Raw genomic sequence first — 72,089 nt, 5'->3', positions numbered from 1 at the left:
CAAACCATTTCTGGATTTGTCCTTTTCCCTTTGCCATCGCTTTTATCTGCAATCTCTTCATTTCTAACTCTTTCATTTTCCTTTTTCCTTCCTTAATTTCTACCTTCCAATATCCATGGAATCTCAGAACACACAGTTCTTGCAAAATTGCTATATACATCATAAAAATACAACATAAGAAAAGGGTCCATTTTGAATCATCCCTCAATCATCTTTATCATCATCTTCGTCGTAGTTGAAAGGCAACGGCACTGATTTGAACGCTCGGTATTTACCAACATTGTTCAAATGCTCGTTTTCAATTCTGTACCATCCATCATCAAAACATATATAAATAAGTATTGGATAAGACTAAGATTTTTCATTTCAGAGAAAATTGTTTGGTATTAGTTTACCTGAAGAAGTTCCATATGCCACGACGAATGATCTCTAAGCTAGCAACAATTGCAACCAAACCTTCTCTGTGCAAGAAAGGGACTTTGAAGTTCAATACGGTTTGCATCCAAGCAAGTCTCAGCACTACATTCAATGCCTGCAATGTTTTCTCTCTTTAGGAATCGCCAAATAAAACGCAACATGTTCTTGTATTCTCATTCGTTATAATATCACTCACCATTGCAACGAAGTATACGCTCTTCTGAGGGACGAGGAGCTTGTCCCTTAACCACCGGTTCTTTGAATTCCGTTGCAGAAGCCCCCAGTCGATCACGAGGTCCCAGTACGTGCCTGACACTGCTGCTATGACTGAAAATACCCAAGCTAGTACATACCAAATATATAAGTTTTTGTTTAGACTGTATGCTGTCCTGAAGCAAACAGCAGCTATAGCAAACGAGTATTTCAATCCGTTTAGTGCGTGCATTTTATCTTTCTCTTCATACAGTCGACGAAGGCACTGCGAAAACACGAAAGGAAGACAACACATTATTAAGCTAAGGATGAATATGTTCCCATCAGTTCCCAGTGTTCTTTCTGCAATGTGGGAGTTCAGTTAAAAATTGATAGCAAGATTGGAGTGGTACCTGCTGAAAGCGCGACATGTATGGAATAACGGCAACAATGAAACTGAACGTTTGGAATACGGCGCTAGCCTTGCACGTGTTTACTCTAATTCTGTAGTCTCCCCAACCATAATAGCAAATATAAAATTCCAAACTTCTGAGTGCTTGCACCTGGCTGGTTAGCTGGTCAGCTAAGAAAAAGTCTGGGAGCACCACCTGAGATAGAGAAAGTTGTTTGAGGAACAATATTGCAATAGCAACTTCAGAATCTTCGAGCTTATATACACGGTGGCTGACATAATTTACCTTGTAGAGCGGAGCACAGATGCTGTGAAACAGACAAGTGAGGAAGAAGAGACGACTCGAACGGTATATGATGTTAAACGGGCAGATAAGTATTGCAGTTACAAGCTGCAGAAGAAAAGGCAAGTTTGTTTAGCACTACTGCATATGCAAAATTAAAAGCATTTGGAGAAGTTTGGTGTGAAAATCTTACAACAACTGCCAACAGAGGGATAAGTTCAGTAAATGCTTTGAAATCTTTTGTTCTTGGGTCCATTTCCATGTCAAGGTTTGAGAGCACAGAGCCTAGTCCAAGTACTGCTAGAGCAAAAGCAATAAGGAGAACTTGACGATAGCCCAACTCATTTCCTTCCTTCAAACCAAATATGAAGGAATAATTCACTCGATATCGCCTCCAAAAGTATATGTCCGCAGCATACATAACCAAATGCAGAACAACAAATCCAAACAGGCTGCAAACAGATCAGAGTTCCCACATCAAACCATTACGACAGAATATAGTTTATGCTGCAACTAAGTTATTACTGTTAGGAATCACGACTCTCCACAATGGTATGATATTGTCCACTTTGAGCATAAGCTCTCATGGCTTTGCTTTGGGCTTCCTCAAAAGGCCTCATACCAATGAAAATGTATTCCTTACTTGTAAACTCATGATCATTCACTAAATTAGCCCATGTGGGACTTCCTCCCAACAATCCTCAACAATTACCAACCAGTTATTTACACAGTGGTATAAGCTAAGAACAAGGATGACTGAGAATGTACGAGATGAAAATGAACAGGTCAACAACATGTGTAATATGACTGGAGAGTTGTGTAGTTACCTGTAAAGGGGAAACATGGTTTCCATGTACTTTGTGCTTCCTCGACTATCCATAATATTGCGGGCACGGATAATTAAGACGAGGGCTAAAACAAGAGCTGCAGAGCAGCCAGCTAGAAAACCTGCAAATCATTTGAGTTCAAGTAAAAAGGGTTGTCCCTAAAATAATAATAAGCATAAATGGTACAACAAATCATGGTGAAAATCAGAGCATACCCATGGAAAATGTTGTCCTATGTCTCTCTCTCTTTGCTTTGGGTCTTAAAATATTCATTGCTTTGCTGCGATTGGCATTGCAAAAATGTTTGATGAATGTGTTCTCGACTCTCTCCATTAACTTGGCAACCTGCAGTGGCATTTAGTATATTAGAATTGAAGAAAGAACTTGCTTTACTGAGTAACTTCTTTAAGAAAGAAATGGTTTAACAAGCTATATCTCACATCATCTGAGCTTCCAAGGTAAGAACTGTCCACCGTTTTCATGTAGGCTTTTGAGGCATTTCTTGATGTAATCTGCAATCAAATTACAAAGACATAATAAAGAAGTAAGGAGACATGTCCAATGCTACTTTCTTTCGGCTTTAATTCAACACAATCAATCAGATCGGAAATGAAATTACCTTGTCATATTTCTTCATGATCTTTGAGAATGCCAGTGTATTCAAGAAGCTGGGTAAATTCCATGAATGAGAAAAGATTTAGCAATTTGAGCATTGAAAAAGACGAGAAAATAGGGGATAAGATGTACCTAAAGCTCTTGAGAAGCCTAAGTTTCTGGTAAAACACAGAGAAGGCATGCTTGAGTTGTTCTTCAACTTTATTTAGATTGTCTCTGCTGAATTGGAGTTCAGTGTTCTTAGAGATTTTAAGGAATCCCTTGATGGTTGAACGAGGTGTTTCAATGGGTTGATTTATTTTCACACGATCAAGAACTTCTAATGGAGGTGGTCTAACACCCTTCCTTTTGCTTGAGTTATCTTCTTCGACCTGTTTACCTCTCGATATCATGTCGATATCGTCCCCATCTTCATTTAATTCATCAGATTGTCCAAGCTCACCGGCCCCGCCTTCCTCAATTATCTCCATGGCCATGTGAGGTCTCTCTGCTCATCAAAACATATGTTCATAAACACAGTTTCTACTTAGTACTGATCTACCATACAACAACTCCATTAAAACCAAAACAAGCAACGAAACAACTTCTTTCTACTTCATCAAACCATGAAAACAGATATCATCAAAAACCTAAACAAAAGATAAATCCAATCCACGGTAATCTAGATGAAGCTAAAACAAGAGCAGAAATTCCTGATTATATATAAACATTCAAAACTCACTTCCAGATAAAGCGCCTTTGGGAGTGGAAACGGACAAGGCAGCGGAAGAAGCAGCAATTCCAGAAGCAAGACGGGTCATCTCAACAGTCTTCTCAGACATATCGAAAACCAAACCCTGAGGGTTCTCGACTTTGACTCTGAAAGCAATCAACGCATCCATCTGCTTGTTCAACATCTCCGCTTCCTTCATAACCTCCTCGACCTTAGCCCTATAGAACTTATCGACTTTGTTAAACTCGTCATCGAGTCTCCTAAAGTAAACGAGTTCGTACTCAGCGCCATCATCAGCAGCCATGAGGAAGGTGGTCTTGTAATTCTGAGAGCCATCTTCGTGCATAGAGTTAACGAGAATGGGTTGGCTCTCGATATCGGCATGGGAAGAAGGAGGGGAAGGATGAGCGTAACCTTGAGTGAGACCGCTGAAGGCTCTGTAGAGAGTGAGCTTGCGCTTCAAGGCAGAAGGCTGAGGGGGCTGAGGAGAGCCAGTTCTGAGCTTGAATCTCTGAATCTCTTTCAAAAGAGACTTGAGGAAATTGTAATCCATGTAGGCGTTGTGCCATTCCGGCACCATTTGAGCCGTGAATTCCTTGCCGAACTTCATTGGGAGATCCAAACGCAGAGGGAAATTGGGAGGACGATGAGGAAGATGATAAGGGGAAGAGGAGAAATGGAAAGGTATATATACAGTGGTGGAGGAGTAGAGAGCATTTCAAAGGCTTGAGCTGTGGTGTGCGGCCATGGAAGGTTCTGAGCAAGACCCAAGCAGACGCGCTATGGCGTATAACACAGATACACAAAGAGAGAATGTACTGGTGGAAGCGGCTACTGTGTATATCTGTGGTTTCAGAGAGATAATTGCTGTTCTTTCCTGTTTTTTCAACACAGGAGAAACATTTGTTGATTTTTTAAATTATAAACTTTTATTTTCTAATTTTTTTTTTATAAATTAAATAGTCTCATTATTTTAAATTATTATTATTATTATTATTATTATTATTTAACCATTTCATTTGATTTTCTCTCGTCAGTCAAGTTAGACTAAACGTCATCGGTCGATATTAGATTTGTTTTTCTGCTACACTTGTACGTGGTTGCAAGTTTGTTTAGTGGGTTTATTGAGGATGCACATGAGAATGATGGTGTCGTAGTTTGTAAGTCATACTCTCCACAATGATCAACAATACTTGTGAGCTCCTATCAGCTATGACATATGCATATTTTGGCGCAAATCCCAATCTAAATTCACCAATGAGCTACTTTCGATGAACCAATCTAGAACGAATATCGGCATATTCGAGTAAGCATACTCAATTAAACATTTTTAGATATAAATTTTCATTTAAAATAGAGAGGAAAAAAAAAGGGAGAAAATTTGGAGAGTATTAAAAAAAATTAAAATTAAAAAGAAATTAAAAAGTTTATGGATATTTTTAATAATTTAGATCCAATTATATTGGTAAGAAAAGGCGGATTAGGAAGGCAGCGACGAATTTGACCGAGACAAGACGGAAAAGGTAGCGGGTAGCAGGTAGGAGGTAGGTTGGGGGTTTTGGTGTTAAAATAAAAAGAAAAGTAAAGTATTTAATAAAAATAAATAAATAAAAACAAAAAGAAAAGGTTGGGTAAAAATCATTGGAATTATCCACGTTGAAGGAAGTAGTCACATTTTGACTGAAACGAACCCTGGAATAACTAATTATAATATATAGATAATACTAAAATGGTCATTTCCTCCACGTTTCTTCCTTCTCCAAATAATATATATATATATACTTTTTCTTTTTTCTGTGTGGGTAATTTTAATTGGATTAGGTGACAGCTATGTAAAGCAAAAGTCGACTTGTCGTTTTCCTTTTTTGATTTTTAATGAGGCTAGTGAAGTATGTTCCAACTATGTTCCAAAATTTTCATGGAGGAATGTTGGTCACTTCAAAATAATATTATCTACGGCCTCTTTCATGCCATCATCCAATCACAATCACTTCACACGGGACAGAGTCAAAGAGTGAAAGAAGAATCGAATCCTCCGGCCGCTTTACCGAAAGAGTTCCATCAATCTAAGGTTTAAGGTTGAGTCTCATTCATCTTTAATGTTTACAGTTCTAGAAAGGAGAAAATTCAAAATCAAAGGAAAGCAAGGAGAAGTAAACTATCGCTAGGTGAAAGTCTTTCTCTTTTTCTTTGACCTTGTGTTTGAATAAATAGGGTGGGTGGGTGACTCTCATCTTCTTTTTGAGTGTTTGAAGGTGAGCGAGAGAATAGGAAACAGGAGTAAGTAGCTCGACGGTAAAGGTTCAGTAGAATGAATAAGGAAAGGAGTCTTTCTCTTTTTCTTTTACCGACGGTAATGTAAAGGTTCAGGAGCATTCTTGTTTCGTCTTTCCTTCCTGTTTTATCTGACTCAAGTTTTACTATACTCACTCAAACTCGCTTAAACTTAAACATTTTTCTTATACAACATCGTCACATAAATCTTAGACTTAGCTATAAAGTTGTTGTTAAGGATAATCTAGATTCTTAATCGTAGGTTGTATGGCTCATTCTACTTATCTACCTAGTTACGGTCAAAGGTAAACTTCTAACTCTTGACTATATTTTACGTAGTAACTAAATCATGTAACCACGTGGATGTTAGGTAGGAGCAAGTATTTGACATAGCTAGATCACAAAATCTCTCGTCCTTTGGTTGCCTAAATCATTATATAAGTTTGGTCGTCACCGGAGTTGCCTAAATCTCGGCAACGAATCTCAACCAACCACCACCACGACACGCGCTGAACACTCCCCACGCAGCAGCAACTTCCCAAAGTCACCTGCAGGTTGAGCGAAAGAACGATAGGCAGAGAACCAAACTAGTAGCCTCAGCCTAGTAGCCGCAAACCAAGCCCCGAAGTCCACCTGCAATGCTTGACCCACCTGCAACATCGGTCACTCGACCCATTGCAATTATTCGGCCCAATCGAGCCCAGTACCTTCAGCCACAACCTGCGCACCGCAGGAACAACGTGAGAGAGTGACCCGAACTCTGCACCTCAACTCGGTTCACGACCACACATGTCGCGCAAGTAGACGCCGAATCCTTCGGGTCAGTCAGCACAACACGGCTCGAATCGGCTCAAAACTCAGTCATTCAGGTTAGTATAGATATTTTTCCTTTCAAAATGATTAAGTTGGTCGAGAAAGTTTCAAAAGACTCGGTAGAGATAAGTCAACCATGAATATTTTAGAATTTTATTGAGATATAATATTTAGAGTATATATTATTTATGGTTATGGAATATATTTTAAATATTATATCTTAATTTTTTATTTATGATTTGATTTATAGTATATTTTATTTTATTCTCGAGATATAATATTTAGAGTATATATTATTTATAAAATTTTGTACGCATTAGTTACTCGCTTGTATCCTATTTAAGCTTATGAATATCAATGAGAATACACACCTTTCCAATTCTATTTCTATTTCTATTTCTCATTCTTAACATGGTATTAGAGCACCGATCTTGATATTCTTAAATATCAAAATTTTCTCTATGGCGAAGTCAGCCAAATCCAGCTTCAAAATTTCAGATATTGATTTAACACATCCTTATGATATTCATCACTCTGATCCGCCAGGATATTCACTTGTTCCAATCAAATTAAATGGAACAAATTATCAATCCTGAGTAAATCAGTTATGCATGCTCTTATTGCCAAAAAGAAAATTGGCTTCATTGATGGCACAATTGAAGAACCGTCTCAAGATGCAAATTCAATTGAATTTGAACTATGGAATCAGTGCAACCGTATGGTAATATCTTGGTTAACTCATTTAGTTGAAGCAGATATTGCTGAGGGTATTATTCACGCAAGACAGCTCATCAAGTGTGGGTTGATCTTCACGATCAATTCTCACAAAAGAATGCTCCAGCAATTTTTCAGATACAAAAGTCTATAGCAATGATGTCACAGGGAACCATGACACTGTCAGTATATTTCACCAAGCTCAAAGCACTCTGGGATGAATTGGAAGCATACCGCACACCATTTACCTGTAATCAACGTCAAATACATGTTGATCAATGTGAAGAAGACAAGTTGATGCAACTACTCATGGGGCTCAATGAGTCTTATAAAACGGTAAGATCTAACATATTGATGATGACTCCATTACCTAATGTGAGGCAAGCCTATTTATTACTTGTACAAGGAGATGCAGCGTCAGGTAACTACTAAACCTACTAAGAATTTCTTGATTGCATCAGCAGTGCAGAAGAAAACAACATATTCAAAATTCGCCAAGGATAAATCATGTGAACACTGCAATAAAAGTGGTCATACAATTGATGAGTGTCGATTCCTTTAAGTTTCACTGTAAATTTAGTGATAGAAGGGGACATACAGAAGATCGATGTCAACAGGAAAATAATTCTAGAAGGGCAGGACAAATCAATCAACGCAACAATCAAGGATATCGATCATCTGCAAATATGGTCGATGTTTCTTAGTTGAATACAGAAGAACAGTCACCTAATTCCATCCCAATTTTTCTTCTGAGCAATTACAACATATTGTACAAGCCTTATCTGCACTCAATCATCGTCCTTTTCGTAATTCTGATAATAACATCAATGTTGCAAGTTTGTTTCGAGTATATGCATTATCTATTAACTCTACAAGTTCTAATCCATGGATTCTCGATAGTGGAGCTACGGATCATATAGTATCCAAAGCTTCTGTTATGATTGAACCAAAGGCTATCACCATATCTACAATAAATTTGCCTAACGGAGGGATAGCACATGTGTCACATATTGGTAATGTTTCTTTTAACCCTGATCTTGAATTAAACAATGTTTTATGTGTGCCTTCATTCAATTTAAACCTAATGTCCATCATCAAACTTACCAATGACTTGAAATGTTATGTGACCTTTTATCTTGATTCTTGTGTTATGTAGGACTTGGCTACGGAGAAGATGATTGGTTCGTGTAAACAATTCGGAGGTCTCTATCATATTTATTCATCTCCAATCAAATCTTCAGCAAATCAAGTATCTCAGTCATCTGATTTATGGCATTTATGCCTAGGTCATCCTTCTCCTTCTCGTTTTAAATTTCTAGCTGATCAATTGCATCTTAATAATGCTACTCTTTCTCATAATTGTAGTATTTGCCCATTAGCAAAACAAACTAGGTTGCCTTTCCCAAAAAGTTCAATAACAACCCATTTTGCCTTTGATCTGTTACATTGTGATGTTTGGGAACCACATAAAATTCCAATCCATCCTGGTTTGCGTTTTTTTCTCATTGTTGTTGATGATTTTACTCGATGTACTTGGATTTTTCTTATGCAACACAAATCAGAAGTACACCATTTGTTAGTAAACTTAGTTAAATTCGTTCAAACTCAATTTCATACTACTATCAAGATAGTAAGATCAGACAATGGGACTGAGTTCCTATCTTTGCAACCATTTTTTACTTCTTGTGGCATTGAATTTCAGCGCACTTGTGTCTATACTTCACAACAAAATGGAGTCGTAGAACGTAAGCATCGTCATATCCTAAATGTAGCTGGTCTCTTCTTTTTAGTCACAGGTTCCACTTAATTTTTGGGAAGAATGCATTTTAACTGTTGTTTATCTTATAAATAGAACACCATCACCATTGTTATCTAACAAGACACCCTTTGAAGCACTCTACAAACCACCTACATTTCACCATCTTAAAGTTTTTTGTTGCAAGTGTTATGCAACTAACTGTAGTACATCCTAAGCAAAAATTTGAACCTCGGACAATTCCTTATGTTTTCATAGGATATCCTTGTAGTCACAAAGGTTACAAGTTGTATGACATGCAATCTAAAAAAAATTTTATCAGTCGTGATGTTAAATTTTGTGAAGATGATTTTCCTTTTTCATCAGCTTCACAAACTTTGACATTAGCTCTTCAACTCCAATTTTACCATTTCATGATCCATCCTACTCAAACATCCATTCTAATCCTTCTATTCCTTCGTCGTCTCCTCTGCCTTCTATTCCTTCTCCAAATTCATCAGTTCTGTGAGTGTTTGCTTAATCCACCACACCTAAATGGTGTGAAAGTTATCTTATTTATAATCAAATAAATTACAAGGATGTGAAAATAATAATAAATGGAAATAACAATAAATGAAAAGATACTTATGGTAATCAGGAAAATATTAGATATTTGCCTTATAATAAAATATCAAATATAATATATATGGTAAACTATAATTTATTACTAAATATCCTTAACACCCCACCGCAAGCTGAGCGTCGGATTTGAAAAAATCAAAAAGGTTGAGAAACACTCTTTGTGAAGATGTCAATAACCTGGTTCAGAGGAGGCGTAGAGAAACACTTTCTTGGCCATCAAAAATTGCAGAGAGATTGCCGCTTAGCGGCAATGCTGCCTTGGCTTCGGCGATAATATGTCTAACCCATGAAGAGGGACTGTCGCTTAGCGACGATGCTACCTTGGTTCTGGTGAGAATATGTCTAACCCCAAGAAGTAGAAGGAGAAACCTAAAGCAAGGGACAAAGACAATGTTGAAGAAAGAAGAGTCGCCACAGTGGGCGAAGGAGCCAATTTTGGCGAGAAGAGCAGCCGGAAGAGTCGCCACATTGGGCGAAGGAGCCAATTTTGGCGAGAAAGGCGGCGGCAACTTGGTTGGCGAAGAGGCCGGTGCGGCGCCCAGATTCCAAAGGTAAATCTCTGCATAGGTCGATGGGCTTATCGAGATTTTGTATATTTCCGAAGAAAACGCTGATGAAGATCCTAAGATTAGGGTTTTTGTGAAGGATGAAGGATGAAGGAAAAATTGGGAAGAAAATGAAAGAGGCTATGTTTGGAAAAGTTGAGGTTGTGTGTACAGAGTATGGCAAAGGATGATTCGGAAGTCAAAAGGGTGGAGCCGAAGAGTAATCAATCGGCTCTACATGTGGCAGTCATGACGACTGCCCCTGCTGCGTCAAAGCCAACAGGGGTGGTGGAGAAGAAGATTAGAGGATTCAAAAGCCATTGAAAAGAAAGGATCGGGGTTGTTAAACCGAAAGAGCTCTGATACCATGTGAATGTTTGCTTAATCCACCCTACCTAAATGGTATGAAAGTTATCTTATTTATAATCAAATAAATTACAATGATGTGGAAATAGTAATAAATGGAAATAACAATAAATGGAAAGATAGTTATGGTAATTAAGCAAATATTAGATATTTGCCTTATAATAAAATATCAAATATAATATATATGGTAAACTATAATTTATTACTAAATATTCTTAATAAGTTCCACATTCACCAGATTCACCTACTAAATCTAATTTTATCCCAACTGATACATTAGTTCTACTCCAACGTTCTACTCGTACCAAACAACCTCCAGCTTGTTATAATGATTATGAGATGTCTTCTGGAGCCAATCATTTAACCTCTAGCTCAAGTCCCAACACTGGCACCAGGTATCCCCTTCATCATTACCTTTCATTCTCTCGTTTTTCTCCTACTCAACGTGCTTTTCTAGCTCTTATTATAGCTCAGACAGAACCTAAAATTTATGATGAGGCAGTTGGCAACCCATTATGGCAGCAGGCTATGAATGATGAATTTGCAGCTTTGGAACGTAATCATACTTGGTCTCTCGTTCCTCTACCACCTGGCCATAAAGCTATTGGCTATCATTGGGTGTACAAGATTAAACACAACTCTGACGGTTTTATTGAACATTATAAAGCTCGACTGGTAGCAAAGGGATACACTCAGGTTGAAGGTGTTGATTACAAAGAGACATTTTCTCCTACAGTAAAACTTACTACACTTCGTTGCTTACTCACTATTGCCACTGCTCGAAAATAGTTCACTCATCAGTTGGATGTTTAAAATGCCTTTCTCCATGGTAATCTAGACGAGGAAGTCAATATGTCTTTACCACCAGGGGGAGAATACAGTATGTCGGCTCCATAAATCTCTTTATGGTTTAAAACAGGCTTCTCGCAATTGGTTCTCCATATTCTCTACCACTATACAAAATGCAGGCTACACTCAGTCCAAAGCAGATTACTCTTTATTTACTAAGAGTAAAGTACTTCTTTCACTGCAGCTCTTATCTATGTTGATGATATTCTGTTGACAGACAATGATCTCAAAGAAATTCAACATCTCAAGACTAGTTTACTCGAGAAATTTCTTATCAAAGATTTAAAGAATTTGAAATATTTCCTAGGTATTAAATTTTCTAGGTCTAGAAAAGGAATATTTATGTCTCACAGGAAGTATGCTCTAGACATTCTTCAAGACACAGGTCTTACAGGAGCACGTTCAGAAAAAATTCCTATGGAGCAAAATCTGAAACTTTCTTTAACAGAAGGAGAAAAGTTGAATGATCCAAGTAAATACAGACGGTTGGTTGACAGATTAATATATTTAACCGTTACTAGGCCTGACATAGTGTATTCAGTTCGTATGCTTAATCAATTTATGCATGAACCAAGAAAGCCACTTTGGGAGGCAGCTATTTGAGTTCTGAGATACATCAAAGGTACTCCTGGTCAAGGACTTCTACTACCATCTGAAAATAACTTGAGATTACAAGCATATTGCGATTCAGACTGGGGTGGTTGTCGAACTTCCAGATGGTCTATTTCTGGGTTCTGCATTTTCCTTGGAAATTCAATTATTTTCTGGAAGTCTAAAAAACAAACCAATGTGTCAAGATCTTTAGCAGAAGTCGAGTATCAAGCTATGGCAAATACTTGTTTAGAGTTAACTTGGTTAAGATACATTCTCCAAGACTTGAAAGTTCCACTGTCCGAACCAGCATTATTGTACTGTAATAATCAAGCGGCATTACACATAGCAGCCAATCGAGTTATTCACGAACGTACAAAACACATTGAAATAGATTGTCATATAGTTCGAGAAAAATTACAAGATGGAATCATCAAACCGTGTTATGTTTCGACTAAAATGCAATTGGCAAATATTTTCACTAAAGCTTTGGGAAGACATCAATTTGATTTTTTGAAAGACAAGTTGGGTGTGATTGACATACACTCCCCCAGCTTGAGGGGAGTACTGAGATATAATATTTAGAGTATATATTATTTATAGAATATATTTTAGATATTATATCTTAATATTTTTTATTTATGATTTGATTTACAGTATATTTTATTTTATTATCAATATTTAATTATTTTATATTTTTCTCATCTTTATGCATTAGTGGCTCGCTTCTATCCTATTTAAGCTTATGAATATCAATGAGAATACACACATTCTCAATTCTATTTCTATTCTATTTCTCATTCTTAACAAATTTCTTCTATCATACCCACCATGGACTCATCACTTTTGTAGAGATTAATTCATTATTCTCATCGACTATCATAGTGATTTTCCTTTCTTTGGTACGCACTGAATTAGACTAACCTAGCTCGTGTCTGCAATTGGGTATATGATTCCTGCGTCTAACCACGTTATAATCTCATTTCTAATAACTTATCTAGTTACAGGATTTAGTCTATGTTGTTGCTCGATTGACTTAAATTTTATGCATGCACTTCAATATGCTAGGTGGGATGGAAGAGGCTTTAAATCGGATTCTGGTGCTTCTTTGAAAAAAGATTTCATAGGCATACTCTTTCTCTGTCCCAACTCTAACAATTCAACAGTGATAAGGATCACGGTGTTCCAAATGTTTCAACTGGATCTATTGTATGATTCAATGCCAAGAAGATTCAACCAGCATTCATTCTTCATCTATCATGTGTTACCACCTGATTCGATTAAAGGATCATTTGGAGCTTCAGGAGTGAATACTTACATGGTTGAAGTAGCAGATGAAGTTGCTATAAAGTGCACTTAGATTGATAAGTTGTTAGAAAACTTTATTTATTATTTTTAATTTCATAATTGGGCACAATGTGGAAGTTATTAAGAATGAGAAATAGAAGTGGAATCCAAAAGTGCAATCTTGATTAATGTTTGGAATTGGATACAAGCTACCAACTAATCCCAACAAATAAAAATAAGTGAAAAATATAAACTAACTAGATCTTGAAAATAAGATAAAATATATTGATAATCAAATAGAAACATAAAATATTAACTTATTAAGAATATCTAAGATATATTTCACGACTAATTATTATAATATATTATCCAAATGTTATATCTTAATACTTCCCCTCAAGTTGGAGAGTGTACCTCAATCACACCTAACTTGGCTTTCAAAAAATCAAATTGATGTCTTCCCAAATCTTTAGTGAATATATATGCCAATTTCATTTTAGTTGAAACATAACATGATTTGATGACTTCAGCTTGTAACTTTTCTCAAACTATATGGAAATCTATTTCAATGTGTTTCGTACATTCGTGAAAAGCTGGTTGGCCACTATGTGTAATGCTGCTTGATTATCACAATGCAATAATGCTAGTTCGGACAGTGGAACTTTCAAGTCTTGAAGAATGTATCTTAACCAAGTTAACTCTAAACAAGTATTTGTCATAGCTCGATACTTGGCTTCTGCTGATGATCTGGACACATTGGTTTATTTTTTAGACTTTCAAAAAATAATTGAATTTCCAAGGAAAATACAGAACCCAGAAATAGACCGTTTGGAAGTTTGACAACCACCCCAGTCTGAATTGTAGTATGCTTGTAATCTTGAGTTGTTTTCATATGGTAGTAGAAGTCCTTGATCAGGAGTACCCTTGATGTATCTCAGAATTGGAAGAGCTGCCTCCCAATGTGGTTTTCTTGATTCATGCATCAATTGACTTAGCATACGAACTAAATACACTATGTCAGGCCTAGTAACGGTTAAATATATTAATCTACCAATCAACCGTATGTATTTACTTGGATCACTCAATTTCTCTCCTCCTGTTAAAGAAAGTTTCAAATTTTGCTCGATAGGAAATTTTTCTGGACGTGCTCCTGTAAGACCTGTGTCTTGAAAAATGTCTAGAGCATATACTTCCTTTGAGACATAAAAATTCCTTTTCTAGGGCGCTCTCATCATTCACGAGCTGGTTGGCTCTAGGGTATATCTAACATGTATGGAGGAGTCATAACTCTCTATTAACAACGTTGAGTCTCCCTAATAGGTTTTGTACGAGTCTACTAATAAGTGATAGCAGGAAGCTTTCCTAGTGGCACCTAACAAGCTCTCTGCTATGTAACTCTAGAAATTCGATCTAATAACTTGGGTGAAGATCAAGACTTTTGATCTAAATTATCTAGTAACCAAAAAACGATAATTAAAAAGAAAAAAAAAAACTCATTTTCAAACTTATGATTCGAATCACTCTACAAGAGTATTGATCAACACCACATGAATGACTAGCATGCAAGTTCTAAAACACAAGAATTTATAAATGAAAAACTTAGCTCTTAATAGGGGTGTACACTCAACCCGACAACCATACAACCCGAATCAACCTAACCCGAACTATTTGGGTTCATTTTTCTGAAACCGAACTAATTCGATAGAACGTTATGTTAGGTCTCTTAAATTGTGTGTATACAGCATGATATGAATGACATGAAATTACGATAAATGACATGAAATATAACCCCGTTAGAATTATGTATGATTTGAGAACGGAAGAATGAGAAACGATATGATATGAATGATGAACGATATCTGAAACGATATGAAAAATGATATGATATGTACTTAATGCTAGTGGGGTTGTATTAAAGGATAATGAAATTGTAGAATTAGTGGGGACCTCATGCATTATGTGTGTTCATGCATCTGGGGGGATACCCCTATCCCATCACGAGGGTACGGACGAGTACATCCAATGGCAGGACAACGATCGTTATGCTTTGCATAGCGCTGCCGTGACGGTTACTAGTTCTAACGGGTTCCGGCATAAGGGGCTCCCAGAGTATGCCCACCGGATAAGAAAAGTGGCCCAGCGGTGTGCGAACTAGCTGGTGAGCCCATACTCGCACGTATGGGCTGTGTGTAGAGTATATAGTACACGTCCACGATTACCCGTTAGGACAGCACCGTAGGGAAAAACGAAACGAAAGATAGGTTCCATCATTTCATTGCATGTGATTGTTGCATTTAACCCCAATAGTGGGGTCACTTACTGAGTATTTCTTTAAATACTCAAGTCATGTGCTACTACATTTTTAAGGTTAAGACATGACATTCCTGTACGGCTGACGACGACATCGCAACTTGAGATCATGGCACATGCATAGGATAGTGGTATTTATTTTCTTAGACTTAGGCTAGAATAGGATGTTAAAACTTAAACGCTTATTTATTTTATTTCGGGTCTTATGTTGTGTCGTTTTAAAGATGTTTTCGAAACACGTAAGTCTATGGTTGTGTTTTAAGTTAAAGGTTATGTTTTATGAAATTTAAATGAAGTCTTCTGCATTCAATGTTTATGGTACGTATACCGACCTTAAATTAAGTAGAAAATTTTGGGTCGTTACATTGTAGCTAAACCTCATGTTAGTTATCAAAAGAAAACCCGTAACACAATTTTTTTTTTTTACTATTAAGGACCATACTGACCCCATAATGCAAGGGCAGAAACAAGGGCCGAAAACGTAGAAATCGATATATTGTGGGTTTATTGAGCCGACATGCACCATATTTTATGTGATATTACTATGTGACGTATGGATTATGTTGATTGTTGACATTTAACAAGCTTGTCTCCTATCATATGTATTTGATAACATACTCAAATCTGTCTGCAACCGTTGTCTATACTTGTTTTACTAATGTTTCCTATAAAAACAAACCATTAAAAAAAAAAAAAAAAAAAAACAAGTTGGCTACAAGGTTCAAACCCCGCTCAGTTATCTGTAGAAGATTTCAAGTCTCCCCATCAACTTCTCAGGCAAACTAATTAATTTGCTTTAACAAAATTAAATTAAAGTAAACTTATATATGAATACTGCCCCTTCTTGGAAACTTATATATATTTAGTACTTGTCAAAATCATTGATTTTTTTTTTTTTTTTTTTTTTTTTTTTTTTTGGGTCTTACCTACTCATTTTGATGAATACCCCTGGTTCAACCATTAAATTTAGTTTCTTTATTTAAAATAAATCTAAAAGAGAAATTTTAAATTTAGTAATAAAAAATTAATTTTTATCCAAATTAGCTAAATGAGCTTTCTTCAAATTGCTTTCTATTTGATATTTATTTTTAAGTTGTGTTCTGTCATGACATAGAGTAGTCCATTTATCCATCTCACTCCTATTCTACGGATGTAAGTCATTCATTATAGTTTTCTCGGGATTATAAGTGTACTTAGTCATTCATTCCTACTCTCTTTACCCCATCTAAGTCATTATGTTATCTACGTATTGATGGTGTTAATATAACACATGCGGAAGCAATTTAGATCTTAGGCACTCTTAGAACATTAATTATAGTAAATAACTAGTATGTTCATAAGTATTAAAACTCAAGGTGTTTGAGTGCTAACCTTTTGTAGTTCAATTTTTTTTTCCTCACGAACCGGTTTCGAATCACCACTAGTGTCTTCTCCACTATTCTCCAGCCTTAGAACGGGATTGTGGAATCCGGTGAGTGACTAAACTTGGGAGTGATTTAGTATATATGAAGAGAAGAGAGAGTTTGTGAGAGTTTTTCTCAAGGTTTTTCCGAGGAAGAAGTTCCATGTACCTTGATCACTCTATTTATAGAGTTATGTTTGCATGTTCATCCAAATTTGAGATCACCAAATTTTGACATTCAAAATTCCACTCAAATATTTGGGATTATGTAACAAGCATGCAAGTTTGGGTTCACCAAATTTTGACCCTCAAAATTCCACTCAAATTTGTGGGATTTATTTGGCAAGCATGCAAGTTTGGTCAAACCTGGATTTTTCTATGAAGTCAACGTTCTGACTTTCTTCATTTTAATTCAACAATTAATTTGAATAATTAATTTCAAATTAAAGTAATATTAAATGATTAATTAAACTATTTAATTAATATTTAATATTAATTCAAATGCCAATCCCAATCAATTACAACCCAAATTTGATTAAAATATTTAAATCTTATTTAAATATCTCAAATGTTCTATGTTTGTTTAATTCGTAAGTAAAACAAAAATGCGACTAAATATATCGTATATATGTAGCGCATATTCCCTAATTTGAATTCGAACACTTCGAACTCACTCGTCAAACCATTCTATGGTTTAGTCCGATATGAGCTAGTAGAGGAACCTAATAGACCTATAGATCATGGGCTCCAACGATAAGATTAACCGGTTAAACTCATTAACCTTGTTAACCAACACTCGTTAACTACTAGGACACTCCACTATAGCCTAGTAGTTGTACTCCCCTCACTATAGATATATTTCTGTCCATTTGATATAACCATGATTAGTAAGTCGATCCTTCACAGGTTGTTCGTAACTAGAGCTGGGTCAATTAACCGATTTACCCCTAAAGTTACTTCTTGTTCGTTATGTTCCATTAATCCTCTAATGAATAATTGGTTTGTGGTCCAACCAGTAAACCGAATCTCTCTCAAGCCAATGAGAGGGTGAGGCTCCTTGTTCAAGACTTGGAGTAAGTACTTAAGAGAACTACCTCTCTTCTATCCCTAAAAGTGGGTAGGAGCAAATTCCATCTTGCACCCCACGTCCCCAGTCATTCACCCAGTCTTACCCCTGGAATGGGAGACCTGTTGAGTCGGCGAACTCGAGCCACTCTCACCCATGCAAATCTAAGGATAATTTGGAATAAACAGGAGTTCATGGTTAGCCCAGCATTAAGATCGAGTTACCTAGGTCATCGAATGAAAAGAAAATCAGTCTCAATAGTAAACGACATTATAAAGTGAGAGTGATTTTCTTTATGGTTCGATCTAATGCTGTCACGACCCGATTTTTGAGGCTTCGAAAAACTGAATCGTCACTAAAAAGATGAAATCGAAAACAAACAAAAAAAAAAAAAATGAAAAGTGAAGTAAAAGATAACCATTTAATTAAAATAAAATAGAGAAAAGTTTTGTTTCAAATTAATAAAAAGGAATTACAAATACAAAATTAAAAATCAAATATTTCCGATGGGAAATACAATTATGAAGAAGAATACAAAAGACTCCAAAAGACCGAAAAGGGACTGACGCTCCGAAATAACCCCCTTTCTGACCGCACAACTCTCGAACGTTCCTCCACCTCGACCGGCACCTGACAAAAAAGTAGAAAGGAATGAGTATAAAAATTATACTCAATAAGCCACATGCGCGGGAAAGAGGCAGATCAAAAGAAGGAGGAGCCGACTGATGACGGGCCAATCGAGTTCTCGTACTGTGGGAAGAGAGGTCACCTGAGCAAGAATTGCTGGAGCAAGCTCAGGAACAAGCTCAGGAACAAGGAGACGACCGAGAAGGCCCATGTGGCTCAATTCAAGGAGGACGAGCCGGCCCTTTTCATGGTGACTGCATCAGTCCTACCTGACGTCCCTAATCCCGAAGAAGAGCTCCCCAAATCCACAGAGGTAATCGACGACGACAGAACTGCTCCGGTGAGCGTCGAACCCGAGGAAGAGCTCCCCAAATCCATAGAGGTAATCGACGACGACAGAACTGCTCCGGTGAGCGTCGAACCCGAGGAAGATCTCCCCAAATCCACAGAGGTAATCGACGACGGCAGAACTGCTCCGGTGAGCGTCGAATCCGAGGAAGAGCTCCCCAAGTCCACAGAGGTAATCGACGACGACATAACTGCTCCGGTGAGCGTCAAACCCGAGGAAGAGCTCTCCAAATCCACAGAGGTAATCGACGACAGCATAACTGCTTCGGTGAGCGTCGAACCCGAGGAAGAGCTCCAATTGTGCAGAACAAAGGCACCGGCTGGAGAGCCAATTCAACTGAAGAAGGAGCGAGTGCTCGCTCAAACCGGTGAAAGAGGCGAGCAGCAAGAGCACCGGCGATGGGTCCTTGACACGGGGGCAACAAACCATATGACCGGGGCCAAGTCTGTGTTCTCCGAGCTTGACTCGGGGATTCGCGGGACGGTGAAATTCGGCGACGGCTCCGTCGTCGAGATCGAAGGGCACGACACCATCCTGTTCGTCGGCAAGGGAGGCAAGCATCACAAGCTGACCGGCGTCTACTTCATCCCAAGGCTCAAGGCTAATATTGTGAGTCTGGGCCAACTCGATAAGGCCGGCTCCCACATTTCCATCAAGCGCGAGCTACTTAGGATCTGCGATGATCGACGATGGTTGCTCACGCAAGTTCGGTGCACGAAAAATCGCCTTTACATCCTAGAGTTGGAGATAGAGCAACCAGTCAACCTCTCGACCAGGTACCGGAGGATGGAAGACCTATTAGGAAGAGGTGAACCACCTGGACTCGCGGCGTGCCAACTCGAAGAAGAGGTGGCCGAACAAGACGTGGAGTCTGGAGGACATGCCACCAGGGACACCGAGCCATAGGCTCAAATCGGAGTTCAAACAAAATAAGGTAGATATACCACAGGTTTTATGAGGAGATTGTTAGATAAAACCTGAGTTTTTCGTTATTTAGATTCACACGATTTCATTAGTTGATTGAATACCTCCGTTTGTCCATTTGACAAACACGTCGAATGGATTACCAAAGTTTTAGATGACAATTTTGTAGGAAGTGACACCGATTTAGTTGGCCACTCTCTAGCCATTTTTAAGATAAGTTATATTTAAATAGGAAATCTGTTTAGAAGATTTCACAACCTGATTTTAAGCATAGTCAAAATTTTAGCAATTCTTTCTGTTTGTTATTTTACGCGTTTTAATTTCTTCCAACAACTTCCCGTCAACGATTTCCTCTCACCGAAAAAAAAGGATTTTCCTGGCCGATTATCGAAAAACAACAATTAGTAAACTCACATTCCTCATGACTCTGGAAGGCAGTCCTCAACATGTCCCACTCTTTGATCCTCATAGGAGGTATCCTGACCTTGTTGGGACCCTTGCAGTCCTTACTGCTTTACCAAAAATGGCCTCATAATTGCATCTCATTTGGTTAACACAGGTCTTTCCTCATACGAGACGCTCCGTCACGTAGTTCGCTTGAGTATGAATACTCATTTGAGCTACGTTTGAGCTCTTTTGGAAGTAAGGGATCTTTGCATGAGTCCTTTGCATTCACCTAGGCTAACTCATGCGGTATCTTTATGACTGAGCTAGTCACATCTCCTCTCGTAATGATTTCTCATTACTGGCTTTTTTGATCACGTGAACCTTTCAAGTTCTTGTACCATATTCTAGGGAACTCTCTAAAGGCTCTTGTTTGGTAGCTAGCCTTCCTCAGACTTTGAGGATGCTATGTCAGTGTATTCTCTAAGACGTATCATGTCTCTGCTAGTCTTTCCTAGTTACAAGTCACCATCTCACTACCCTCTGGTGGTCTTTAGCATCTTGTTGTCTAGGAGTTCTACCTCTGTCTGAGCATGCTTTACAAGTACGGCGTCACACTCATTTGTGTAGCTAAAATCCTGCTCTTTGTAATCCGGGTGATCTATACGAGGGTAGGTTCTTACTAACACACATCTAGATTTTCTCTCTCCAAACGGTGATAGCATGACCATAGCTTGACCTCTTTTCTTGCTGTTCTCGACCCCGAGGTTCACCGGACTACCTTGACGGTTCTACGTCCTTTACTTTGTGAGCATGCCTATCCTGACCAAAGGATAGATTAGAACCTTTTTTTTTTTTTTTTGTGGTCCTAATAACCACGTGCTGCATTTAGACTTTGTCATTTCTACCAAGGTCCAAAGCGACTTGTTCTCTATTAGTGGATCCATCAATAGGAATATTCTACACTCCATATCTCTTGAGTGACATTAAGCGTACATCATGCTTTTGGAAGTCCATAACTGAAACTTAGCTCGTGAAGATTCCAACCGAACTTGAAGCCATGTTCTCCATAGCTTCACTCTCAATGTTGGTGAATCTTATTTCTCGACCTCCAACTTAACTAAACTCACTTATGAAATTGGGTTGCTTGAGGGGTGCATAACTCCTATAGTGATCACCCTTGTCTGTAAGAACTTTGTCTGGGTCTACTATGTGGTCTGCCCTAAGGCATATTCTATATTGTCTAGGCCTACAATGTGGTCACAAAGGAGGCATGCTTGACATCTAGAATTATGGTCATGGGAGAATGAGCCATAGGTATACCATCTCTTACTAGACCTTAGAAGGTCTGATATACATTTCTATGGGTTGGACGTCACGCACTTTGCGAAGTCACCCCTTTGTCTTCCTAAGGCCAGTAAGTTATAATGTGAACCCTCTCGGCCTCCTCACAATAACTCAAATCTAGCATCGACAGTAATAGAGTGAACATTCACTATTAAACACTTTAAAGTGTAATCATTGTTACCACTTTCCCAAGACAAACATCAAATTTTTACAGCCTTGCAACCACTCATATCCTACTAACACGGTTAAAATGCATACCTGGTTGCGGCGAGGCGTGTTGTTGAGCTGAGTCATAGAGGTGTACGACTCTCTATCCTAGAAAAAGTCTATAGAATCTAAAATTCGACTACTCTGATACCAATCTGTCACACCTCGATTTTCGAGGCTTCGAAAAACTGAATCGTGACTAAAAAGATGAAATAAAAAACAAACAAAAAGAAATGAGAAGTGAAGTAAAAAATAAAAATACTATTTAATTAAAACAAAATAGAGAAAAGTTTTGTTTCAAATTAATAAAAAGGAATTACAAATACAAAATTAAAATCAAATATTTACAACGGGAAATACAATTATGAAGAACAATACAAAAGACTCCAAAAGACCAAAAAGGGACTGACGCTCCGGAACGACCCCCTCTGTGACCGCACAGCTCTCGAACGCTCCTCCACCTTGACCGGCACCTGACAAAAAAGTAGAAAGGAATGAGTATAAAAATTATACTCAGTAAGCCACCTACTTGTAGGCTCTCTTCGCTTCTTAATTTAAGAGGTCCCCACGGTTTCCTAATTCGGTTCTAGGACATCTGGTTCTAATCTTAGTCCCTTGGAGCTTGCCCCTTGGGTATCACCGGTTCATCGTCCTTTCATTAAACACCTAGAGGGTTCTTACATCAAGCTAATATGGTCGGTATCTATAGAAATGGGCCCTAGCGATTAACAAAGTGTGCATATCGCTCCTAACAGTAATCCCCTAAGCTTATCATAGAAATGGGCCCTAGCGATTAACAAAGTGTGCATGCAACCGTCTTTTAACATCATAATATATAATTCATGCAAACTAGTCATATCGGCTCAACGGGGCGATGACCTCCATCAAGCACCCAGAGCACGAAGTTCGTGCTCAATGGGGCGAATTCGCCCATCAAGCACCCGAAACACGACACACACAATTCCAAAATAAATTAAACGCATGCATACATACGGTGGAAGCTTAAAGCATACAAGCAACACTTAGATAATTCACCCAATACACTCATAGCAATCAATCTGGCTAATATTTTACATGGAGAGCTAATCTGAAACAAAATTACTAGCATGCATACAATCCAAGCGAACCCTTCAAGTATTTCTTCTTAAATACCGGGTTGTGACTTACCTAGTTGACGCGTGCCTTTTTGCTAGCGTTTTTTTACCCGTGAGGTATCCAAAAATACTGATTTCTTTATATTAGGTCCCTATTCACGTAAAAACAGTATTACAACGGGAATCGGGACAAAAATCGGGCAAACAGAGAGCAATCGGGCCAAAACAACCCTTTCACGCGCGCTCACACTCCAGCAGTGCGCTGGGAGTGCGAGGGCCACACGCGCGGGCAGGTGCCAGTCGCGGGACGCACGCGCGTCTACCACGCGCGGCAGCTCCTGTGCAAACGCAGGTCAGCTGGTCCGGTTCAGCTTGGCTCGGCTCGCGTTTGCGGTTCGGCTCGAGTTGTCTTTTTCTTTTATTTTTGTAGGCGACACGTGTCGTCGCCTCGCTGGAGCTGCGTTGCTCCAGTCGACACGTGTCCGGCGCCTGTCACATCGCCCACCGCCGCTCGCCAGCCGACCTCTTTTTTTTCTTTTTCTTTTTCTTTTTTTTTTCTTTTTCCTGTCTTCTGCAATCCGTAACATAGCGTCCACTTTCCGATTTTCATATCTTTTGATTCGTAGTTTGGATCAATATGATTTCTTAGGCAAAGTTCTAGATCGTGTTACGGGTTATGTCCTAGTATTTTTTTGTAAATTTTTGCTTGACTACTAGACGAGTTAAGAGTGTCGGAAGTTCGCTCACCGTTCTCAGACGATTCTCGGATCTCCGCCTTCAGGTTGAGATCTTGGCCAAACTTCTTCACAGATCATGCGTAGAGTTGTTCCTAGATGAATATATCAAGATTTCAGATCTTGATTCACAAAGGAAAACCGTAGATCTGTGAAAACGTTCAAGATCCTTACCTTGCAGGTTTTCTGATTTCTTGATGAAAAATGGGACTCCGGCCACCCACATTCTCTTTTCCCTTCCAAGAAAGGCTCCTTGCATCATGATCTTCACCGGAATAGACTCCGACGGTAGTTTTCAGTGAGTCTTCCGGCGGTTCATCCTTTCTCCTCTCTCTAGGTTCTCTCTACCCCTTTCTCTCACTATTTCTGTTTTGCAGGACAATGGATGGGTTTCATTTGGACCCATTTAGTGGTTGGAGGGGCAAACTTACCTAATGAAGAACGTTGGAAATGACATTAAGAAAATAAATGACAGATTTAAAGAGACGATAAACAATAGCGGAAATTAAAGATAAAATCAATTCTAGAGTCGGCCACAAAGATGCAACCTAGGCTCTGATACCAAATTGATAAGGCAACCCTAATCCTCAGCCCAACGATCCAAGCTTTTATTGAAACAAGAATCCTTGAATCAAAGTAATTAACACCTCTTTATACAAAATTTGGATCAACGAAGAGATAAGGCTAGAATTAGATTATCTCTTACGATCGAAGATCTAGAAGCAAGATTTGAAAACCTTGTTCTAAATTGAGTTGCTCCACAATCGAACTTGATCAAGGCTTGATTGAATGGCTCGGGGGCAATTCTACTACAAGAATTGCTTGAAACTTAGAAATGGCAAATATGATGCTCGGATTTCTAAGGGAAACGTCTCAATTTGAGATCTGAATTACATTCATCCACCAATCTGAATTTTACGTGTGGGTATTTATAGTCTCCCGACAAAAGACATTTGTGGACGAAATTTATTCGAGATGTTTGTGAACGGGATTTATTCCTGATCCCCTTTAATCTCCACAAAATAATAAGTCAAATTGACCATTTGACTTTTACATAATTTATGAAATTAAACATAGTTCTTCCTAACAAATGTTGATATGCTTGAGTGGCTAATGCGACAGGTTTGAAATCAATTGAGCTCTCCACGTGTAGGTTTGAATTTGAATCTTCATGACATTTTTTTGAATCTTCTTGGCAATAGGTCCATTTGAAACACGGTGATTCTTATCACATGGCCATAGTTTGACAGACGAGCCCGTGATAATTGGTTCTTTAGTTCCTAGCTTATCTTCTTATTTTTGTTCTTTAGTTCTTGAACTGGTTCTTAATAGGTCTATTTGTTCTTTGTTTTTGTTCCTAGCTTGAGATATTTATTTTACTCTCATAATTGGTTTCATTGGAACCCACCCCGAACCGAAAGGGAATTCCCTGTTTAAACGGAAAAGGAGTGGGGAACATCTTTCTCCATTAGATAAATGGGGTAGGGATAAGATTATATTCTCCATCACCACCCAATTCTCTATTGTACTTGAGTTTATATTAAAGTCAACTTAGAATTAGATAAAAGGAGTGGGGAACATGAAATTACTTGATGCTGCTAATGATGCTGGTTTATACTTGTAGTTGAGTTTTATATTAAAGTCGATGATGATGTCCATGTCAACTTAGGTTTTGAACAAGTTAGATCTTTGGTTTCAAATGGTTGATCTAGATAGGAGATGAACATCTGAACCCGTTACTATTCATGCGTGGCTTCATTTGACTAAAGATGCAGTGGGATTTGCAAGTGTGTAGAAAGGATAATGGAAGTTCACAACCATTGTGGGGAAGATGAGAATGCGAGCAAAAGCTTAATTAGTTGCCAAAAGAAATCTAACAACAAAGTTAAGAGATGAAGGTAAGTTGCAGTTGTTTTATTGGTTTGTATGATATGAAAAGCTTCACAATGGTTTTCAGAATTTGTTTGGAGCATACTATGCTTAACATTCTCTCAAAGTTGGGAAATAGACTGAAGCAGGTAAGGACTCCTACATCAGGTATCGTGCTGACATACATCTTTTTGATATTTGCTTTTGTTATTTTTTCTTTCACACGATATTATATAAGTTTGATAAGAACACAAATATGTGGAGGATTCTTTTTCTCTTTTATGAGGTAGGGGAACGGATTTACAACGTAATTCCATTAAAAGAATTACACAAGTGCTGACAATAAATAATAGCGGTGTAAAGTTATTCTTTTTTGTTATTTTTAACTTAAATTTTTCCTTTGGTGTGAGAGTTTGGTATAGCTTGCTGCTTCGTAGATTTGACAGTTTAATGTTATTGTCAAACTTCTCATATTTTTCTATAGGTTAGGTCTTATAGTCAAGCTTATCTTAAACTTATTTAATTTTACTTTAAATATGACTTGGAGTTGTAAATATTACAAAAGCATAAAATCTTTCTGATTCTAAAGCTTCTAAGTTGAGTTGATTGAGACAAATTTTACAAGAGTGGACTTCTCTCATCAGCAAAGTTTGAGCTCTTCTAATTCAAGAGTTTTCTTTCCTTTGTTAATTTTATTTTCTTATGATTTGTTTTTAGTTGCTCAAGACCTTCTCTATCCAAAATATTGAATTATTTACCGTTATTAATGCTACCACAACCACCATTCAAGCCTACTTATTATAGGCCTTTTGTTGGTAGAGGATTTATTAGGTCTGTTTGGTAAGTAGAGTTTATCTCACTTATAATAGAGTAACTTTTATGTGTTGGACGACAATCCTTTCCCTTTTATCGTTGGATCACTAAGGTCGACTTTCGTCCCTGTTCGACGGATGGATTTTGTAGTTTGTGCACTTCTTTCCTTATAGGTGGAGCCTTTTCTCTTAAGGAGGACCGTACAGGTCAATCCAAATTATTTTGCATGTCTTAGGACTTTGGAGAAGAAGGAAAATGATCATCTTTTCAAAGGAATTTTTTTTTATATGTATTTTACATTGGCTCATCACACTAATCTACTGCTTTACCAACCATTTAGGTTAAAAGAAAAAGAAAAGAAAAAGAAAAGAAAAGAAGAGCAGATCGTTTACCTCTCTCCCTGTCATTGTCATCTCTCTCGGTCATCCTCGTCCTTTTGATAGCTGGTTTTGATACCAGCTGTAACGGCCCAAACCTACTGCTAGTTTGTTCCCTTTTTGGATGTGGGATTGTACTAGGGAAAGGTTTCCACGCCATTCTTTGCTAGGAAAAAGTTTCTAAATCCTTATAAAGAATGTTTTGTTCCCTTTTCCGATAAAGAAGAAGGGTTGAAGTTGGAAAGGTTTGAACCTACACGAGTGAAGCCAAATAGATTTCAAATTTATTTCTTTAGCCACTCAAACATCTCAACATTTGTTGAAAATTTTTATTGTTTTTTTGTTTTCATTTTGCAATGGTCAAATGGTCAAAATTGACTTTTGTGGAGATTAAAGGGGATCGGGATTAAATCCCGGCCACAAACGTCTTTTGTCAGGAGACTATAAATACCCACAATATGTTATGTAAAAATCAGATTCGTGGATGGATGTAATTCAGATCTCAAATTGAGACGTTTCCCTTAGAAATTTGAGCATCATATTTGCCATTTCTAAGTTTCAAGCCATTCTTGAGGTAGAATTGCAATCGAGCCATTCAATCAAGCCTTGATCAAGTTAGATTGTGGAGTGACTCAATTTAGAACAAGGTTTCAAATCTTGCTTCTAGATCTTCAATCGTAAGAGGTAATCTAATTCTAGCCTTACCTCTTGGTTGATCCAAATTTCGTAGAAGGAGGTGTTAATTACTTTGATTCAAGAGTTATTGCTAAAACAAAAGCTTGGATCGTTGGGCTGAGGATTAGGGTTGCCTTATCACTGAGCCCCGAAGAAGGGTAGATTATGAGATCCCACATTGTCTAGAGAGCAGAACGAAACATTATTTACAAGCAAACCAATGTGTATCGATCATCTAAGTTTTGCATCTTACTAAGAAATTCATTTATTTCTTGAAAGTCTAAAATGCAAATCAATGTGTCCAGATAATCAACAAATACATGTTTAGAGTTAACTTGACAGATGTTTTCACTAAAGCTGAAGAAATCACTTTGATTTTCTGAAAGATAAGTTGGGTGTGATTGACATACACTCTACAACAATTTGATTTTCTCGAAGACAAGTTGGGTGTGATTGACCTATACTCTCCAACTTGAGGAGTATTAAGAAGATTATGGAATATATTTTATATAGTTGTAATCGGTAAAAAAAATTTCCCTTATTTTTAAGTTGGTTAGTAATGTATTTTTATCTTATTTTCACGATTTAGTTAATAATATATTTTCTCTCATCCTTAGGAGTTAGTTGGTAGCTTGTATCCTACTAAATCTTGAGAATATGAATGAATATTGGACGTTCAATCCCACTTCTGTTTCTCATCCTTAACATAGTATCAGAGATTCTCATTTTTAATAGAAATGCAAACCTACGCAATAATGGTAGGACTTATCTTTTCATAAAAACATCATGACCTTGAACTCTACTTCCCATGACAAAAAATTGGATGTGTAATACTTCTCTACACATGACCCACACAATCGCACATGGACCCACTAGGCGAGCTCGTATACGTTTCCTGAGCCGGCATTTCAGCAGACACACACTCATGCTACCGAAAACTATAGAGAGAAAGGAGCCCACATAATATCATAGCAAACATAAATATCATAATATATGTCCGTACTAATCATAACAGGGAAGTATTTTGGTATACGTGAGAGGCAAAATACATGAGATCCTATAGTATTTAATCATGCATATACTTATTGTACAAGTTATACCTCCATCATTTTCATGACATAGCATCCTTATGGGACTACATACATAAGATTTGTCATATCTTTCATGATTAACATACTTGAGTTTCTAATATCTCATACACAGAGTGAACGTATTAATATAGTTTACCTGACATATCAAATGGTGGCTCATGCATCATACAAAATTAAATACATAACATAGCATAATCCTATCATAATATAACTTATAACATAGTATAAAGAATAAGGAGTAATAAAATAGTTAGTCGATCCTCAATAATACATTTCTTTCTCTATAAAATGCTATACTTTCATTTTATAAAATGAAAATAAATGGAAAGAATTGAAGAAGCCTTAGCAAACATGGAGGAGCTCTAACCAGCTGGTTAAGAATCAATTCAAGAAAAGAATGAAATAAAATTGTTGTCACTTATTATTTTTCTATTAATACTAACACCGACAATACTTTTAAAAATGAATAAAATAAAAACTCAGTGTGGACCAAACTTTTTGACTTTTATGCTTCCTTTAATTACGATGTTAATGGTAGGGCCTCAAAGAAATTATAAGGTAGAGGTAAAGGCAAAGGGAAAGTGATAAGATTATTGAAAGCCAAACGTTTGATTCAACACTTTTCGATGGATTCTTCCATTGCTATGTCAGAATCATCTGCTCTTTCTCCAAATTTGAAGTGGAGATATGATGTGTTTTTGAGTTTTAGAGGAGAGGATACTCGATCTAACTTCACCAGTCATCTTGACATGGCCTTGCGGCAAAAGGGAGTCAACGTCTTTATTGATGATAAGCTCAACAGGGGTGAGCTAATCTCTGAATCTCTTTTCCGATCTATTGAGGAAGCTTTGATTTCTATTGTTATATTCTCTGAAAATTATGCATCATCTTCATGGTGTCTGGATGAATTGGTGAAAATAATCGAATGTAAGAAATCCAAGGGTCAGATAGTTTGTCCAATTTTTTATAAGGTGGATCCATCGGATGTACGAAAACAAACCGGAAGTTTTGCAGAGGCATTGACCACACATCAAGCTAAGTTCAAGACAAAAATCCAAATTTGGAAAGATGCTTTAACTGCTGCAGCTAACTTGTCTGGCTGGAACCTAGGATCTAGGTATATATTTTTAAGCCATTTAACTCAATCTATTATTGCATCCAATATCTATTATCTTTAATTTCAATATGATTACAACAGGAGGGAGGCTGATCTTATTCAAAACCTTGTTGAAGAAGTATTGTCGATATTAAATCTTAATTGTACGCCTTTATATGTAGCTAAGTATCCGGTTGGAATTGATTATCAACTAAATTTTTTAAGGCTACACTCCCCTTATTGGACACAAGATGAGCCTAGTATTGGTGTTTACATGGTGGGAATATATGGGATTGGAGGCATTGGTAAAACAACTTTGGCCAAAGCTTTATACAACAAAATTGCTCACCAATTTGAAGCTTGCTGCTTCCTATCAAAAGTTAGGGAAGCTTCAAAGCAATTCAATGGCCTTGTTCAACTTCAGGAAACCCTACTCCATGAAATCTTAAAGGAAGATTTGAAGGTTGGTAACCTTGACAAAGGAATTAACATCATAAGGCATAGATTGCGTTCAAAGAAAGTTCTTATCGCTCTGGATGATGTGGATAAGCTTGAGCAGTTAGAAGCATTGGTTGGTGCACATGATTGGTTTGGCATTGGTAGTATGATCATCGTGACAACAAGAAACAATCATTTGATTTCTACCCATGAATTTGATCAAAAGCATGGTATTCGAGTGATGAATCACGATCACGCCCTTGAACTTTTTAGTTGGCATGCTTTTAAGAAAAGTCATCCACCAAGTAATTATTTAGACCTTTCAAAACGTGCTACAAGTTATTGTAATGGTCATCCCTTGGCTCTGGTTGTTTTGGGTTCTTTCCTTTGTACCAGAGCTGAGCAAGCGTATTGGAAAAGTATATTAGATGAATTTGAGAACTCTTTGAACAAAGACATCAATGACATTCTTCAAATAAGTTTTGATGGGCTTGAAGAAAAAGAAAAGGAGATTTTCCTCGATATTTCTTGTCTTCTAGTGGGAGAAAAAGTTGACTACGTTAAGAATATTTTAAACGCATGTCATCTCAATCCAGATTTTGGAATTTTAGTCCTTATGGATCTTTCACTTATTATGGTTGAAAACGATAAGGTGGAGATGCATGATTTAATACGACAGATGGGTTATAAAATAGTCAATGGTGAATCTTCTGAGCCGGGAAAAAGAAGTAGATTGTGGTTAGAAGAGGACATTTTGAAGGTGTTTATTGATAACTCTGTGAGTAACGCTCTCCCAAACTTACTTTAAAATTACTTATTTCCTATACTTTGTGATGGAAAATATTGTTAAATTACTAAATTTATGAGTTGGCAGGGAACAGATGCAGTTAAAGCCATAAAGTTGGAGTTGCCTAATCTCACAAGATTAGATGTGGATCCACGAGCTTTTAGAAAAATGAAAAATTTAAGATTACTTATGGTTCGAAATGCAAGATTTTCTACCAATCTTAAATATCTACCGGATAACTTAAAGTGGATTAAGTGGCATGCATTTAGTCAGGACTCTCTGCCGTCAAGTTTTATTACAAAAAATCTCGTTGGATTAGATTTGCAATACAGTCGCATCCAAAATGTTGAGAAAGGATGGAAGGTAATTATATTTTCGCCCGTAGATTTTTTTTTTTTTTTTTAATTTATGGTAGCTTAAAAAAAATGTTTATATGATAACAAATTTTAAGAAATAGATCATTTATATACTTAAACCATTGTGTAGGATCTAAATTACATTATTATTAATTCTTTTTTCCACTTATTTTTAGGATTGTAAAAGGTTGAAGCTGGTTGATTTTAGTTACTCAAGATTAGAGAAAATTCCCGACTTCTCTACCTCATCGAGCCTTGAAAAATTGTATCTTAACCACTGCATAAATTTAAGAGCAATTCCTATGTCCGTTGTTTCTCTTAGTAAGCTTGTTATCTTAGACCTTAATCACTGTTCCAACCTTAAAAAGCTTCCAAGTTATCTCATGTTGAAGTCTCTTAAAGTTTTGAACCTCAATTACTGCAAAAAACTTGAGGAACTTCCAAATTTCTCTGCAGCATCAAACCTTGAAAAATTGTATTTGAAAGAATGCACAAATTTAAGAATGATTCACGAGTCTATTGGATCTCTAGATGAACTTGTTACCTTGGACCTTGAAAAATGTTCTAATCTTAAAAAGCTTCCAGGCTACCTTTCATTGAAATCTCTTAAACATTTGAATCTCGATCACTGCAAAAAGCTTCAGGAAATTCCAGACTTCTCTACCGCATTAAACCTTCAAAGCTTGTATCTTAAAAAATGCACAAATTTAAGAGTGCTTCACGAGTCTATTGGATCTTTGGATAATCTTGTTGTCTTGGACGTTAGACATTGTACTAAGCTAGAAAAGCTTCCAAGCTACCTCAAGTTAAAATCTCTTCAATATCTCGAACTCTCTGGCTGCTCTAAGCTCGAAATGTTTCCAAAGATTGCTGAAAACATGAAATCATTAGTATTATTGCATTTGGATTCTACTGGCATAAAGAAGCTACCTTCGTCAATTGGAAACCTTACTGAGCTCAAGGTCTTAAATCTTGACGGTTGCACAAACCTCATCTCTGTTCCTGGTATAATTTATTTGTTACAGAATCTTGAAGAGCTTCATCTCGGTGGGTGTTCTAGATTTGAAATGCTTCCCCAAATCCATCCATTATGCTCTTTTTCCAAGCTAACTTTGTTGGATCTTCAACATTGCAACCTATCAAATGCAGATTTCTTGGAAATTCTATGTGATGTCAACCCTTTCTTAAATAGCCTACTCTTGTCGAAAAACAAATTTTGTAGTCTACCCTCATGTCTTCATAAGTTTATGTCCTTGTGGAATCTCCAGTTGAGGAATTGTAAGTTTCTTCAACAAATTCCAAACCTTCCTCAGTGTATACAAAGAATGGATGCCACGGGTTGTGAATCATTGGTTAGAAGTCCAGACAATATTTTGGATATAATATCAAGCAAGCAGGTTCATCTCTTCTCATTTCATTTCTCTTTGATTATGTTACATTTTTCTCTCGTTAATATTTTCATGCATGTTAATTCTTATGTCACAGGACATTACACTAGGTGACTTTCCTAGAGAGTTCATTCTAATGAACATTGAAATTCCAGAATGGTTCAGCCACCAGACTATATCAAATTCAATAAAGGTTAGCTTTCGACATGATCACAATATAGAAAGAACTTTGGCTACTTCTGCTAAGTTCAGAGTAGATGGAGATTCATATGAAGGAGAAGCCTTAATTTCATGTAACATATTCATCGGGTATAGACTCCAAAGTTCTTTTATGAGAAAATTCGCACCATCAACATCAGAATATACATGGTTAGTAACAACTTCTTCTCCAACATTTAGTAGCTCCTTAGTGACGAATGATTGGAATGATGTTATAGTCTGGTTTGAAGTTGTTAAAAGTCATGAGGTTAACGTAACTATAAGAAGCTGTGGTGTCCATCTCACCGATGAGGTCGATGGGATACAAAATGATATTAAGGGGCAAGGAGTAATCTATACAGATTATGATCAATCGGTGGAATTGGGAAGCTGGTGAGTGAGCTTACATCCTTGCCAACTTTATTGATTGGTTTCTTGTGTTGTTTTGAGTAAACTATGCTCATTTTCATATATATATATTATTTTGATGTGTATGATGTTGATAATGGCACAGGGATGTCATCAAATCCTTCGCTCAAGAAGTCTCCGCCAGATCAGATTGCAATGCAATGTTGCATGCACAGAACTTTCCAGTTGAAATTGATTCCAAAATACAACCACTTAACAACTTTCCCTTACACGTAACATGTTATGGCGTTACAAGGATAAGTGGCATGGAAGGCATGGCAGAGACGACACTCGCCAAATCTATATTTGATAAACTAGTGGATCATTCCTTTGGGAGAAATGCTTTAAATGATTGGGGTGGGTTTATTGAAATGGATAAACTTGGATTTTGTGGAGGATCTCGAAGTTGTAACACAAGCAATAGACTATCTTCCCAAAAATACCTAAGAGTTTTTGATGGTGGATATATATTTGACCATGTGAACGATACGGTCGATAGTGATGGTCATTTGAATTTTACAAGATTTTCAAGGATTGATGATGTAAAAGACATTATATCCATGATGTAAAAGACATTATATGCGAGAGTGGCCTCGTTGGTAACACATGGAAAAGTTAGAAAGACCCTTAGAATATCATCCCTCAAGTCATTATTTTCATCGTTCAACATGTTCACAATCGGGGAGTTCTTTTGTTACTGTGTTGTATGTCGAGTAAATATGATCTACAAATTTGTAAAAACTAACATTTTTATTTAACCCATTTTAATATACTTATCTCACAATCTTATTAATATTCAACTAAAACTAAATTCGAAGTCGGAGTTTTTTTTGTTCAAGTTTTGAAACAAACATTTAAATGGTGTGATACCAATTGTTTTAAAACTCTAGATGAGAAAGAGTTAATTGTATCTTATGAAATTTTATTCTTACCTAAGATTGAGTGACGTACAATCATTTTGTAAGATATTTATCTTTTCAATTAACAAATTGTGAGATTCCCACGTGTCGGTTTCAGAGAAGAACAAAACATTATCTATATGGGCATGGAAACTTCTCCATAATAGACGTGCTTTAAAACTGTGAGGCTTACAGTAATACGTAATGAGTCAAAGTGGACAATATCGATTAGCGGTGGACTTGTGCTGTTATAAATGATATTAAATCCAGATACTCGACAGTGTACCTGCGGTGGACTTGGATTGTTATAAAACAAATTATTAAGGATGGATAAAACATTTAGTCCATATTTTCACTCATATTTTCACTATTGTTTCAACCAGCTGAAAATAACTACTTATATTTGAACAATGAATTAGTCAAACATGGAGGGAAGGTCTTGCCCGCTACCAATAGAGATGTTTACCGGGTGAGGATGGAGACGTCTTCCATTTCATTCCTCATCTCGGCCGACTTTTCAATTGATTTTCATTTTTCAATATAATCTTTATTCAAAGATTGTAAAAAATTTTAATAAATCAATATATTCGGTAACAAAAATATATATATATATATATATATATATATATATAATCTTGTACCAATATTACAACATAGTTTAAAACAATTTAAAAAAATCTATAACATAGTCTTGAGTTTAAATATACAATTTGAAGGGAATGAACTCTTCATCTAGTAGCGAAAGCATTGGAAACTGTTTTGATTTTTATTAAGAATTAAAATAAAGCAATAAATAGAAGAGTAAAAACTCTAACTATGTAGAAACCCTAGCTTTTCAACATTCCACGAGATCTTCCTTGCTATGACTTGATTGTGGGAGCCTCTTGAAAGAAAATCCCAAAGGGATCGGAGAAGAAGAGTTTCGAGAATTCTCTGGAGATGTAATTTCATTCTCTACAGAAAGTGGGAGAGATTGATGTATGTTTGGCTCAACCCGAGTGTCCTATTTATAGAGACTCTCGGAGAATCTTTGCCAAATAATATATTTGCATATTTTATATATTAAGATATTATATCTTATATAAATCATATTTAGATATTATAAGATATCCTAATATATATTTAATTAATTTGAATCTCATTCAAATTTCAAATAAAATACATTAATTGATTTAATATTTAATTGTATCAAATACAATAAATATATTTTTCCTTTTTAATATATTTAATATATTAACTATTAATTTGAACCCTTTAATATATTAAATATTAATTTGAACACTTCAAATTAAATATATTTTTTCTATTTATTAAATATTAATTTGACATTTCAAATTAAATTTATTTTCTCCACTATATTTAATATATCTAATATATTAAATATCAATTTGAACATTCCAAATTTTCTTTCAAATAAATTGAACTACTATGAGCTAGCAAGGGTACCTTATAAATACAGATTATAAGCTCCAATAATACAAAATTAATTAATTAAACTTTTTAATTAATCAATTTCCATTCATTAACTATAGGTCACTCCATTATAAACCTAGAGTTGCACTCTTATGCACTGTAGGACAAGTTATGCCCATCGATATAATCATTACAAGCAAGTCGATCCTTCACGAGTTGTTCATAATTACATGATATGGGAAAATCACTATAAGGGGAGTAAGATTTGGATTACCTTGTTGATCGAATATCTCAAGACAAGAATATTGTTTGAGATTCGAATCACTCCACAAGCAAGATCGATCATGTCTAGCTTGAATGATTCTTGTTGATCAAATATCTCAAACACTTGATTGAGATTCGAATCACTTCACAAGCAAGATTGATCATGTCGAGCTTAAATGATTGTACATGCAACATAATCTACATAGAATTGCAAAGAAACTTAGTCATTGGCTAAAGAAGAACACGAATGCTTCTTTTACTATATTTTCCAAGTTTACCTACAAATACAACATATATGGCTTTGTATAGTTTCAAAATGAAACAATTCAAGACATTCCAAGAGTTGTAACATTCATACTTAATGACCATAATTAACCATTATGCAATTGTAACCTAAAATAAATAAAAAGTCTTAAAATGCATTAATGAAATACAATAACTCTAAATTACTCTAAATTGTAATCCACCCAAAATTTATAACATGAAACTCCATTCTTCATCAATGTGGCATGAATTGAAATATCTTTTGATAATTTCAACAATATTTTCTTCACATCTTCAGTGAAGTATATTGTATGATTGATGTCTCTTGGTTCATATCATTCTCCACTTCTTCAAGAGGATTCGTCCTCGAATCTATTTGTGAAACTTTGCTGCAAAAAATAAGTTATAGAAATACGAAGGACCTCACAACACTCTCTCACGAGTATATACTCAAGGAATATTAGACCACTCTTTTTACACTCATTTACACAAATGAAGCTCTCATTCTCACCTCTCAAAATTTTCAATACTGCAAAGATGGAATTTTGAACTCTGGGTTGATTAAAAAGTCAAAAGATAAAAATAAATAAAAATCAAATTGAGAAGAAACGCAAAGGAAACATATATCCGATCTTGAGCCTGAAGCTCTGATACCAAATGATAAGATAAGGAATCACTATAAGGGGAGTAAGATTCGGATTACCTTGTTGATCGAATATCTCAAGGCAAGAACATTGTTTGAGATTCGAATCACTCCACAAGCAAGATCGATCATGTCTAGCTTGAATGATTCTTGTTGATCAAATATCTCAAACACTTGTTTGAAATTCGAATCACTCCACAAACAAGATTGATCATGTCGAGCTTGAATGATTCTACATGCAACCTAAACTACATAGAATTGCAAAGAAACTTAGCCATTGGCTAAAGAAAAGCACAAATGCTTCTTTTACTATATTTTCCAAGTCTTCCTACAAATACAACATACATGGCTTTATATAGCCTCAAAATGAAACTACTAAAGACATTCCAAGAGTTGTAACATTCATACTTAAGGGTCATAATTAACCATTATACAATTGTAACCTAAAGTAAATTAAGAGTCTTAAAATACATTAATGAAAGATAATAACTCTAAATTACTCTAAATTGTAATCTACCCAAAATTTATAACATGAAACTTCATTCTTCTTCAATGTGGCATGAATTGAAATATCTTTTAATAATTTCAATAATATTTTCTTCACATCTTCATTGAAGTATATTGTATGATTGATGTCTCTTGGAGCATATAATTACAGTTGGATCAAAAGTCCGTTATACCCCTGTAATTACATCTTTCACCTTAAGTACCACTGATTCTCTAATGAACAATTTGTCTATGATCCAATCATAAACCAAGTCCCTCTCGGGCCAATGAGAGGGTGGGGCCCCATTGTTCAAGTCCCGAAATTAGTGCTTAAGAGAACAACTTATCTACTTTCCTTATATGGAAAGGAGCGAATTTCATCTCATGATATTATGTTCCGAACTCCCTATTTGGTCAAATCCCCAAAATAGTAGGCATATTGTATCGACTAAAAGAGCCATTCTCACCCATGTAAATTAAAGGACAAGCCCTCACAGGCAAGAGTTCATAACTCACTCAGGATTAAGATCGAGTCGCATATAATCATCATGTGAAATATTAATCTTCTCAATTAACAGACTTATAAAGAGAGATTAAGTATTTCTTGGTCTAGTCTCATACAAACTCATTGTATAGGATACTCCCACTTACATGTCTCCACATGAATGATTTGGATCAAATCATTTGTAACGATTACAAAGTGAGCCGTATCAATAGTGTTAACAGGATAAGGCACCCAACCTTATCCATATACTATAGACTCTTTGAGTTATTACTTGAACACGATCATCTTGTATGTCAACCACATACTGTTCAAGATTATATTAATAACCTTGAATTTTCATATTATGGATAACAATTAAATAACAAATAAAATAATATAAATTATTGTTAAAAAACTAACTAATTAACTACAAAGGCTTTAGGGCATAAATCCCAACACAATTATGGTCTCAAAATTAACTAATTCATTTTTTAATATACCCAACAAGAATATATAATCTATGTTAAAAATATATTAATACTAAGCTGAGATGGGGTAGAGAATTGGGAGGGGATGGGGATGGAGAATATAATCCCATCCCTACCCCATTTATCTAACGGGGAAAAATGTTTCTCACTCCCTTGGTGTCTAAATAGGAAATTCCCTTCCTGTTCAAGTTGGGACCCAGTCCCACAAATAAAATAGACATCTCAAGTTGTGAACAACAACAAAAAGTAAATAAGATGATATCGTAACAAATATCAATAATACATCAAAATATATATATATATATATATATATTAATGATAGTATAATATTAATAATTATTAGTATTTTAACTTATTAATTTAAATATTTTTCATGAACATGTGTGGACATAAACATTTGATAAAGTTTAGAAAATAAAAACTTCCCATCAAGGAGACGAACTAGTATTTATAAGTGTGTAGAAACTACAAACCTTTTGACTTTCATGCTTTTCTTTTATTGCGATGTTTGATTATGAATAACTCAAACAAATTTCAAACGCAAAGCAAAGGAAACTGTCTAGAAAATGCACCCACACGCATCCTCTCCTATACAGAAGTGGTCAGATTATTAAGAGCACACAAGTTTGATTTGAGTTTTAGAGGGGAGGATACTCGATCCAATTTCACCATTCATCTTGTCATGACTTTGCAGCAAAAAGTGTGTCAATGTTTTCATAGCTGACAAGTTCGAAAGGGGTGAACAAATCTCTGAATCTCTTTTCCAATCTATAAAAGGAGTTTTGATCTCTATTGTTATATTCTCTGAAAATTATGCATCTTTTTACTGGTGTTCGAATGAATTGGTGAAAATAATCGAACGTAAGAAATCTAAGAACAAATTTTGCCAATTTTCTATAATGTGGATCCATCAATTATACTAAAACAAATGGAGAAGTTTTGGAGAAGTTTTGGCCAAACATCAAGTTGAGTTCAAAATGAAAATCCATATTTGGAGGAAACTTTTAACTATGGCAGTCAATTTGTCTGGTTGGCATCTCAGACCTAAGTATATATTCTTAATATTAAAGGATTCAATCTGTAACTATATGCATTCTAAAAAAAAAAAAAAAACGCCGAAAATCGCCTTCATCATTCACCAACCTCTCATCAGAACTCTCAAACCCAAGGCTTTTACTATACGACATCAACCCATCGACACCCCTGCAAGCGGTGTCAATTAACCAACCCCATTCGAGTCCTTCCTCGCTACGGACAGCCAGGAAGAAAGAGGAATATGATACATACAAATCTTTAAAAAAAATGCAATATGAATAAAGAAAAATAAAATGGAAAGAGATGAACCTACTTGTTTAATATTATATTATCATAGTTGTCTCGACTTCTTGCCAAAGATTGACAACTAATGGCATCCAGTACTTGTATACACATAGGGAGGTTTGGAATTTCTTGAAGAAACATGTCATTCCTTATTTGGAGATTCTTCACGGACAAAAATTTAGGGAGACATGAGAATTTGTCACCGACAAGAATAGAGAAGATAAGAAAGGGGGTGACTTCACATAAAGCTTTCAAAGTCAGCCTTTGATATGGTGCATTTTTCAAGAATCAAATAATGGTGTTCATAAAATATAGGCTCTCTTTTGAAACTGCTAAATGAGGAAATTCTTAACTCTGACAAAGTTTCCATGATGTGAGGAAGAGCATGTTGGATGGATAGTTGAGTCCCAAGTGAGGGGTAGCATTTCAAATCTAGAACACCCACCATGGCTAAGTTCCCGAAGATTATGTAACAAATAAATGGTATTAGGAATGGAGATGAAGTTTGTACAACCGTGAAGGTCTAAATCAAAGAGCGTTGTAAGAGGTACCTAATTGATGAAGGAAGCTCCTTTATGGTGGTAAATCTCAAATCCAACCGTACTAAAGATTTCATGTTTTCAGCAATTTCTGGAAATATTTCAAGCTTACCGCACCCAGAGAGATAAATATTTAAGGGACCTTAACCCGAGGTAGCTTGGAAGTTTTCAAGGTTGGTGCATCCTCTAAAGAACAAGTTAACGAGACTATTCAAAGATCCAATAGACTCGTGAATCACTCTTAAATTTGTGCCATTATTGAGATTCAATTTTTCAAGGCTTGATACTGCAGAAAAGTCGGGAAATTCCTCAAGTTTATTGCAATAAGAGAGATTCAAAACTTTAAGAGACTTCAACATGAAGTAGCTTGGAAGCTTTTTAAAGTTCGAACAATGATTAAGGTCTCAAGTAATGAGCTTACCAAGAGAATGCAACTGATGTCGGAATTGTTCTTTAAATTTGTGCAGCGACTAAAATACAATTCTTCCATACTTGATGATGAATTTTCTCTAATGAAGTAGAGTAACTAAGATCAATAAGCTTCCACCTTTTACAATCGTGAAATACATGGAAAAGAAACAAAAAAAGGAAATACATGGAAAAGAAACAAAAAAAAAAAAGTAAATAGTGATCCAACATAATCGATCTTTTTTTTTTAAAGAAAATCGATAAAAAATCTTCGAATCACAAAAGTAGAAAGATAATTACCGTAAATTCTTTCTCAAAATTTCTAATGAGACTATGTGGTAAACATAATCCAACAAGATTTGTCGTAATAAAGTAAGACGACAAAAATTGCTGAATAAATCCATGCCACGTAATCCACTTTAAGTTATGCGGTCGATATTCAAGATTTGTAAAAAAAACTTGCATTTAAAATCATAAGCAATTCCAGATTTTTCATGTTTTTAAAAGCGTGTGGATCCACATCCAAACTTTTTGGGATTTGGCAAGTTTAATTTTATGGCTCTAAGTGCATCTGTTCCCTCTTCCTGCAAACTCGTAAATTTAACAATTTAATATTACTTGTCACTTACTTTGACAAACATTAGTCATCACCAAACATTGGAAACAAATAAAATAAACAAAGTTTTGCCTAAGAGTTACTCACTGAATTATCAATAAACACCTTTAGAATATCTTCATTCAACCACAACCGACTCCTTTTTTCCGGCTCAGAAGATTCACTATTGATTATTGTATGACCCATTTGTTGTATTAAATCATGCATTTACTGTATCATTTTTAACCGTAATTCGTGAAAGATCATCAAGGACGGTAAGTCCATAATCTAGATTTAGATGACATGCGTTTAAAGTATACTTAACGTAGTCAATTTTTTCTCCCACTAGGAAACAAGAAATATCAAGGAAAATATCCTTTTTCCTTTTCTTCAAGCCCATCAAAACTTTTTTGAAGAATATATTTAATGCTATTTTAAGAGAGTTTTCAAATTCATCTAATATGCTTCTCATACTGTTAACGTTAAGGGAATTGAAGACATTAATGAGAAAAAGGTACATTCCTAAGAATTATTCTCGAGTACTCAAGCAAAAACTCTATACTTTACAACAGGGATCCAAAAGTGTTAAAGAATATTACAAAGAAATGGAGACCCTTATGAATAGAGCATGTATTGATGAAGATGAGGAAGATACAATGGCTAGATTTCTTAGTGGGTTAAACCGACAACTTGCTCATCAAGTGGATAGGCAAGCGTACTTTAATATGCAAGAATTGTTACACCTTGCTGTCAAAATCGAAGGGCAACTAGCTTGGGAGAAGGAGAACTCCAAGAGGTATGGTATTTCAAAGTGATAAGATAAGGAATCTATACAAGGGGAATAAGATCTGGATTACCTTGTTGATCGAATATCTCAAGGCAAGAACATTGTTTGAGATTCGAATCACTCCACAAGCAAGATCGATCATGTCTAGCTTGAATGATTCTTGTTGATCAAATATCTCAAGGCAAGAACACTTGATTGAGATTCGAATCACTCCACAAGCAAGATTGATCATGTCGAGCTTGAATGATTCTACATGCAACCTAAACTACATAGAATTGCAAAGAAACTTAGCCATTGGCTAAAGGAAAGCACAAATACTTCTTTTACTATCTTTTCCAAGTCTACCTACAAATACAACCTACATGGCTTTATATATCCTCAAAATGAAACACTAAAGACATTCGAAGAGTTATAACATTCATACTTAATAGCCATAATTAACCATTATGGAATTGTAACTTAAAGTAAATTAAAAGTCTTAAAATATAATAATGAAATACAATAACTCTAAATTACTCTAAATTGTAATCCACCCAAAATTTATAACATGAAACTTCATTCTTCTTCCATGTGGCATGAATTGAAATATTTTTTGATAATTTCAACAATATTTTCTTCACATCTTCATTGAAGTATATTGTATGATTGATGTCTCTTGGTTCATATCACAAAGTCTACTACTTTCAACACTTGGAAAAAGAATGCAAATATTGAAAAGATAGATTTCAAAGTTGGAGGCAAGTATGATCTTGACAAAAAGAACAAAGCTGAGACCTCCATGGGTAAAGAGAAAGCGGAGGAATATAAGGAGATTCGAGAAAGAAATAGAGACATCAAATGTTGGAAATGTCAGGAATTGGTCATCTTAGTCGTGATTGTCCTAACAAGAGAGTCATGATCTGTAATAATCCGAAAATAATAAATAAATAAATTAAATAAAAATAAAAATAAATTAATTAATTAAAAAAAAAAAATGAAAAGAAAAAGACAGCAGCAGCTTGAAGCTGCTGCCATGGAGAACGGAAGAATGGACAGGTGGATTGAAGGGAAAAGAAAGAAAAGAGAGGAAGATGGAGGTGTGGGATGAAGAAGGATGGTTTTATTTTGTGTCAGTGTTATGGATGGTGGTGGTGGTTGGCGTTGGCTAGGCCGACGAGGAAGCACCAAATATTATCGAAGAAACAGAGGAAGAGGGAAACAGAAAACAGAGAATGTTATAATCCGTGTTTTCCGGCAAAACCTTAGGGTTCTTTGGCGTTTGTTGTGACAACGTGCAAACCTGAGGATGGGGAGACGATTGTGAAGGCTTTTCAGCCATTGAAGCTCTGAACTAAGCTGATTTAAGCGGTTGTCGCAAAGGTAACGAAAAACCCATATCACCGAACTTTTAAATCTCGATATCTTGGTTCATATTGTATAATGAGTTATGAAATAGGGCTTGTTAGAATCGTAATAAGGAGATCTATAAATTTGTAGAAGGAATCAGGATGAAATTCGAATCGTAGAAGGAGGATATGGCTTCGGGATATAGTAGGTATTAACAGAAAAGATGGGAAAATTTCAGAAAACGCAAGGAAGAAGAAGAAGCGCGTGCACTACACGCAGGCGCGTGAGGGCCGCGACTGGGTGTGCGACTGGGCGTGCTCCTGGCGCGTGGGACAGACACACCGAGGATGTGAGGGCGCGTGAGGGCGCGTGAAGCATCATTTTGGGTTCCCGGTTTGTCCCGTTTGATTTGTTTTGACCTGTTCTACCTAGATTGACCTATACTTACCTTGAAAATGGTGAAATATAGGTCTAATTGGAAGGAATTGTGTTGAAATACCCTATTAAATGTACAATCAAGAGAGAAAGGGATTCGAAACCAGGTAAGTAGCGTATCGACCTTTGAACTAGTTCTTAACTTGTTTTACAACATGTGAGTATGTTGTTTACCTGATTAAGAGCTTAATATGTTATGATGAGCTTTGATGATATTGAGTGTTTATTGTATATTGTGACTGCTTGCCTGTGATGTAAGCATGATATAAATGATTGTCAGAATGTTCTATGTGTTGAACATGATACATGTATGAAAACATGCAGTAACTGTGAGTATGTTATGCATGTTAATAGAAAGGTTATGACTCTAAGATATGCTTATTGGTTGTTGAGCTATGGCTTATTTATATGAGTATGATAGTCTACTAATTCCCGCGGAGTTCCTGGCCAACGCGCTGTGTGCTAAGTCAGGGAGCATGAGTACTCCTGACCGTTGGTATATGAGATAAACAGGCCGCCAGAGAAATTAGTAGACGGGCCGTATTTGACCGAGAGCGAGTCTTACATACGAGTCCGAAAATTCTAGATAAGCATATCGAGAGAGAGTCAGTAACCTAGCTAGAGGTAGCTGAGATACCTCATTAATGAATAGATGACCCTAGTAAGAGAAACTAGGAGTCAATGTCGAATAAAACTTAAAAACATTTGCTATGCTAAGCTGGAGGTAGCTGAGATACCTCATTAGTGAACAGATGACCCTAGTAAGAGAAACTAGGAGTCAATGACGAATAAAATTTAAAAACACCTGGAAAGATTAGTTATGAATTCATGAAAGATAAAGTTGGCTACTTACTGGGTAATTTAATTACTCATCAAAATTATTTTTAACTTTTCTTTCCAGATTTAGTTGATGCAGGCCAACCGAGGACGAGGGCGAGACCAGCGGGCTAGGGACTATTTGGGAATCCATGTCTGTGTCTGTTTTGTGTACTTATGCTTTCGCTGTCAAGAATCTACTTCGGTTGTTTTAAGTTTAAATAGCACTCGTTTTAAATGTTTTACTTGATGTTTTTTGAAATATTTTTTTTTTTAAATTTATCATTGGTTGTCGGAGTTTATTATCGAGGTCAGTAGTAACTCCTGTGAATCGCGTCGACGATGAGCTGGTGTTACATGATCATCAAGAATGGACAAGTTGTCACAGATAGTGAGGAAAGTGACCATGATGAGCTAGTTGAAGAGGAAATCCAGGAGAATGATGAGGAACTAGAAGATGGGAGTCATTTGGTACTTGTTACCAGAAGACTTCATAAAACTCAAGTTACAGAGAATAATGTTGATGATCAAAGAGACAACCTATTTCACACAAGGTGTTTAGTCAAGGGGACTCCTTGTAGTCTTGTAATTGATAGTGGAAGCTGCACCAATGTCGTAAGTACAATGCTGATCAAAAGGTTGCTAATTCCAACCCAACACCATCCTAAACCTTACAAGCTTCAATGGCTCAATGACAGTGAAACAATGGAGGTAACTTCTCAAGCTTTAATATATTTTACTTTAGGAAAATACAAAGATGAAGTTCTTTGTGATGTTTTACCAATACATGCTGAAGACATATTGCTTGGCCGACCATGGCAATTTGACAGGAGGGTTATGTATGATGGCTATTTGAATCGGTATTCTTTTGTAAAAGATGGTAGAAAAACCACTCTTGTATCTTTGAGTTCTGCAAATGTATTCGCTGATCAATTAAAGTTGAAAGAAAAAAAGAAAGAGTTTGAGGAAAAAGAGTTGAAAGAAAAACAAGAGTTGAGTGAAAAAATAGAGAAAAGTCAAAGAGAAAAACATAGTGAAAAAAAGAATGAAATTGAAAAAAAAAGAAACAATGTGAGTTGTTTGGCTAGAGTTGGAGAGGTTAGAAGGGCAATGTTCTCACAAAAAACCATCTTTGTACTTGTGTACAAGGAAGGATGTTTCAATCTCTTTTACAGGAATTTGATGACGTATTCCAAGATGAAGCCCCTAAAGGACTACCTCCCATTAGAGGTATTTAACATAAAATAGACTTCATTCTAGGGGCAGTAATTCTTAATATGTCAGCTTATAGAGCCAACCCAACTGAGACTAAAAAAATTCAAAGGCAAGTAGAGGAGCTTATGGAGAAAGGCTATATACGAGAGAGTTTGAGTCCATGTTCTGTTCCAGTCTTATTGGTGCCGAAGAAAGATGGAACGTGGCGCATGTGCGTGGATTGTAGAGCCATCAACAAAATCATGGTAAAGTATCGACATACTATTCCTAGGCTAGACGATATGCTTGATGAATTGCATGGTTCATGTTTATTTACAAAGATTGACTTGAAATCTTGATATCATCAAATTAGAATGCATGTAGGAGACGAATGGAAAACCGCGTTCAAAACTAAGTTTGGATTGTATGAATGGCTTGTTATGCCTTTTAGGTTAACTAATGCTCCTAGTACATTTATGCGCTTAATGAATCATGTTTTGAGAGAATATTTAGGAAAGCATGTTGTGTATTTTGATGATATTTTATTTATTCAAAGAGTTTGCATGAGCATGTGGAGCATGTTAAGTAGTTTTTGCATGGAAAAAGTTAACTTTCTTGGCTTCATAGTTGGTCAAAATGGAGTAGAAGTAGATGAAGAGAAAGTTAAAGCAATTAGGGATTGGCCAACACCACAAAATGCAAGTGAAGTTCGTAGTTTTCATGGGTTAGCTAGCTTCTATAGGAGATTTATAAAAGATTTTAGCACCATAGCTGCACCATTGAATGACTTAGTGAAAAAAAAAATGTTGTTTTTAAATGGAGAGATATGCAAGAGAATGCATTCAATGAGCTTAAGAATAAATTAACCAATGCACCATTACTTGTCTTGCCTAACTTTGATAAAACTTTTGAAATTGAGCGTGATGCAAGTGGTTTGGGCATATGTGCTGTTTTGATGTAAGATGGAAAACCCGTAATGTATTTTAGTGAAAAACTAAATGGGGCAGCATTGAACTATCCTACCTATCATAAAGAATTGTTTGCTTTAGTTCGCACATTGCAGGTGTGGCAACACTACTTATGGCCTAAAGAATTTGTGATCTACTCTGCTCATGAAAGCTTGAAGTATCTTAAGGATCAAAGCAAACTAAACCGTAGGCATGCAAAGTGGGTGGAGTTTATTGAAACATTTCTGTATGTCATCAAATATAAGCAAGGTAAGGATAATGTGGTAGCTGATGTATTATCTAGAAGGTACAATCTTTTTACTTCTCTCTGTGCAAAAATTATTGGATTTGAGCATATTAAAGAATTATATCCAGATAACCAAGACTTTGGAATTATTTTTGCATCTTGTCTTACAAAAACAGCGGTAGATGATTGTTATGTGTTTCATGAATTCTTATTTAAAAAAAGTAAGCTTTGTATTCCTAAATGCTCTATCAGAGATTTGCTTGTAAAAGAAGCACATGGTGGTGGCTTAATGGGACATTTTGGAATTAATAAAACTTATAATATGTTGCATGAACACTTCTTTTGGCCGAAAATGAAGTATGATGTTCATAAGTTTTGTAGTCAATGCTTTAAATGCAAAGAAGCTAAATCTAGATCACAACCAAATGAATTGTACACTCCTTTGAATGTACCTAATGAACCTTGGACTAATATATCTATGGATTTTGTTCTGGGTTTACCGCACACTAAAAAGGGTAAAGATACTATTTTTGTTGTGGTAGACAGAGTTAGTAAGATGGCTCATTTTATTGCATGTAACAAGACGGACGATGTAAAACATGTTGCTGACTTATTTTTTAGGGAAGTAGTAAGATTACATGGAATCCCTAGAATAATTGTTAGTGACAGAGATGCTAAATTTCTAAGTCACTTTTGGAAAGTATTTCGAGGTAAATTGGGTACCAAATTGTTGTTTTCAACTATATGTCATCCTCAGACGGATGGACAAACTGAAGTAGTTAATAGAAAATTAGGAGCATTGCTTAGGGCTATTATTTCTAAAAATATTAAGTCTTTGGGATGAAGGAGGTGAAGGAGAGAATTGAGAACGAGGATGAAGGAGGTGAAGGAGAGAATTGAGAACCAAAATTTCAAAGTTGCTTCAAGAATAAATAAAATTGAATTGGATCGGCCCAATTCAACCATTTGTAGAATTAGAAGCTAATACGATTGACGAAGGACAATTGAATATTTGCACGGTTGAAGTTGGAAAACTTTCAAATGTCAACAATAGGGTTTGAACTGAACCTTTCACCCAATAGATTTCAAGTTTATTTCTTTAGCCGTTTTTTTGTTTTCATTTTGCAATAGTCAAATGGTCAAAATTCACCTCGTCTTTTGTGGAGATTAAAGGTGACCGGGATTGAATCCATGCCACAAACGTCTTTTGTCGGGATACTATAAATACCACAATATGTTATGTAAAAATCAGATTCGTGGATGAATGTAATTCAGATCTCAAATTGAGACGTTTCCCTTATAAATCTGAGTATCATATTTGCCATTTCTAAGTTTCAAGCAATTCTTGTGGTAGAATTGCACTCGAGCCATTCAATCAAGCCTTGATCAAGTTAGATTGTGCTCAATTTAGAACATGGTTTCCAAATCTTGCTTCTAGATCTTCGATCGTAAGAGGTAGTCTAATTCTAGCCTTATCTCTTGGTTGATCCAAATTTCGTATAAGGAGGTGTTAATTAGTTTGATTCAAGGGTTCTTGCTTCAACAAAAGTTTGGATGGTTGGGCTGAGGATTAGCGTTGCCTTATCATTTTTTGCCTCAATTTCTTCATGAAACTTAAAGATAAGTTGAAAGAAAGATCTAGCATTAAAAGTTTGTAGGAAAAACTTTTGTTCTCGCCCAAGATAAACCTAGAAAATTCTTATTATTTGAGATGATTCAGACCTTTTTTAGAACTTAATTTCTTGATGAAACCTCTTCGTTATCTTTCTTTCAAGTTTGAAAATTCGTACTGGAAGAATGAATCCTTACGTAGACCCCAATTTCTGGATTCTTTCTCTTGGTCTCTTGCCCAAATTTAGGCAGAAATTAGAGGTTATTGGGCAATTTGATGAGGAACTCCTCACCTCCGACATCTTCATGAATCTTCTCCTTTTGTTGCTATGAAGGTAAAAGAATAGGCCTTACCCAATGAGCTTTCGTGTAGGAAATAAATTTTGGGTTATTCCCTTTAAAGCTTTAATCGGGCCGTATAAAATTTTTCTTGATTACTCTCTATCCTAAGCTCCTAACTCTTGGTGGCTTCATGAAAAATACTCCCCTCAACTCGAGGAAACATTTGGCATAGGTGGGAAAGGATGAATTTGTTCATAGCATCCAATTGCATTTTAAAGCTTTTGCCTTCCCACGACTATGAAAGCTTGTTGGGGAGCTTATTTAGAACGGGTAGGAAATGGTTAGAAGGAAAATAGTTAACCATAGCCCTCGAATTTAGAAAACAAATATGAGGGAGAGACCCAAAAATGAATTGCTTCTATTTTGTGATTGGAGGCTTAATTGTAACACTCGCTTATCGACAACTCGATTCGCATGAGTTACCACTTACATCGACAACTCTGACAACCCATCATAAATTTCCAAACATTTTCAAAATATCAAGCAAGAGATTTAAAATTAGTATCATTTAAAACTTAAAACAACCAACCTAAATTCTTGACAGTAAAAAAAAAATTACTCAAACAGACCCATACATGAATTTTCAATAGTCTCTAGCCCGCTAGTCTCGTCCTTGGTTGGCCTGCATCATCTAAATTTGAAAATAAAAGTTAAAATAATTTTGATGATAATTAAATTACCCAGTAAGTAGCTCAAATTATCTTTCATGAGTTATAACTAATCTTTCCGAGTGTTTTTAAGTTTTATTCGTCATTTACTCCTTGTTAGGGTCATCTGTTCATTAATGAGGTATCTCAGCTACCTCCTGCTTAAGTTACTGACTCTCTCTATATGCTTATCTAGAATTTTCGGACTCGTATGTAAGACTCGTTCGCGGTCAAATACGACCCGTCTACTAATTTCTCAGGTGGCCTGTACATCTCATATACCAACAGTCAGGAGTACTCATTCTCTCTGATTTAGCACACAGTGCGTTGGTCAGGAACTCCGCGAGAATTAGTAGACTACAATACTCATATAAATAGGCCATGGCTCAACAATCTATAAGCATATCCTAGAGTCATAACATTTCCATTAACTTGCATAGTGTCACGGTCATGCTTGCCCAAGACATGTTACCCATGGCCGCATGCTCGTGACACGCCGAAACCGTTGCCTTGTACTACTTTATTGCTTTCTTTTACCGGTTTCATGTTATATTATTTCTTTTTTGTTTTCTTTAAGAGTATGATGTTTCGGCAATGTCATGGCTACGCCTGGTAGACATGAAATGCCTCAAAATGTACTATAGGGGGATACGACTAGTTGTCAACTTTTTCCTACCCGATAGTTATATGCAGTGAGCAGTTGTTGTTGCCTTTTTTAGAGTGGGTGCCGCACAATCGCCAAATCTGCTGTCTAGAAACCGCGATTGTGACACATAACATACTCACATATGATACGGGTTTCCATATAATTATAACGTTCGACACATAGAACATTCCAGAATCATTTATAACATGCTTACTTCACAAGCAAGCAGTCACAATACACAAATAGACATTCAATATCATCAAAGCACATATCGACCTACTAAGCTCTTAATCATGTAATCAACATACTCAGATGTTGCAAAACAAGTTAAGAACTAGTTTAAGGAACTCAATATGTTACCTCGTTTCTAACTCCTTTTCCCTTGGATGTATATTTAATAGGGTATTTCAACACAATTTCTTCTAATTAGACCTATATTTCACAATTTTAAAGGTAAGTATAGGCTAATCTTGATAGAACAGGTCAAAAGGAGTGAACAGGACAAACCGAGATCCGAAACACTGGCTCACGTGCACTAACTTGCCAACCTTCCCTGCCTCACGCGCTTGGGATTTGCCCAGTCACACCCCCAGACGCAGCCTTCCCACGTGCCTCACGTGTCTCTCATGCGCTCGTCTTCAACCTCGCGTTTTCTGCAATTTTTTCCAACTTTTCCGTTAATACCCGTTGTATCCCTAAGTCATATCTTACTTGTAAAATCCGAATTTCATCCCGATTTCTTCTACAACATTATAGATCCCTTTATTATGAATCTAAAAAGCCATATTTCATAACTTATTACGTGATATAGACCAAGATATTGAGATTTAAAGATTTAGTAATATGGGTTTTCTCACCTTTGGTAGTTCTCCAATACCAGATCAAGACCACGAATTTCCCTCGAAGAAAGCTTCTGCAAACATGCTACAAGCCTCTTCCTTGCTCCCTATCACAAATATTCACAAATCACCGATTATTTAAAGATTCCCAATTTTAGTCTTCCTCCCCTGTTTCCCCCTTTCTTTTCCTCGTTTACCAGCTCACGGAAACTTCTCCTATTCTTCCTTTCACCAACGTCTCCTCTCCCATTTCTTCCATTCAAATTACTTATTTCGGTCGATTGTCACTTCCCTTAATTTCTTTATTTGGATTTTTTTTTTAACTTTCTTCTCATCCCTTAAAACTTATTCAAGTTATTGTCTCATAAAGCATGAAAGAAATATTCTAAGCATCACCTTGGTTATTCTTGGGTGCCGAGGAGGTCCACTAGGCTCCTAGGGAAACTATGTGGCTTAATGCAGACTTTCGGTTCTATGGTACACTGTTCCAACTCCTCGTGTCTTTCTTAGTCTAAGAGCACTAGGGTCTAAACCCTATGGTCGTCGCTCACGATCCTAAGGTACTCAATCTTTTAGAAGGCCATGACCTAGGGCATTACCTAGATGTTCTAACTCTAGCGCTCTAGTTCTAGCTCTATGAGGATAAACACGTTTTATAGGGAGAACACAATCAATCGTTTAGAGCTAAACATACTATAACATGCATTCATACAAGTTCAACAAGGAAAGATCCATCAATTTCTCGATCTTTCTAACACAGTGGAAAGACATTAAAGTCAACATGCTTATAAATTCTCATCCTAGGGGTATTTCGATAATTTTCTGTGTATTTTCATTATAAAAATGACTTTCTAACGTCCTAAACATGCATATTTTAACCATCTAAGATAAGATATGCTCGCATGCTAGCATGTCCTAGTGATTCCTAGTGATCCCTGTAAGTATTACTTGAGAAAGGTCTGAATGACTACTTATATGGATGACGTATGCATTCCCAAGCTAACTTTTCCACACGTTAAGAAGCTCCAAAATTTCTTAAGTTTCTCAGGAAGGACCTTATCAAGTCATAATAAGGATAGTAACAAAGTCAGGAGGGATATGCATACTACGCTTGTGACATATGGCACGCTCTCATTTGCACGTTCTCCTACCACATCTCAGGTTCGATCTCTCGTGGGCATACAATTTTTTTAAAAAAACTGTCATCGCGGGTCACCGGTCTATTGACAGAAATGGGTTGGATCCTTCAGTAATAGTAAATAATAATAATAATAATAATAATAAATAAACAAATAAAAATAATTATAAAAAAATATAAAAATTCATAATTAAATATAAAAATTCATAATAAAAATAATTATAAAAAAATATAAAAATTCATAATTAAATATAAAAATTCATAATTAAATAACTAAAAAGGATTACTTAAAAATAAAAATAAAATAGTCAAACGTAGAGGGAAGTTCGGGTGAGGATGGAGACCCCTTCCATTTCATTCCTTGTCTCGGCCCAATTTCTATTTTATTTTTATTTTTTAATATATTCTTTATTAAAAAATTGTAAAAAAAATTCTAATTAAATCAATATATATAATGTTGTACCATCCTAATATCTAAAAATTCAAATTTTAATAATTACAACCTAGTTTTTAATAATTTAAAAAAATCTACTGAATTTAAATATACCATTATAGTCTCAAAATTAACTAATTCATTTTTTTTTTTTTTTTTTAATATAACCAACAAGAATCTAATATCTTAAGTGGGGATGGGCCGAGAATTGGGTGAGGATGGGGATAGAGAATATAATCTCATCCCTATCCCATTTATCTAACGGGAAAATGTTTCCCACTCTCTTCCTGTCTAAATAGGAAATTTCCTTCTCGTTCGGGTTGGAACCCATTTCCGCAAGTAAAATAGATATCTCAAATTACGAACAACAATAGCAGGTAAATAGACCATTAAAACCCCATTCAAAAAGAACCGAACACAATAAGATGATATGATATCAAATATCAATATACCATAAAAAGTAATATTATTAATGATAATATAATATTAAAATTATTAGTATTTTAACGAACATATGTGGACATAGACATCCCATCAAGTGGACGAACTAGTATTTATAAGTTTGTAGAAACTACCAAACCTAAGGAACTGTCAAGAAAATGCACCCAGACGCATTTATGTCTTAAATTTGGACACCTCTCATTATTAAGAGCCCATGCGTTTGCTTTGAGTTTTAGAGGAGGAGATACTCGATCCAATTTCACCAGTCATCTTGTCATAGCTTTGCGGTAAAAGTGTGTCAATGTCTTCATAGACGACAAGCTCGAAAGGGATGAACGAATTTTTTAATCTCTTTTTCAATCTAAATAGGAGCTTTGATTTCTATTGTTATATTCTTTCAAAACTACAGCTGCTAACTTGTCTGGTTGGCATCTCCGACCTAAGTATATATTCTTAATATTAAAGGATTAATTGGACTTGTCATTTTTAACTTTAATGATGTGGTTAACGAGGTATAATCAAAATGAAGCTAATTTTATTCAAGACATTGTTAAAGAAGCATTGTGTATATTAAAACGTACTTGCACACCCTTATATCTAGAAAGTACAAAGTTACACTCCCAGCCATAACCAAAATGTTCTGATACTAATTGTTGTACCCTAACGCCACAACGAGAATGTTTTGATACTAATGTTGTACCCAAATGTGAAAATCAAAATGCTCTGATACAACTTGTTGTGCCCTACTGCCACAACCAAAAAACGCATACTCAATTGTTGTAGTCGAAGCCACAACCAAAGTGCTATGATACTAATTGTTGTACCCAAAGCTTTGATACCACTTGTTGTAGCCAAAATGCCACAACAAAAAAAGTTATGATACCCAATTGTTGTAGCATAGGCGGAAGCAAGATCGATTGCACTCACACACCCACAAACAGAAACTAAACAAAGAGACACAAAGATTTACGTGGTTCGGAGAGAAGAAATTTCCCTACATACAGGGGTGCAGCCAATCTCACTCTAACCAAAGTGTTTAAAGTGTATCTCTCACATTCTCACACTATGAATTCTCTTACAAAGTTTATCCCAATTGACTATAGGCAAATACAAAATGACAATGACTCTACATTACTCCACACATCAAAACAATGTTATACAGGCCTTCATATAGGCATAACAATACTAATTCTTGAACAAAAAAAATGAGACTAGTAATAAATATGATTATGAACTAAATGAGAGTATGTATCGTCCATTTACTATAGAAGTTTCCAGAGAATTTATTAGACGAATGTTTCCAATAAAAATTGTTTGTTCCTGCATATCCCTGGTTTTCCAAATTAAGGGTGCGAATTAATAACCAAAATAAATAAGAATATTAATTAAAATGATTATAAACTAAACGAGATTTAATTACCAAAATGAATGAGAATTATAACGATTCATTTTCATGACAATGTACAACCTATCACCATCACTGCCGCCATCCTCCATCGTCATCACTTCATCATTCACCAACCTCTCATTAGAACTCTCAATTCCAAGGCTTTTAATACACGACATCAACCCGTCGACGCCGCTGCAAGCATTGTCGATTAACCAACCCCATTCGAGTCCTTCCTCGCTGCGAACAACCAGGAAGGAAGAGGAATATGATACATACAAATCTTTAAAAAAAAATGCAATATGAATAAAGAAAAATAAAATGGGAAGAGATGAACCTGCTTGTTTAATATTATATCATCAACGTTGTCTCGACTTTTGGCCAAAGATTCACAACCAATGGCATCCAATTCTTGTATACACATAGGGAGGTTTGGAATTTCTTGAAGAAACGTGTCATTCCTTATTCGGAGATTCTTTAAGGACAAAAACTTAGGGAGACATGAGAATTTATTACCCGACAAGAATAGAGAAGATAAGAAAGGGGTGACTTCACATAAAGCTTTCAAAAAATCAGTATTTGATATGGTGCATTTTTCAAGAACCAAGTAATGGTGTTCATAAAACATAGGCTCCCTTTTGAAACTGCTAAATGAGGAAATTCTGAACTCGACAAAGTTTCCATGATTTGAAGAAGAGCATGTTGGATGGATAGTTGAGTCCCAAGTGAGGGGTAGCATTTCAAATCTAGAACACCCACCAAGGCTAAGTTCTCGAAGATTGTGTAACAAATAAATGGTATTAGGAATGGAGATGAGGTTTGTACAACCGTGAAGGTCTAAATCAAAGAGCGCTGTAAGGTACCTAATTGAGGAAGGAAGCTCCTTTATGGCTGTAAAACTCAAATCCAACCGTACTAAAGATTTCATGTTTTCAGCAATTTCTGGAAACATTTCAAGCTTACAGCACCAGAGAGATATAAATATTTAAGGGACTTTAATTCGAGGTAGCTTGGAAGCATTTCAAGGTTGGTGCATCCTCTAAAGTCCAACTTAATGAGACTATCCAAAGATCCAATAGACTCATGAATCACTCTTAAATTTGTGCAGTTATTGAGATACAATGTTTCAAGGCTTGATACTGTAGAGAAGTCGGGAAGTTCCTCAAGTTTATTGCAAAAGAGAGATTCAAAACTTTAAGAGATTTCAACATGAAGTAGCTTGGAAGCCTTTTAAGGTTTGAACAATGATTAAGGTCTAACGTAATAAGCTTACCAAGAGAAGCAACTGATGTCGGAATTATTCTTAAATTTTTTCTCCCACTAGGAAACAAGAAATATCAAGGAAAATCTCCTTTTCTTTCTCTTCAAGCTCATCAAAACTTTTTTGAAGAATATCTTTAATTCCTATTTTCAAAGAGTTTTCAAATTCATCTAATATGCTTCTCCATCTTGTTTGGTCGTTTCTTTTATAAAGAAAAGAACCCAAAACAACCAGAGCTAAAGGATGACCCTTACAATAACTTGTAGCACGTTCGGAAAGGTCTGAGTAATCACTTGGTGGATGACTTTTCTTAAAAGCATGCCAACTAAAAAGTTTAAGGGCGTCGTCGTGATTCATTCCTCGAATACCATACATTTGATCAAATTCATGGATAGAAAGTAAACGTTTGGCAATTGTTGTCACAATGATTTTAGTACCCGGACCAAACCAATCACGCCCACCAACCAATGCTTCTAACTGCTCAAGTTTATCCACATCATCAAGAGCTATAAGAACTTTCTTTGAACGAAGTCTATTCCTTATGATGTTGATTCCTCTATAAAGATTGCCAACCTTCAAATCTTCCTTTAAGATCTCATGGAGTAGGTGTTCCTGTAGCTGAACGAGGCCATTGAATTGCTTTGAAGCTTCCCTAACTTTTGATAGAAAGCAGCCCCCTTCAAATTGGTAAGCTATTTTGTTGTATAAAGCTTTAGCCAAGGTGGTCTTTCCTATGCCACCAATCCCATATATCCCCACCATGTACACGCCATTATTAGGCTCATGTTGTGTCCAATAATGGGAATGAAACCTCATATTTTCTAGTTGAGAATTAATTCCAACCGGATATTTTCCTGTATATAAAGGCATGCAAGTGCGATTTAATATAGACAACACTTTTTTAACAATGTCTTGAATAAGTTCAGCTTCCTTCCTGTTATTAAGCATGTAATCATTCTTAAATTAAAAATGAAAAATATTCTACGAAAGAAATAAACAAGTACTTAAAGATATGTTCAGACAAAACAAATCTTTTAAAGATTAGGAATAAATACCTAGTTCCGAGATCCCATCCAGACAAGTTAGCAGCATTAGTTAAAGCTTCCCTCCAAATTTGGATTTTTTTTTCGAACTTAGCTTGATGTGTGACTAATGCTTCTCCAAAACTTCCTGTTTGCTTTCGTATATCCAATGGATCCACCTTATAGAAAATTGGCCAAACTATTTGGCCTTTGCATTTTTTACACTCAATTATTTTCACCAATTCATCCAGACACCAAGAAGAAGATGCATAATTTTCAGAGAATATAACAATAGAAATCAAAGCTCCCTCTATAGATCGGAAAAGGGATTCAGATATTTTCTCACCCCTGTTGAGCTTGTCATCAATGAAGACATTGACTCCCTTTTGCCTTAAAGCCATGTCAAGATGACCGGTGAAATTGGATCGAGTATCCTCTCCTCTAAAACTCAAAAACACATCATAACTACACTCAAAATTTGAAAACAAAGGGGATAATTCGTCCATAGCAACGAAGAACCCCAATTTCGAAAATGTGGGAGAAACACTTGAATTTAGACCGTTTTGATTGAAATTTGTTTGGATGAAATTGTAATGATACAAGTAGTAGACATAATAAGTGCTGGTGAAATTTCTCGACGGTTTCTTGGCTTTGCCTCTTGAAGTTCTTTGATATATTATTAGAAATTTGGACTCCACCATAAGTGACCAAACACAAGCATTAAAGTCAAAAAGCTTGGAAGTTTCTATGAAATTATTGATAAGAGATGGTCTTAATAAACTATCAAAGGTATTTATATCCATCTATATTTTAATTTGCTTATAATAATAATTTGCTTATTGATTCTAAGAAGAAAAGGATTCCATTTTAATTTATACCAAAATGATCCATTTTTACTTCGTTGAATCAGTCTACGATGATAGATACTTTTTTTCATACATTTGTTATTCGGCTTATGTCGGCAATTTTTTATGTGAATTCAACGGGTCATCCTATCCTTCCTATGGATTCCCCCACCGACCAAGTGACACACCAACCATGCCCCTTCCTTTTCTCCTATTTTCATCCTTCCGTTGTTCATTCTATACAAATAGTTGAGTGAAAACTGGTTCTCTCGAATTCAAAAAAGAAAAGAGGGGCCGATTGAAGTGGCAAAGGCCTATACTAAAGGCAGAAAGAAAGATAGTTAAGGTTACAAAGTCGGGTCAGCTAGTTAAAGAAAGAAAGTTTAGCTATGAAATCACTTAGCCAAATTAATTAATAAGTAGTAGGTAGTGAGGTGTTGGTACAGAGTTGCATCAACCGTAGAAGACTTACCCACCATATTTCACAACTAATTGATTGATCAACCACTAGTAGGCCGCTTAGAAAGGAATAGTTCTTATTGGATCCATATTCTGAGGGGAAAAAAATGATAGTACAAAGACAAAAATAAACATTTTTAATTAAAGACACCAAAATTAACTCGAGTAACTAAAATAATATTTTGAACTTTGTATAAATACATAAACTTTTAAAATTATTTTAATAACCTTAATCTTAATTTTTTTTCTTTTGTTTTTATCATTAGTATATGATAAGGACCGTAATATTTTGTTTCAAAATTGTCTTTAAACGTGTAAATTTTGCATTTATACTCTTAACCTTAAAAAAAAAAAAAAAAAAAAAAAAAAAAAAAAAAACCTTCTATATTTAACTATTCATCCTTTTATTATATTTAGAGGGGAGATTTTAATTTTGTAACTTCGTGAGATTTTGTGGAATTTTTTACTTTAAATTGATTTTTTTTTTCTTTTTTCAAATGAAATATAATTTTAAAGAAACTGATTATTTGAATGTTAAAATTTCTTGTATTTATATTTAGACATACTTACTTTATTTTACTTGAATTTACTTGAATATTTGAAGAAGAGGTGAAAAATAGTGGAACAAATAAAGAAAATAAGAATATTTTTTATTAAAAAATTAAGAGTATTAATGGTACTCGTTGGATACTGACTTTTGACTAATTGAAGGGGCCTTTCGGATTTCCTAAAGGCAAAATAGCTATTGTCTCGGTTCGTTATTTTATCACATATGGATTTGACAAAATGTGTTCCATGAAATTTTTGGACGATTTCCTTTGTCTTTTTATTTTTTATTAGAAATTTCACCTTCCACCTAACTTAAAGAGAAGCATCAAAGTCAATAAGCTTGGAAGTTTGGGAGAAATTATTTATAATAGTTAATTAATAGAAATAATTTATTAATTTTGTATCGTTAGAGCTCATAATTGTAAGTCTATAAAATTTTGTTGCAAACTCCTAATAACATTAAAATGATCGAGTTTGTGGTACGAAAAATAAAATTTGAAATATTTAAATTAATATTTAATATATATTACAAATAAAATATATGGAAGAAATGTATGTATATAAAGATTCACTTGAATGTTATTACAAGTGAATGGATTATTTATATCATAGGTAATCGATGTACATTCCAAACTAGAAAATTTTCTTTAAAAGTTGTGTGAATTTTCTTTCAACATACTCCGCTAATAAGATCTTGTGGTAAAGATTTGACTCACTATAACACAAGAATTTTTTAAATTTCACCATAACGATCACGATATAATTTAAATGATAGGTTTGATTAAGAGACCCGTATTTTGATTCAAAATTTTTTAGAAGTAATAATCATTTGTTTTGTGGTGAATAATTCATTCTTATTTTGGTGCATTTGGGCTAACCCTGTGTCCCTCACTCTGTACAAAATACATCAAAATTAATGCTCATTTCGTTTGAGATTAAGTCATAAAAGGTCTACTTAGTAAGTTTTAACTAATAGGTTTATAATTAACATTTGATTAATTTGGAAAAAAATTAAAATTTAATCTCTAGAGTTTAAAATAATAATATCTTTATTATTGGATAAAATCTCATAAATAGTCTCTAGGGTAATAAAACCATCCTAACAAAATCTTGTAAATTCTGTAACGACCCTATTTTCTACTAAAATAAAATCACTACTACATGCATGACATGACTTTATAGTGGAGAATACTTCATTTAAAATAGTTCATAATTGATGTCATGCATTTAAACGGTTCCAAAAGTAAAATGCTTAAAACAAAACAACTAAAATTTAAATAAAATAAAGAGAAGAATAAAACAATGCCTTTTTTGTCTAATAGATTCTTAAAGTTTCAATTTCGCATTTATAAAGTTATATTAGCTATAAAATTGAAAAATTATTATTTTATTATTATTATTATTATTATTATTATTATTATTTTGTTTAAGAAAATGGTTAGTTCTTAAATTTTTTGAATCATTTATCTTTAAACGTCTTTATCAAGAAAAGAAATCAGCGTGCACCACACTAACAAAAGAAATCTCCTTCGATGAACTCATTATGAACATCTCAGATGAAAATAATCACCAAGTGGATGATATTCTTTCTTCGAAGAAGCATGTCTACTAAAAAGCTTCACTCGGCCAAGAAAACCTACTCAAGTAAAAGTTTTAAGACCACGAGCCCAGTAAGATTCTAATTGTGAGTAAAAGTTTTAAGACCACGAGCCCAGTAAGATTCTAAATGATGAAGGTAGCTCTTGTTGGAAATAGTCCACGATCAAAATATGTCAAAAAAAATAAAGAGAGCAAAAAGAACAATGTGAGGGGAGAGATCTTTTGGAACTAAGGAACCTCAAGCATTTAGCTTCTCAATTCTCTTTGTTGTTGTAAAAAAGCATACCTCTCATGAACTCATTTATAGAGGAGAAAACTCTAACTTGCTTCCTAAACTTTTTACTCAAGTTAAAAGAACAACCAATGATCTTCCTAATTAACACATAAAACTTGGTTCACAATTTTTGGAAACATTTCATCATGGTAAAACTCAAATATAACGACTCTAAAGATTTCATGTTTTTAGCAATATTTGGGAACATTTCAAGTATCCAGCAGCTAGAGAGATAAATATTTAAGGGATTTTAACCTGAGGTAGTTGATATGAATTCAACTATTGACCCTTTGCATGTACCCGAATGACCAATTACAAGAAGCAAGGCTAAGAAGAGATAAGAGGCCTATACATTCCATCTTCAAAGGCTAGCTAATGTACAAGTTGAAACAAAGACTTTTGAGCCCAAAAATCTTTATAGCATTAACATATTAAATCAAGAAAATAATAGAGTGGCTGACATTGGAAAGTGATTAGAAGACTTTGCTTTGATAGTTGAACTACCAATTAAGACAATTTATGTTTGCCTTATTTTCTTCAATTTGTATTTACAAGCTTTTATTGGTAGTTGTAATTTGTAGTTGGTAGATAAACTTCATTATATTTGGGTTATCTTGTTGGCCTATTTAAAGGCATGTAATATTCATACTTAGATCATTGTTGAATACAAACAAAACTTTTGTGTTTTCTTGATACCTTTTTTGGTGTTATTCTTTTTCAAACCTTGATTTAGGTTTGATGTTTAAACAGATTCATTGAATTAGTTTTGATCAAGCTAATTCTGGAGTGATCAAGCTAATTCTGGAGTGAGTCATCTTGGAATCTAAGATTGACCATCATAGATTCCAAGTTCGATATAAGAGTCATTCACCTTCTTGGTTGCAATCAATTGTTAATTATTTATTTATTTATTTATTTATTTGTTTGTTTTTTTTGTGTGTGTGTGTGTGTGAACATTTGCAAGGATTCTAGAAGGACCTCTAGCTTTGCAAAATTTCAGCATTGTTGGCACTTATCATTTGGTATCAGAGCATTTGGTCGACGTTCTTTGGCCGCTCTAGAGGTGAAATATCTTTAATGTTATTTTATTTTTCTATCAATTTTTTAGTCTCTCTCGGATTAAAAAAAAAAATCAGTTCGAGAAAAAAAAAAGTATTATGTTCTTATCATTTATTTGAGTTTGTTCAAAAATTTTCAAGCTCTTGATCCTTGAGATATTAGTCTTAGCTTGTGAGAGTTGATAGTTGAATTGGTTATAATCAAGCTTAAAGCAAGATTGGAGCAAAAAAAAAAAAAAAAAACCAGCCTTTACATTGTTGACCTAGTACCAAAAGCCTACCTTTGAGTGTTAAACACGGAGTGTCCCTGAGTGAAATTTTTGTGAGAAGTGTGGAGAGGTCCCTGTTACCGATAACAAAATGTCACATTATGGAGAAGGAGTACCACCAGTACCAGATCTTAATACAACCATCCTTCAAGCAATTCAAGGTATGATGGAAATGATGATGGAAGATAGACAAGAAAGAAGGGCACAACAACAAAGACAAGAACAAGCATTACAAGAAGATGAAGGTATAGTTGTACAAGAAAAACAAGTTGAAGGAAGATGGAGAGGAAGAAATAACCATGCAAATATTATGCAACCTAGAAGGATGGAAAGAGTACATGAAGATAGAGATGAGGGAGTTAAACTCAAAATCCCACCCTTTTGTGGAACGGTAGATTCTGAGGCATACTTGCAATGGAAAAGAAATATAGAGCAAGTGTTTGAACGGTAGATTCTGAGGCATACTTGCAATGGGAAAGAAATATAGAGCAAGTGTTTGATTGCAACACCTATAGTGAAAATAAGAAGATGAGACTTGCTATTGCCTAATTTACCAATCATGCCGGTGATTGGTACCAACATCTCAAATCCAAGAGTAGAAGAAAAGAGGAGGATCCAATAGAGACTTGGTAAGAACTTAAAGAAGCCATGAGAAAAAGGTATGTTCCGAAAAATTATGAAAGAAATTTGAAAACTAAATTGCAAGGTTTGAGGCAAGGAACAAGAAGTGTTGCTGAATATTATCAAGAGATGGAGAATATGATGGAAAGAGCAAACATTAGAGAAGAAGAAGAAGATACCATGTCTAGATTCCTTGGAGGTTTAAATCGAGAAATTGCTCATCTTGTTGAAAGAAATCCACCACCATATGTGGAAGACATGTATCATTGTGCTATCAAAATTGAAGACCAATTGAAGGAAGATAAAGAGCATTCAAAAAGGTACACATCACGAACTAACACCTTTTCAAATTCTAAAACTTGAAACAAGGATAGTTTTGTGAATAGAAATGAATCCATGACACCAAAAGAAAAGTTTGTGGCTGCTAAAAGAGTGGAGGCTGAGAGTTCGAATGGTAAAAAGAATGAAGCTTCAAAGACGGTAAAGGAGAAATCTAGTTCTATTCAATGTTGGAAGTGCAAAGGGTTTCAACACATGAGCAAAGAGTGTGTTAATAAAAGAGTTATGGTGATGAGGAATGGTATACTTGATTCGGATGATGAATGTGAGGAAAATGATTTACAGCTTGTGGAAGAAATTGTAACATATGATGATGAGTATGTTGAAGAAGGTAATTCCATATCTTTGATCACAAGGAGGGTACTCAATGTTCAAATGAAGGAAGAGAAATTTGAAGATCAAAGGGAAAACTTGTTCCACACAAGATGTTTGATCAAAGGAAACCCCATGCAGCTTGGTGATTGATAGTGGAAGTTACACAAATGTGGTAAGCAGTTTCCTTGTAAAAAGACTTCAACTTTCTATCCATCCCCATCCAAAACCATACAAACTTCAATGGTTGACAAACAAAGAAGAAATTAAGGTGAACTCTCAAGCTCTTATTTATTTTACTCTTGGAAGATATAAGGATGAAGTTCTTTGTGAAGTCGCACCAACGTATGCGGGGGACATCTTGTTCGGCTGGCCTTGACAATATGATAGAAAGGTAACATTTGATGGTTTGATGAACAAGTATACTTTTACTTTGTATGGGAAGAAATTTACTTTACTTCCATTGTCTCCATATGAAGTACATTGTAACCAATTGAAATTAGAAAAGAAAAGAAAAGAATATGAAGAACAACTGTGGAGAGAAGAAACTAAGGTAAGAGAGAGATAAGAGTGAAAAAAAAAAAAAAGAGAAAAGTGAAGGGCAAAGGATGAGTGAAAACAAAGAAACAAAGAAAAGAAGTGATTTTGAGGAAAACAGAGAAAATGTGAGTTGGTTATAAGACGTGGAGAAATGAGAAATATGTTAGCCCAAGAACCAAAATTTGTACTTATGTGCGAAGAAATGTGTTTAGCAATAGAACCAAAAACTGATGATACTTTGCCAAGTGCTTTTAAGTCTCTTTTGTAGGAAGTCAATGACATGTTTCCATATGAAGATGCATGTACGGGATTACCCCCTCTAAGAGGGATTGAACACCAAATTGACTTCGTGCCTGGGGCAACTCTTCCAAATATGGCTGCCTATAGGACCAATCCCACCGAGACTAAGGAGATTCAGAGATAAGTGGAAGAAATCATGGATAAAGGATATGTTAGAGAAAGCTTGAGTCCTTGTTTGGTTCCTCTGATTTTGATACCCAAGAAAAATGGCACATGGAGAATGTGTGTTGATTGTCGAGGCATCAACAAGATAACGGTAAAGTATCGATATCCTATTCCTAGATTAGATGACATGTAAGATGATTTATATGGTGCTAATTTGTTTTCAAAAATAGATCTTAAAAGTGATTATCATCAAATTCAAATGAATGTGGGAGATGAGTGGAAAATGGCTTTCAAAACAAAGTTTGGGCTTTACGAGTGGCTCGTTATGCCGTTTGGTCTTACAAATGCACCAAGTACTTTTATGAGGGAAAATTTGTTGTTGTATACTTTGATGATATTCTTGTTTACTAAAAAAGCTTGAATGATCATATCTTGCATGTTAAGAAAATTTTGTTTAAACTTAGAGAAGAGAAGCTTTATGCCAACTTCAAAAAGTGCAGTTTTTGTCTAGACCAAGTCAACTTCATAGGTTCTTAGTTGGAAATAAAGGAGTACAAGTTGATGAAGAAAAGGTAAAGGCTATTAGAGAATGGCCAACACCCACAAATGCAACCGAGGTAAGATCTTTTCATGGTTTGGCTAGTTTCTATAGGAGATTCATTAAGGATTTCAGTAGCATAGCATCACCATTGAATGAACTTGTTAAAAAGCATGTGAAATTTGAATGGAAGGAAAAACAAGAAAATGCATTCAATGAACTAAAAGATAAATTAACCAATGCATCTTGTCTTGCTTTACCTAACTTTGATAAATCTTTTGAAATTGAACGTGATGCAAGTGGGATAGGCATAGGAGATGTTTTAAGGCAGGAAAAAAGGCCAATCATGTTCTTTAGTGAAAAGCTTAATGGAGCACAACTCAACTATCCCACTTATGACAAAGAGTTATATGCACTTGTGAGGGCTTTGTAAGCTTGGCAACATTATTTGTGGCAAAAAGAGTTTGTTATTCATACGGATCAGGAAAGTTTGAAGCACCTCAAAAGCAAAACAAAGGTGAATAGGAGACATGATAAATGGGTGGAATTCATTGAGACATTTCCTTACGTAATCCATTACAAAAAGGGGGAAGGATAATGTGGTCGCAGATGCATTATCAACAAGGTATGCTTTATTTTCTTCCCTTACTGCAAAAATTCTTGGTTTTAAACACATGATTGAATTATACAAAGTTGAAAAATCTGAATTTTATGATGTGTATATGCAATGTTTAGAAGGGAAACATGTGCAAGATCATATTGTGTTTGATAATATGCTTTTTAGGAAGGGTAAACTTTTCATGCCACATTAAAGAAGAATGAAGTTTGATTGTTATAAATTTTGGGTGTGTTACAATTTAGTAATTTAGAGTTATTGTATTTTAAGACTTTTTATTTGCTTTAGGTTACATTTTCATAATGGCTAATTATGGCCCTTAAGTATGAATGTTACAACTATTAGAATGTCTTTAATAGTTTCATTTTTTAGGCTATATAAAGCCATGTATTTTGGATTTGTAAGTAGACTTGGAAAATGCATTTTTGCTTTTCTTTAGCCAATGGCTAAATTTCTTTGCAATTCTATGTAGTTTAGGTTGCATGTAGAATCATTCAAGCTCGACATGATCAATCTTGTTTGTGGAGTGATTCGAATCTCAAACAAGTGTTCTTGCGTTGAGATATTTAATCAACAAAAATCATTCAAGCTAGACATGATCGATCTTGCTTGTGGAGTGATTCGAGTCTCAAACAATGTTCTCCTTATCTTGTTTATATTTTATGACATAAGGGAATGTTTTAATAAATTCTAACCACTTAGCATGTCGTCTGTTGAGTTTATTTTGTACTCTCAAATGCTTTAAACTTTCATTATTCGTATGAATAATGAACTCCTTAGGCCAAAGATAATGTTGCCAGGTTTGCAATGCACGAACCAAAGCATAAAGCTCTTTGTCATAAGTTGGATACCTCAAAGATGCACCAGTCAACTTCTCACTAAAGAATATTAAAGGTCTTTGATTTTGCATTAATGCAGCACCTATCCCTACTCCACTAGCATCACATTCAATTTCAAAAGTAGACTCAAAATTAGGTAATGCAAGCAAGGGAGCAGAACTCAATTTTTCTTTCAAAGTATTAAAAGCAAGTTCTTGATCTTTTTCCCATATAAAGGATACATTTTTCTTAACAAGTTCATTCAAGGTTGAAGCAATTGTACTAAAATTCTTAATGAACCTACGGTAGAAACTTGCAAGACCATGAAAACTTCTTACCTCACTTACATTTTTAGGTGTAGGCCAATCTTTTATAGCCTTCACTTTCTCCCCATCAACCTCAACACCATTAGATGAAACTACAAACCCAAGAAATTTAACTTTTTCCATGCAAAAGCTACATTTCTTCAAATTTACATACAAACATTCGTTTCTTAAAGTAGTCAAAACATTGCGTACATGGGTAATATGATTATCTAAAGATTTAGAGTAAACAAGGATGCCATCAAAATAAACAACCACAAACTTACCTAAGTATTCTCGTAAGACATGGTTCATTAGTCTCATGAATGTACTAGGTGCATTAGTTAATCCAAAAGGCATAATCAACCATTCATAAAGACCATACTTGGTTTTAAGAGCTGCTTTCCACTCATTTCCAATATGCATGCGAATTTGATGATAACCTGATTTTAAATCAATCTTAGTAAAAAGACTACATCCATGCAATTCATCAAACATATCATCTAATCTAGGAATTGGATGCCTATACTTTATAGTTATCTTGTTTATAGCCCTACAATCAACACACATACGCCAAGAATCATCTTTCTTAGGTACAAGAATAACTGGAACAGAACAAGGACTCAAACTTTCACGTACATACCCTTTAGCAAGGAGTTCACTTACTTGCCTTTGTATCTCTTCAGCCTCCTTTGGATTAGTCCTATATGCTGGTCGATTTGGAATGAGCGCGCCAGGAATGAAGCAATCTTGTGTTCAATCCCTCTAAGTGGTGGCAAACTACTAGGCATCTCCTCGAAAAATAAATCTTCAAACTCTTGCAAAAGCACAACAAAATCACTAGGCAAAGAAGGGTTAAGCATGTTAGTAAAGTAACAAGACCCCTTACACATAAGCACAAGAATAGTCTGGTTAGAGAGCAAAACATTCCTAGCCTCACATGATCTAACATACAAGCTTACTGATTTGGCCTTTCTCTCTTTTTTTTCTCTAGGCTGAGTGTTACTCTCCTGCTTTTCACTCAAGCTCTTTTTTTCACTTGATTCTTTTTCAATCTCTGCTTTTGCATCAGCCTCTTGCCTTTTCTTTTCAAGTTTGCAATGATCAATAAATACATCTTTTGGAGACAATGGAACAAGAGTAGTTTTTCTACCATTGTGAGTAAAAGAGTATCGATTTGTATACCCATCATATATTACCCGGCGATCAAATTGCCAAGGCCTCCCTAGTAGCTTTTGAATGGAAAAAGTTAATCATTTGGTATCAGAGCTTCAGGCTCAAGATCGGATATATGTTTCCTTTGCGTTTCTTTTCAATTTGTTTTTCTCTTTTTAGTTTTTAATCGACCCAAAATAAAAAATCCAATCTGGGCTCTACTAAAAAATTTGAGAGGTGAGGATGCGAGCTTCTTTTGTGTAAATGAGTGCAAATAGAGTGGCCTAAAATTCCTTGAGTGTATATATGTGAGAGAGTGTTGTGAGGTCGTTTGTATTTCCATAACTTATTTTTTGCAGCAAAGTTTCACAAATAGATTCAAGGACGAATCCTTTTGAAGAAGTGGAGAATGATATGAACCAAAAGACATCAATCATACAATATACTTCAATGAAGATGTGAAGAAAAGGTTGTCAAAATTATCAAAAGATGTTTCAATTCATGCCACATTGAAATTTTGGGTGGGTTACAATTTACAGTAATTTAGAGTTATTGTATTTTAAGACTTTTTATTTGCTTTAGGTTACATTTACATAATGACTAATTATGACCATTAAGTATGAATGTTACAAAAATGTCTTTAATATTTTCATTTTTGAGGCTATATAAAGCCATGTATGTTGGATTTGTAGGTAGACTTGGAAAATATATTAAAAGAAGCATTTGTGTGGCTAAATTTCTTTGCAATTCTATGTAGTTTAGGTTGCATGTAGAATCATTCAAGCTTGACATGATCAATCTTGCTTGTGGAGTGATTCGAATCTCAAACAAGTGTTCTTGTGTTGAGATATTTGATCAACAAGAATCATTCAAGCTAGACTTGATCGATCTTGCTTGTGGAGTGATTCGAATCTCAAACAATGTTCTTGCCTTGAGATATTCGATCAACAAGGTAATTCGAATCTTATTCCCCTTGTAGTGATTCCATATCTTATTTCCATATCACACATGGTCTTTACACACCTTTAGATGTTCCTAGTGAACCATGAATTGACATTAGCATGGATTTTGTTCTAGGATTACCGAATACTAGAAGACACCATGATAGCATTTTTGTGGTAGTTGATAGGTTTAGTAAGATGGCACAATTCATTCCATGTAACAAAATAGATGATGCTACCAACATAGCTAATCTATTCTTTAGGAAGTGGTTAGAATGCATGGTATTCCCAAACTATTGTTAGGGATCTAAAATTTTTAAGCCATTTTTTAAATGTTTTGTGGGGAAAGTTGAACTAAGCTTCTATTTTCTACAACTTGTCACCCCCTAACCCATGGACAAACTGAGGTTGTTAATAGAACATTAGGAGCCTTACTTAGGTCACTAATTAACAAAAATCTTAAGTCTTGGGAAGACTCTACCTTTTATGGAATTTGCATACCATAGAGCGATACATAGCACCACTCATTATTCACCTTTTGAGGTTGCATATGGATTTAATCCTTTCCTCTAGATTTATCAGCTTTGCCACCTAATATGTTTGCTAATGATGCAACTTCTTCAAGAGTCAAATACATAAAAAAAATTCACAAAGACAAAAGAAAGAATTGAAAACAAAAATAAAAAACTAGTCACGCGCAAGAACCAAGGAAAAAAGAAATTGATTTTTAAACAAGGTGACTGGGTTTGGGTTCATCTACGAAAGGAAAGGTTTCCAAATCAGAGAAAGTCTAAACTTCAACCAAAAGGAGATGGTTCTTTTCAAGTAATAGAGCGGATCAATGACAATGCATACAAACTAGTTCTCAGAGGTGAGTACAATGTAAGTTCTACTTTTAATGTGGCTGATTTAACTCCATTTGATGTAGGGAACGAAAACCTTGATTTGAGGACAAATCCTTCTAAAGAAAGGGAGGATGATATGAATTCAACTACTGACCCTTTGCATGTACCCGAAGGACCAATTACAAGAAGCAAAGCTAAGAAGATACAAGAGGCCTACATATTGCATCTTCAAAGGCTAGCTAGTGCACAAGTTGAAACAAAGACTTTTGAGCCCAAAAATCTTTATAGCATTAGCATATAAAATCAAGAAAATAATGGAGTGGCTGACATTGGAATGTGATTAGAACACTTTGCTTTGGTAGTTGAACTACCCATTAAGAGAATTTATGTTTGCCTTATTTTCTTCTATTTCTATTTACAAGCTTTTATTGGTAGTTGTAATTTGTAGTTGGTAGATGAACTTCATTACAATTGGGTTATCTTGTTGGTCTATTTAAAGGCATGTAATATTCATGCTTAAGGATCATTTGTTGAGTACAAACAAAACCTTTATGTTTTCTTGATACCTTTTTAGTGTTTTTTTTTTCAAACCTTGCTTTAGGTTTGATGTTTAAACCGATTCATTTAATTAGTTTTGATCAAGCTAATTCTGGAGTGAGTCGTCTTGAAATCTAAGAGTGACCATCATAGATTCCAGGTTCGATCTAAGAGTCATTCATCTTCTAACCAACTCTCGGTTGGAATTAATTCGTTAAGTTAGCTTTCTTTGTGAACGATTGCAAGAATTCTAGAAAAACCTCTAGCTTTGCAAAATCCAGCATTGTTGGCGCTTATCAGTAGCTTCCCAAACATTTTTTTTTTTTTTGTTTGGATAAATTTGAACAACCCCGTCTTATAATTTAATTTAATTTTATATTTAATGTGGTGTTGTTTTCTCAATCTCATTTTAATTTTACAACATTTTCTTATTTTATATTAATTTACTTTTATTTTTATTTGTTTTCACTCTTGAGGTGAGTGATGCCATGGATCGAAGCGGAAATGCATGCTGAATCTTAATGCTACAAAGGAGTGTCCCGGGGCATCTAGGAGTCTGTGCATAATTTTGTTTAGATCTGTCATGCATTGTTTTGTAAACCGTTTACATACTTTTCATACTTGAACACCTTGTTTCGAATTTCAAACCTTTTACATAATTGCTAAAGTTTTTGTGAAAATAAAATTTCATTGTCGAGAATTAAACTCGGGTCTCCTCGATTAAAGCCAGATCTTCTGTGTAATGTCTAACTCTTCGACACTTTTTTTATGTGTGTGATAGAGTTCTCAGAGCTACCGCCACGTTTCTTGTTGTTCGATCCTGTGGCTCTTTCTTCAAAAGAGTCAACATCAAACATTAGGTCTTTGATTGGAAATCCATCCAGGGGAGCGCCGATTGCTTCAATTCCATCAATGGTCTTCCCATGATTTTTTGGTGCATGACCAATTTTTTATACAATTCACCTTCAAGCGCCACCATTGTTTTGCATCATCCATGAGATTCATTGTGGGCTGATGTAACTCTCAGGTCCTCTGAGCAAGTTCCTATAGTCTTGAAGTATAATATCAAAACATATTAACGTATTTGATATGTTAATATCTTGTCTTCTCTATTTGCTTTTACAAGATTTCATTGCATAGTCTGTTGGTCCAGCCCTTGATTTCGAGATTTAAATTTTGGGCTGTGACAAGAGATGTCTACATATAAACTCTAGCGAAGAATGACATGGATCGGTAGGAAATACCATTCCGGCACAATATGAGGTGGGGTGGGCATCGGATTAGCAAGGATATAATTGTTGAGATGCCCCAAAACATTAGGAGCATAAAATATCCAAATGGAAAAAATTTAGGGTTTTCGAATTAGGGTTTTGATTTTAAGCACTTTTTTACTGCTTTATACACTCCGTTTCTTCGACATTCTATTCTAAATCATCATACCTTATCATTTTCCACAAAAGTTTCAAAAAATATGGACAGTTACTCGGTTTTTGTAGTAGTTCGTGAAAGAATATGAGAGAAAGAAGGTGAGATCTGGATAGATAATTAATCTTTAGTATTGATCTTTTACTTACAGTGAAGGGAGAGGCAAACAAAGGAAGAAGACTCAGACAGAGTCAAAGAGTTTAAGCAAGCAATCAAGGATGATATCAAGAATAGTTCAACCCTCTCGTTCAATCAATTCTCTTTTCTTTCCTGACAGTTCAATCAATAGGTTTCGGTTCAGGATCAAGAATATGCTTTCCCTTGTTCAATCATAGTTCAACCCCAGTAAAATAAGGAAGGTAATCTCAGCTACTTTACCGAGTCTTTGACGAGACAAATACATGATGACTCTCTTACTGTTCAATCAGGGAGAGAGAGGAAATGAATTAGCTACTTCACCAACCCATTTACCTACCTCCGGAAATAAGGGAATAAAACAAAGCTAGCTCGGCAAGGGAAGGTAATATCGGGGAAGAAGTTCAAGCAAGAAGGATGGATTGAAGGTTATTAATTAGGATAGGTTACGGAGCCGAAGTTCAGTAACTAAGCTAAGGAGAATGAATCGGAGCGAAGACGAGGGGCAGGGTTTCCGTTTCGGCTTTCCCTTGTCTTTGAATAAAGAGGTGCAGGAGTGATTGATCCCAATAGAATAGGGAGAGGAGAAAGGATTGAATTCATTTAGCTTTACCAAGTTTACTGTGTTTGAATAAATAGGTGAAGTAGCTCAGGTCATATCTTCCTCTGATTCTTTCATTCTCGTCAGGGGGAATATCGTCAAAGAAGAATAAATAGTCAGGGTTTGAGGTTGAGTCTTTCTCTTTGATTTTCTTTACTCTCCTGTAAAGGGAGGGAATAGCGTATAAGGTTCAGGGAAAGGAATATAGGTTCATGAGCTAATCAAATCTTTCTTTCACTCTGAGGAAAAGTATCTTCTGCTGGACTGGGTGGCATGTCAATTATGTTTTCGTAGGCCGCTGAAGACAAAGCAGATGTTCGTCTATGGGTCCCCTAGTACGCAGAAAACGCTGGTTTTTCAAATGTTACAG

General features: G+C 35.4%; 4 protein-coding genes and 2 long non-coding RNA genes across 9 annotated transcripts in view; 2 read left to right on the top strand and 4 right to left on the bottom strand.

The window, feature by feature from the left end:
* Positions 1-4,333, bottom strand: part of LOC147790167 (phosphate transporter PHO1 homolog 3-like) — a 4,432-nt gene extending 99 nt beyond the window's left edge. Inside the window, exons 1-12 of the mRNA XM_087128540.1 lie at positions 3,468-4,333; positions 2,879-3,233; positions 2,751-2,799; positions 2,572-2,643; positions 2,347-2,476; positions 2,132-2,252; positions 1,498-1,756; positions 1,308-1,412; positions 1,023-1,217; positions 614-895; positions 396-532; positions 1-304 (exon numbers count right to left, since the gene is read on the bottom strand). The exon at positions 1-304 is cut by the window's left edge and continues 99 nt beyond it. Of these exons, the coding sequence (XP_086984666.1) occupies positions 205-304; positions 396-532; positions 614-895; positions 1,023-1,217; positions 1,308-1,412; positions 1,498-1,756; positions 2,132-2,252; positions 2,347-2,476; positions 2,572-2,643; positions 2,751-2,799; positions 2,879-3,233; positions 3,468-4,068 (2,406 nt within the window). The 5' untranslated portion in view covers positions 4,069-4,333 and the 3' untranslated portion in view covers positions 1-204. The remainder of the gene's footprint in view (positions 305-395; positions 533-613; positions 896-1,022; positions 1,218-1,307; positions 1,413-1,497; positions 1,757-2,131; positions 2,253-2,346; positions 2,477-2,571; positions 2,644-2,750; positions 2,800-2,878; positions 3,234-3,467) is intronic.
* A 17,869-nt stretch (positions 4,334-22,202) lies between these two features.
* On the bottom strand, positions 22,203-24,125 carry LOC147790166 (uncharacterized). Of its 2 annotated transcripts, none has more exons than XR_015423021.1 (3): positions 23,893-24,125; positions 23,732-23,813; positions 22,203-22,363 (listed from the first exon to the last, which is right to left on the bottom strand). It is a non-coding gene; the product is annotated as an uncharacterized LOC147790166 (long non-coding RNA). The 2 variants fall into 2 exon arrangements; XR_015423022.1 differs by lacking the exon at positions 22,203-22,363 and adding an exon at positions 23,097-23,136.
* A 4,998-nt stretch (positions 24,126-29,123) lies between these two features.
* Positions 29,124-33,881, top strand: LOC111798635 (TMV resistance protein N). 3 transcript variants are annotated; one of them, XM_087128279.1, is made up of 7 exons: positions 29,185-29,347; positions 29,515-29,660; positions 29,742-30,855; positions 30,952-31,227; positions 31,397-32,617; positions 32,706-33,199; positions 33,321-33,881. In XM_087128279.1, the coding sequence occupies exons 1-7, from the start codon at positions 29,330-29,332 to the stop codon at positions 33,781-33,783; spliced, it is 3,732 nt and encodes a 1,243-aa protein (XP_086984405.1). In that variant the 5' UTR covers positions 29,185-29,329; the 3' UTR covers positions 33,784-33,881. The 3 variants fall into 3 exon arrangements, with proteins under 3 accessions (XP_086984403.1, XP_086984405.1, XP_086984404.1); XM_087128278.1 differs by having other exon boundaries at positions 29,476-29,660; XM_087128277.1 differs by having other exon boundaries at positions 29,124-29,660.
* Positions 33,882-42,952: 9,071 nt separating this feature from the next.
* Positions 42,953-44,655, top strand: LOC147790165 (uncharacterized). The gene is made up of 4 exons (XR_015422894.1): positions 42,953-43,163; positions 43,369-43,523; positions 43,600-43,672; positions 44,467-44,655. It is a non-coding gene; the product is annotated as an uncharacterized LOC147790165 (long non-coding RNA).
* A 9,627-nt stretch (positions 44,656-54,282) lies between these two features.
* Positions 54,283-55,196, bottom strand: LOC147790164 (uncharacterized). Its single transcript, XM_087128294.1, has 2 exons — positions 54,629-55,196; positions 54,283-54,536 (listed from the first exon to the last, which is right to left on the bottom strand). Exons 1-2 carry the CDS (start codon positions 55,179-55,181, stop codon positions 54,283-54,285), a joined length of 807 nt encoding a protein of 268 aa, XP_086984420.1. The 5' UTR covers positions 55,182-55,196.
* Positions 55,197-55,556: 360 nt separating this feature from the next.
* LOC111784489 (disease resistance protein RPV1-like) lies at positions 55,557-57,042 on the bottom strand. Its single transcript, XM_087128365.1, has 2 exons — positions 56,570-57,042; positions 55,557-56,448 (listed from the first exon to the last, which is right to left on the bottom strand). The coding sequence occupies exons 1-2, from the start codon at positions 57,040-57,042 to the stop codon at positions 55,557-55,559; spliced, it is 1,365 nt and encodes a 454-aa protein (XP_086984491.1).
* Between the last annotated feature and the right edge of the window lie 15,047 nt (positions 57,043-72,089).

The sequence above is a fragment of the Cucurbita pepo genome, chromosome 11, assembly GCF_057944985.1.
Source record: "Cucurbita pepo subsp. pepo isolate OVF chromosome 11, ASM5794498v1, whole genome shotgun sequence".
NCBI classification, from domain to species: domain Eukaryota; kingdom Viridiplantae; phylum Streptophyta; class Magnoliopsida; order Cucurbitales; family Cucurbitaceae; genus Cucurbita; species Cucurbita pepo.
The sequence above is the reverse complement of the archived record's forward strand: the minus strand, read 5'-3'. Positions and strand labels throughout refer to the sequence as shown.

Bases quoted from the DNA above. Each gene is read 5' to 3' on its own strand.
- LOC111798635 (XM_087128277.1), top strand. From the start codon at position 29,170: ATGGATTCTTCCATTGCTATGTCAGAATCATCTGCTCTTTCTCCAAAT. The intron at 30,856-30,951 runs GTGAGTAACGCT...ATGAGTTGGCAG, and splicing joins AGGTGTTTATTGATAACTCT to GGAACAGATGCAGTTAAAGC. The intron at 31,228-31,396 runs GTAATTATATTT...ACTTATTTTTAG, and splicing joins ATGTTGAGAAAGGATGGAAG to GATTGTAAAAGGTTGAAGCT.
- LOC147790164 (XM_087128294.1), bottom strand. From the start codon at position 55,181: ATGAAATCTTTAGTACGGTTGGATTTGAGTTTTACAGCCATAAAGGAG. The intron at 54,537-54,628 runs GTCGAGACAACG...TTTTTTTTAAAG, and splicing joins TTGTGAATCTTTGGCCAAAA to ATTTGTATGTATCATATTCC.
- LOC111784489 (XM_087128365.1), bottom strand. From the start codon at position 57,042: ATGGACGAATTATCCCCTTTGTTTTCAAATTTTGAGTGTAGTTATGAT. The intron at 56,449-56,569 runs GTATTTATTCCT...GCTTAATAACAG, and splicing joins GGATGGGATCTCGGAACTAG to GAAGGAAGCTGAACTTATTC.